Source organism: Rosa chinensis, chromosome 2, assembly GCF_002994745.2.
Source record: "Rosa chinensis cultivar Old Blush chromosome 2, RchiOBHm-V2, whole genome shotgun sequence".
Lineage (NCBI taxonomy): Eukaryota > Viridiplantae > Streptophyta > Magnoliopsida > Rosales > Rosaceae > Rosa > Rosa chinensis.
In genome coordinates this window covers 60867960-60930642 of record NC_037089.1, presented here as the reverse complement: position 1 = coordinate 60930642, position 62683 = coordinate 60867960, and the positions used below count along the sequence as shown (strand labels likewise).

Here is a 62683-nt window from a genome sequence, read left to right as displayed (position 1 = left end):
ACTGACCACCAGTTTGGGTAGCTCTAAATTGATAGGATGGAGGCTATTAATGGAGTTGATGATAACCCCTCTATCATAAAATGGGTTGATAGCCCACTAGTCTTGCTTTTAATTAATTAGATTCTTTCTGGAACTTGAATACCAGATATGCTTGAGATTTTACTGTTCAAGGCTGATGTAGGAATGTATAAGATACTAGTCAAATGCCACATTACGCTAGCTGAGACGTATATGACAAAAAGTGAAGGGGCCAGGTTCATGGAAAATGTTATTTGCCTATTTGGCATTCCCCTGTTTTGTAAAATGGGGAGGAGGGAAACCCCAACTCCCGGGTAGGTAGGATGGGAAACGCAAAGCTGTCAACTTCATGATCAAGCACAAGAAAGACAACTGCCACACATTGGGGGGGCTATTAACTGCGCTACTTAAAATCCTAAACTCTTACATTTTATTGGTCTGACTTTGGATCAGTAGGTAGTAGCTAGGCTGGTACATAGACGGCCTGACTTTGGATCAGTAGCTACTACCTAGCTAGGCTGGTACATAGAAGCAGTGCTAACTTATTGTATGAAACCAACCATTACAACGTCGGATGAATTCAATAATTTGGTTTGTGACGATGGGTTTAGAGTATCTCTAACAGATTTAGTATAATTTTTCTGTTATAGGAAAATTAAAATTAAAATCTCTAAAAAAAATTCTACTCTAACAGATTTTTTATTTTACAAATTCCATAATTTTTTCTTAAATCATTCCCTAAAATTTTACAGCAATTTGTAAATATATGGAAGTTTGTTTTCTCTCTCATTACAAGCTATCTCTATTTTAGGGATAATTACAGAGAAATCTGTTGGAACAAAACAGCCAAAATTTTCTTTAAAATAGAGAAAAATCAAGATATAAGGAGACTGTTGGAGTTGCTCTTATAGATTTTTGAGTTTCGATTGAAGGAGAATTGGTTTATATGGTTGTAAAGCATGCTACATGTATACAACTCGATCAAGACTCCACGACCACACATGTCCTCCATCCTACAATACAAGACAAGACCATAATTAATATGTACAACCAGCTACTTTAGTTAGATTTTGAATTTGAGTAGACCTAAGATCAAGGTTCTGGATTCGAGTCACCATAAGAGTATGAGTGAAATCATTTTATCCTCTTTAACTATATAAAAATATATATATTATATAAAAAATATTTAAAAAAAATCGAGTAGAACGAAACGATTAAGGTGGATTAGATTAGTTTGGACGGACAATTGAGGTTTTCTTTTTTCTTCGCAAGGCAAACTTCCATTAATTTAGGGATTTCAGATCATAATCAAGATCAACTTTGTACGTGCAAAAATCAGAAAGAGGAAAAGTTATGATTAATTTCAGTTTTCAGTGTTATTTTACATCTGCGACATATCAGTGTTGTCTCCATCTCTCTGCTTTAAGATTAGACAAATTCTGATTAAGGTCGTTAATAGTGTTCTTACCTGAATCAATAGGAAGTTTTGATTTGACACTCACATAATCGATCGATCATATATCTATCTATGGGAGTTAGGGATTGATAAAGGGTTTCGGGGCGCATAAGCAGCATAAACTGGGAACAAATATTAATTAATTAACTTCCCAACTTTGTTGTAGAGGGTATGCGTTGGACATTTCATCTTCTCAAGCAAAGAAAAAAACAAGTGTGCGTATGATTAAAGAGAACCATGCATCTAGCTGCTAAAATAAAGACTAAAATGTATGATAGTTGAAAGAAAATAAACCTCTGCAACTGCCCAAATCAGACGCATTGATGAAGAAACAAGACTAGATTTCTAGTTTACCAAAATCCAGTCCAACTGTTTGTATAAAGCTGGAAAAACCTTTCTACGTAACTGCTAAAGTTAGTTATAGCGTTTCGTCTCCAAATTTGATGACGTACTGGTTTTATTTCCTGCAGACTATTATCATCTTGTCAATATTTAAGGGGGTATATGTGAAACTTGAAAAAAAAAAAAAAATCTTATACCGGCGAATAGTTGCGGGTGGAGGGTTTGGCCGTGAAGTTGCAAAAGGACATTGCATTAGTATAATATATGAAGTTTAGAGAAGAAAAGGTAAACTAGAATTTTGTATTGAATCAATGAATAAGAATTTCATTTTGAACAGGTACGGTAACTAGCGTTTCAGGTAGAGATATATGGCAAGTGAGTGTGACGATACTTAAATGTCATCATCAAATTAACATTTTCTTCCTCCCTATATGGAGGGCGAAATGAAGAAGAGAAGCAAATTAATGAGGTTTCAATACCTGTCTGCACTCATGGGTACCAGTTTACCATATAGTTTCGAGAGCAGTGTGGTGGATGCTCCGTTGTGGGTTGATTATGTGGAGTACCTCCAGTAAGGAGCTGTTTTTACCTTCGATTGGCATTATTATGTTGTTCAGCAGGCCGTGTCGTGTTTCTCAGTGTTTATACCACAACTTAGACAGCTAGCTAGCAGAGCACTATATATGGTACTATCTTAAATTCTTGAGTGAAAAGGAGAGTTTTCTTAGCTTGTAGATGGACTTGTTTGATTAAGTTCTTAAGTAATCAATGCAACAGGCTTTTGTATAAATTTTTTCATATATATGCGGCCACCTATATCGATCATCAAACCAGCTAGTGTCGAACTCATAAAATCTCATAAAATTGATTATGATGATTTTAGATAACTTAAAGTAGATTGTTAAATGTACCGGATTTAGAGCAATACAAATCCAATTAGTAATAAATTTTTTTAACCAGGCAGATCATTGATAGCTCAATCCAAATCCGGCGGATTAACAGATACCTGATCAGCTAATCCGATCAATTGGTGGTATTTAAAAATAAGAAGTTTAATATCGATACCACAGAAGTCGCTCCGGAGATCTCGGAGCTGAGCATACCAAACCCTAGAGGCTTCGGTAGCAGGGCCGCAGCGATCTCCGGATCTCCGTTTGCTTTGGGTGACTCGGGCGTCACAGGCATCGCTCTTTTGCAGCGGAGGCGGTGCAGTCTGGTGGTGGATCAGTTTCAACTTGTGATCGGCGCTATCGGGCTTTGGGATTTCAGCCGCATCTGAGGCTATTTTGTTGGATCGTTAGCACACGGTGTGTAGCTGACGTGAGCGGCGTCGACTTGGGTTGGTGGAGGGGTGAAGCGCAAGTCGGTGCTTTGCCGGAGGTGAAGCAGGCTTCGTATTGGGATCTCCTTTTCGTTCGATTGCAGGTGCCTCCAAGCTAGAGCTAAAGCAGCTTTCCTTCCAGCTCTCTTGATGGGGGAAGGCCGTGGAAGGCCGCCAGAGGGGTGATGGGTGGAGGCCGCCTCTTCTGAAAGGTCAGAACCGGTCGATCTGGGGGTAGGAGGCGAAGGGTTCGGGTAGTGGGCTTTTGGGCCTCTACCGATCTGGGTTGCAATGTAGGCTGGTGAACTGGGCCTTGTTGGTTCAGTTCCCCTTTCCTCCTACACTTGGGTTGGGCTGGGTTTTGGGATTTCTAGAAGGTGGCCTATCCTGCTCATTACCCTGTACTATTCCTCGAATGTTGTTGTGGCTGTGTTGAGTGTTGCAACGTACACCATGAAGGTTTTAGGCGTCAAGATGTTTAATCCAGTGGTTCCATTTTAGGGCAGTCTAGGGATAGGGAGTTTTTAATTTCTGCATTTTATTTTTGCAATTCATTTAGGATTTTAGTTTTTTTGGAGGTTCATTTTGGATTTTAGTCGTTTTATTTGAGCATTGATTTGTAATATGAGGTGGTCTTTGGACCTCTCAAGCCTGACCGAGTGAGGTCGTATGATTTTAATATCAATGGATCAGTCTTCCATTCCCCTCAAAAAAAAAAAATCCGATCAATTTATATTAATGAATATTTAATTTTAAATAATGAAAGGGTTTTTATGCCCCATTTCTAGGGATTTTTTTCCCACTTACCCCATTAAGTCTTTTTAATTTCCTCTTACCCAAAACACTCTAAAGAGGTCTTCCCTAATACCCCATAAAAAAAGGCTTTGTTTTTTTTTTTTTTAATACCATTTTACCCTCACCCCTTTATTACTGAGAGAGAGAGAGAAAAAAAAATGGAAGAGAGAGAAACCATAGGAGACTTCACTGGAGCCAGTCACCGGTCGCCGGAATCCAGCCAACTTTCGCCTGATTCCGGTCACCGGCAGCCGCCCACCAAATTTTTCTGAAAACCTCGCCGGAGATCCCCAAAGAGGTCGTCGAAAAGGTTTATTGCCCCCAATACTCTATTGCCCCCTAATAGAAGTCTATTGCCCTCCAATAGAAGTCTATTGCCCTCCAATAGAACTTTCGGTAGCCAGAATGGGAACTAATCTTCCATATATTAGACAAATAAAAATTTGATTAAAGAAAAAATGAAGATATTAGATCAATTTAAAAACATCTATTGCCCTCCAAAAGACGTCTATTTCCCCCAATAGACATTCAAAACTTTTTTTTCTTTCCTTCTATCCCGTTACTTTAAAAAAAAAAGGATCAAATTGGAGACGAGACCTGAATCGAATTCGACTCTGGCCGGTCACTGAAACAAATCCAAACTCGCCGGAGCTCGGTGAATTTGCAAAAGGAGCTGAGGCCCTCGCCGGATAGGGTCCTCGGGTCGAGCGGTGGAGATCGATCTCATCGAAGCCGGTTATGACCTCCTCAATGATGTCACGCGTCGGACTAAAGCGACATCTCGGGAGCAGCAACGACGACTTAGCGTCATTGACGAGGCCGAAAGCGACGTCGACATATCCCTACCGCCGTTATGCAAATCGGATGACGTCGAACAGTGTAGAGCTATGGGTCTTCTGCTTCACCACCGTGGTTGAATAAGTCGCCGTCGCGATGAATAGCTCTCCATGTCGCCATGAAACTTTCTCCGATGAAGGTGGCCGATGATCTATACAGGATACAGAGAGAGAGAGAGAGAGAGTATCGTGCATGAGAGAGAGATATGAGAGAATGGCATAAAATGAAGTTGTTTAATTAGACTGATGGTATATTTGTCATTATATTCTAAATTGGGTTAGTGAGAATAAAAATATGTTGTTGGGGTAAGTGGGGAAAATTTGGCTCATTTTGGTGTTTTTGGGCAAGAACCCATAATAATATTAAATTTTTATAATGATACGTTATAAATTATTAAAAAATTATTTTTATAATGATACGTCATGAAATATTACATAACCAAAATATTCCTTACAACAATAAACTAAGGTAACCAAAATGCTAATACTTCATTGACGTTCTTGGATTAGAGAACAAAATGAACATATGCATCAATAAGCTTCAACTTCATATTTCCATGTTCCCAATATTGGAAGCTTAATTAAGAAGAATACATCCTTTAGGTTTCTGCAAAAGCTTTATTATAATATATGTATATTTATTTATTATAATATATGTATATTTATTACTTTATATTTAAAAGTAACAATATTCTTAATATTTAATATTTAATATTTTGGAAAAGACAAAAATAAGATTTAATTATTATAAAAACAAACCGGATCATTAACATATCAAATTAATCTAAAATCTGTATTTGATCTGTTAAATGAACGGATTAACGGATCTGGATCATAAATTGACCAATAGATCAAATTTTCAATCCAAACTCGTTCAACAACCACAGATCCAAAGCGAATAAAGTTTAAAATCCAGTTCATTTTCAGGTCTAATCGAAAGTCAATTGCTCACGGATACTATGCAATTAGTGTCATTTACCAAAAGTGAGCCTTTGCCAATTCTACGCATGGAGCAAGGAAGCTGTTGGTGAAGAAAAATTCCGTAGAGGATTTTGACTCACCAATGAATGCGGATGGGAGTGGGAGCTAACCGGAAATTACGATCTGGAAGCTTTCTTTGAGTGTTGACTTGGAGTTTGACCGTCAGCTCGAGGAGAAGGGGGGGTACCTGTAGAAAACCCTCCGATGCATAAGTCAGTACGTTTCTAAGTAGTGGAGTAGATAGAGTTAGAATGAGATGGATTACCTGGATGACGAGCCTCCTTTATATAGGCGATGACTTACTCTGGGGACAAGCTGTCATTATATCTGCTTTTATTTACGCACTTATGATGATAATTATTGTTTCACTAATACGGTTAATCATTGCGTACTTACGACCGTAATTCATTGCACATTTACGACGGTATTCAGTACGCACTAATAATCATAATCATTGCGTGTTTATTACAGTACTTAAGGCCGTAATCATAGTCGTCTTCATGACCGATATTTACCGCCAAAATAATGACCGAATTTACTGCCATAATGAGGAGTCCAAAAATAATTGCCCACTCCCACAAAAGCCACAGAAGCCAGGGCACAAACCCTAGCAGAACGTTTTGCAATCATCTATATTATTATATGGACCACAATATATGAAAAATAGACTATATGCCTAATATGGTCTGTAAAACTTTACTGTGTCAGATGAGCTTCTATGGTCACGTAAAATATGTGTTGATCGATACGATGATTTGATGCATGCTTTTGCAAAGTGGTGACTTTTCTTATCAATTTATTTGATTCATGCAAAAATATAACTAACTAATCCATGCACACTTCTTGTGCCACCGGATCCAGGTGTGAGGGACATCAATGAAATCACGTAGAAACTTGTTATACGAAAATATGTCGCAGAACGCGCGTGACTGTGCAGAGTCTCGTGAGCTTCTGGTGTAAGATCATCCAACTCGATCAATACAATCATAGACTCATACATTATATCAAAATTTAAAATTTTCAATTTCAATGATCGTTTTGTTACTAAAATTATGGAAATGTGGAGTGCGGATTAATATTTCAATAAATATTTGTTCATATTGATAATTGAATACTTTCGAAAATATGTTCAATTTTCAATTTAATATCAATTATGTAATTTTGAAAAAATTTCAAACTCTGCATTATGTAAACAATATATATGTACATAATACATATACATAATATTTGCTTTTGTAACCACCACAGGTGATCGAGTTGGTAAGAACTTTCAGGTGTCCCTATATCCAGATTCAAATCCCGCCGACGTATATTAGAGTTTAAATCTCAATCTATTCTTGATGATCGAATAGGAGGAAACGTTTTGACATGACTTCTAACATATATTAGTCTCTGAACCTAAAAAGTCTTTAAAAAGATTGTGTGATCTCGATAAAAATAAAAATAAAAATAAAATTACTGTAGACGGTGGTAGGAACTAGGTAAATTAATCGCATGATTCATTTTGTGAGTAACGCATGTAATGTACGTCCCCAGCAGCATAATTGACCAAGTAATTATCAAACACATTTGAATTAGTATTCATTCACTCAAGAATGAAATGAACTGGCACGGAATCCAAAATGATGTAAATATCTGCTGTCCCGAAATCCCCTATACCAACCCTGTCACCTCCTTAAAATAGTGACATCTGTCTCTTCACTAAACAGAAGATTAACACCGTAATTTACTTTATTGAACTTACATTAACGAAAAAATAATTAATAATACAAGCATACAACAACTTCCGCCGATCCAGTTCTACTACCATCCACACCGAGCACAATAAACAAAAGAAACTTTGGCCTGCAATGCATGCAGCTCCTAATTAATAGTCCAGCCTGGCCAGTTTGCAGTGACAGACTCTTTAGTATTATTGGTACGTCTTGCCAGTACCTGTACTGATGAGAAGATCTAAGCAAAGCAAGGAGAGTCGGATTAATACAGCCTTCTCAAAAGTCCATGGAATTAAGATGGTTGATCAGCTCCTAAATCATGTTAGTGATTCATGTAATTAAACGCAAATGTACGTGCTCGAAACACTTGCATATGTCACATAAATATTTTGATCACATTCATACAAGTTAATCGCGTACATCGATCCTTTCCGGAAATATAATTCTTTGTTCAATAATAAGTGTACAAATAGTTGCATATGTGTGTGTATCAAAGGATTTGGAAGAAATTTATGGAAACAAGAAGGATATATTATCATCGATCAATAGTACCTAAATAAATCATGTTCAGACAAGTTGGTATCCAAACTTAAACAACGAGCAATATTGATAATTAATTTACATAAACCTGGTCGTTGTAATAAGTTCCTTTAACAACTGAAAGGGTACTTTAATGAATATTGATTCTCAAAAACTTCGCGACCAATTTCCTTGTTTAAAAGTTTGAGTGCCATACATCCGACAACAGCAACGGTCCTAAGCACAGGATATCATAGCAATTAGAGACACAAAGTTATACCTTTCATCTACTCCATCAGGTCTTTTAATCTTAATTTTCTTCAAGTTCGATCACCATACTGTCTTACCAGGACAATAAAGGAAAAACAACTTGTAATCTATATCAGCTGTAGATACACTTCTGACGTACATACATGTGTGGTTAAAAATGAATTGGCTATATCTGGACCTGGAGTACATACCACCATTAATGGTCATTTAAGCATTAGCACTATTGTTTCCCTTCATCGTTTTCAAGATCCAACTCATTTATCTTCGTCCAATCAATGTCAATAGATGCAAGTTCTGAAACCATATTTAACTTTCAACAACTACAACTACAACTAGGTAGCGTACATTCCTATTAATATCTTCACAACTCCTTTTCAATTGTGGTCTTCATCGACTAGATACGTGAGTCCTTTTCAATCAGTTGATGTTTTAGTTCAGTAGTTATCTAATATGAAATCAAGTTTTGTTATTGATCGAAATTCTAATCGCGCATATATATGAAGTGTGGTACATTATTTGCTCATTGCACTTGTTTAACAAGTTTTAAAATGGTAGCAAGGAAAAGAGGGAATGCTACTGCTTTTAATAAGATAAAGTCAGATCCAGCCACAGATTACAACGTGCTCGATCATGACATCGAATAAAGGGGTATGAGTTGCGGTGCAGGTTTTAATTTACAGATTGACAACTTCACTTAATTTCAACGCTCTTAGCTACCCATAAGAAAGCCCTAAATTTGGCCATAACTCTCACGTATCTAGAATGATCGAACACTAAAACAAATTAGCTATAAGCTTGCACATTATTAGCAAAAAGCCAAGCCTTTGTCGAATGCCTTGTAGCAGCTAGCTGGCATGTATATCTAAGAAGATTGAAACACCGTAGAGACAAAGCCAGCATCAACTTAAAGATGTTGTATTTCTCTGAGGAGCAAGTGTTCCTTCACAACATTAATTGAGTCCTGATCATCATTTACTTCCCTCCTTAAATTACTTCATTGAATGATTGAACGGTCCCTGAAAAACCGAATCGTTTGCATTGAATAGTCGAGCACAGGTAAGAGTAAGTGACCCTAGCTATCTAGCCTTAATGCAATGGTATGCCTGCCTTGTGCGCGAGATGGGGCTGGTCCTGATCCTTTCAAATTAGGCCATGTTTGATTGATGGAAAGGAAATGAATCATTTTCCTTTTCATTGAGAAAGTGAATCCTGAGGGGAGGGGGAATGAACCAATTTCCTCCACTTTTTCCTTTCCTTTGGGAACCAATTTCCCTTCTTTGGCTGTCCCAAACGCAGGAAAGGAAACATGTCCAGATTCTGAGAAACAAACATGGCCTAAATATCATATGAACCGGAACCAAGTATCTATACATAGTCTCTGTACAATTCCCAAAAAAATGGTCTCTACCCTGGAAAAGAATTACTGCTGATCAGAGAGAAATGAAAAAGAAAATTGTGAAGGAAAATATTTACATTAAATATATGTAAATGTACGTATATAGTTGGTCTGGCGCAACCCCACAAGAAACAAACCACTAACAAGGGACGGATTTAGTATGGGAACATGAAAATTCAAAGAGCAATTAATGATAGAGATAATCATTACATGAAATTGAAGCATCAACTCTTGGTTTCTGTGTTTTTAATTTGTAGCCTTTTCTGCTCTATATCCTGTTGTATATTATAGAAGGAATTGATGCTATTGAGCTGGATTCAGGACTTGTTTAGTTGGAATTGAAATCACATCTGCCAGCCACATGGGTATGCAACCTTTGTTTTTGCTTTCTTTCTTTTTTTTTTGGTCAATAACCTTTGTTCATAGTGCTGGGAAAGTATGTCACCCACATAGAGGTAACCATGGTGTTTTAATTGGATTATTTCCGGGCAAAGAATGAAAACCGTGGCAAAAGAAACAGGATGAACCCAATTTTGACGTAGTATCATGGAGCTACGTACTGGAACGAAGTAAAATTGATCTCAAACCAAAACTAACTGGTAGACTTAACCGATTAACTTGACAATTGAGCTGATGTTAAGTTAAGAGGGAAGAGGGATGAAGTTCTGCAATAAAAAAAAAAAGTTTTCTTGTGTACCTAAGAATCTGAGATGTGTCCCTTTCAACAAAAAAAAAGAATGTGAGATGTGTAGTACTCTTTCTTTTTATTAATTTGGTTAGGGGTTTAGAGTTCGGTTTTAGGGTTTAGGAATTTGAAATAGGGTCAGTTTGAAAATCAAATTATCAGATATATGGTGTCGGATACTCGGAGAGAATGGGTTGATTAATTCTTCAAACATTACCATCCTCATTGCTTGGGCCAGATTTACCCCGGGGCCCGGGCAATGGCCTAACACATTCCCTGGACTTGCTCTTGGTATTTTTTCCAAAAGAACCATTCTTACGTGTAACCCTCTAAAATTTTTTCCTGCACAAACTTTAATATTTCCAATTTGACCTATTAAAACCTTTTTCTTATATAAAAAATGAGTGGTTATATTCATATCTCTAAAGATTTAGTATTTAGAATTGATTGTATCTTAGTGCTTTTAATAATGGAATAGGTGGGGGGGGGAAGGGAGATAGAGAGGGGGCTGGGGGGATGTTAACCCCAACTATGTCTTTGCTTAAGATAATAGATTTGATGAACTCCATTCTAAACTCCATCTCACAATTGTAGAAGAAGAGTGAAGATCAATTGCACCAGGTTTTTATTTGAAGACCAATTGTAGTTGCTTGGTATTAAAATTTTATCGAAAACTCTAAACTTGGTTGGATAATAAGCCCAAGAGCATTTTGGGAAAATCATAGAAGGTGTAGTTAGCATATTATATATTCAAAAAAGCAGGTTGGAGGTCTAATAAGAAAGGCGGTCCAAATGCTAATTTTGGAGGTATGCATAGAAGCTCCCATAAAAAATTGATGTAGGACGATATTTTAGCCAATTTCAACAAAAAATCTCGAAAAGAAAGAAGCGTTTTCACGTTAAGAAGAATAATTTGAATATTGAAAATTGGTATTCAAATAGGCTTCTTAATGATGGAATTAATCATAAATTACTATTTTGGATATATCGAGATTCTCGAGCAAAATCTTGATTGGAATTCCAAGCGTAATATTCTTTAGTATCTAGGATTTTATTTCCGATTTTTATTTAATCAGGTTAGATTTCCTAGTTTTAGTCTATAATAAATTGTTCTTTTTGTTTTCTAGTTGTATTAGGTTTTTGCTATGTGCCCTATATAAGGCATCTCTTAGATTGTAATTTTCATTCAAGTTATCAATAAATAAAAAAAACAAATATTAGAGAAGTTTCTCTGTGTTTCTTACGGCTGTGTCCGTAATTGCTAGTGGATTCTAATTTATCACATATGGCTTTCGACGCTTGACAGGGCCCCTTACTATCGTGTTCATGCTTCCCACATCATTTGGTATCAAAGCGGGTATCGCCCGCTCCTTAACAGACGACGATCCAAGGGAGAAGTTCACTACCACCAACCTCAACGACTCTGGTCGTAGAGTATCTATCAAAGAAAGTTTCGTTGAAGAGGAACATGCCAAGGGATTTGCCCTAAGACAACCTCATCAATCCAAAAAAAAAACATGGAACGTTGGATATTCACAACGCCAGATTACGACAACTTCCGAACTACATGTATCATCAACGACAAGGTATGCTCGGTAATAATTGACAGTGCTCTACGAGAGAACTTTGTAGCAAACAAAAATGTGTATTATTTTCAATTACCGACAGTGAAGCTGAGTGATCCATACTGGATTCCATTTGGAGAGGATGAATATGTACAAGTAACTGAGGTTTGTAAAGTTCCTATCTCTATGGGAAAATTTTATAAAGAAGAGATTACTTGTCATGTGATTGACATGGACGACACTAATGTCCTTTTTGGAAGACCATGGCATGAAAGAGTCAAAGGTGGTTATTGCAAAGACAACACATATATATTTAGGTGGGAGTCGCATAAAATTAAAATCAAGCCTGGAAGGAAGAACATCAAGAATGACCATCATGAGGTGTGTGAAAATGAACATGAAGAAGCCACTTTGAAGATTGAAGAGAAACTCATTAAAGACAAGGAAGCTGATTCATTCATCACATCGATATCCATATCATGCATGCCTAATTGTGTTCAAGATCAACCCCAGGAGAAGGCAATGCCCATTCCTTTTCAAGTAGAGGAGTTCAAGTTTCACGATACTTATTCTAAATTTGTCTACGGTATTGGACTCATGGTGATACCTTTTAATTTTGAGAATATTGAAGTTGATGGTTTATCATGTTTTATTCCTACTAATGATCGAACTACATACAAGAGGAACTCGAGGTCGAGTTCTTTTCAAGTGGAGGAGACTGATGTAGGACGATATTTTAGCCAATTTCAACAAAAAATCTAGAAAAGAAAGAAGCGACTTCACATTAAGAAGAATAATTTGAATATTGGAAATTTGTATTGAAATAGGCTTCTTAATGATGGAATTAATCATAAATTGTTATAAAGTAGGGAGAAAATAGAGAGAATAATTGGGAGGAAGTAGAAGTCTTCTCATTCAGTCTCATTAGCCTCCTTTATATACAGGTAGGGTTTACATCAAAGTACATAACTAATGAGTATTTACGTGGACAGCCATACAGATAATAATATTTACAACACTCCCCCTTGGATGTCCACTAATTAATGATGGTATTGAACGCCTTATTGTTGCCTCGTTAAAAATCTTGCCAGGTAACAAAAACTCAGTGGGACAAAAATAACCTTGGTCGAAGGACAAAAAGAGCACAACGCGCATATGTCTTAGGTAGCATACTTCCGGATGCTCCCCCTGATTGTTGCAAGCCTCAATTATGTATGTGATAAGCTACATGTACCATGAATAGTAGTTTGATGTGTCTATCACTGAAGTGAGATCATGTGTGCTTTGCATGTAGGGGCTCATCACTAATTTTCATACCTGTAAAGTTTAAGAAATACCAATGAAACTAGATGATTTTCATAAGCCTTACCTCATATGATAAGGTTATAAACAATCTCATATGCTCAAATTCATACACAAAGTAATAGCTAAACAATATAAAGAAATTGACACATTTAACTTTGTATAGTTTAAAACATTGAAAAATCATCATGGCATACCTAGCCATACACATCAATATCTTTGTGTATTGATATGTCTCATATAAGCTCTTCAAGAGCTCTAAGTAATTCATAACTTTGCGAAAGTTAGAATATGTTGCAACATTATATTCATAATTCGAATTCGATTTCGTAGTCTTGTCATATTACTCATTGAGGCAATTTAGGTCACGTTAACTATAACGGAATGAGTACATATGAACTAGCTTAAGACTCTTTGATTCCATGAGTGAGCTTCAGGCTCTTTCGACCTTTTATGGACTTGCATTTGAATTATTCATGTATTTGAATCCTTTGAGGATTTGATAAGCAATACGCTTACAATGACACTTTACTTTTGAGATTTTGCTTTTAGCAATGTGTCTTTAAGATCTTCATAATATACGATGACAACATGCCATAAATCTCTCGTCAATATAACAGCTATATGTTATACTGTATTTATAGAAAATTGTCATTCTTATAAGGGAAGATAATCAATGATTTATCTTCACTTTTGACAAATACCCTTTTCTACGTGTAGGGTTAAAGGTCCAAGAATTCCATCACGTTTCATATATTCAATTTCATTGGAATTGCCTCTTTCCAATTTGGCTAGTAATATACTTTGTCGACATTCATAATGAAACGTGGTATACATCCATACAGCCCTTAAAGAATTTTGGTAGCTACCAAATGTAAATTATTATCGATGATCAATAATCATAGATCCCACACATTCTTATATGCATGCATTAGCTATAATAAGCTTATTAATATTGGGTACCCATGCCACTTCTAGGGCATACATTGTCGCTTCTAGGACAATCATCTCTCATAGATGAGTCATGTAGCTAATGTGGATCTTTTTACTTATAATCTCGTGTATGAGCATTTATAGGGCTTGTATAATCTTCCTTGTTTTGGGAGCTTAAAACTTTAGACCTGGTGGATATAATCCACACAAATTCACGCCGTTATTCAAATGACAGTAGTCTTTCCTCCCCCTAACGGTGGGAAGACTGTCTTATTTTTTCCATGCTCAAAAGATGCGTTCAAAAATCTATCACTTTCTTTGGAGCAAAATCTTATTTTAACATAAATTACTATTTTGGATATATCAGGATTCTCGAGCAAAATCTTGATTGGAATTCCAAGCGTAATATTCTTTAGTATTTAGGATTCTATTTCCGATTTTTATTTAATCAGGTTTCCTAGTTTTAGTCTATAATAAATTGTTCTTTTTGTTTTCTAGTTGTATTAAGTTTTTTCTATGTGCCATATATAAGTCATCTCTTATATTGTAATTTTCATTCAAGTTATCAATTAAATATTAGAGAAGATTAAATAGTTTAAATATATTTATAAATTACATTAAATAACTTAAAAGTAAGTGGATTAAAATCAAAACTACAACGAAATTGGCTAGATTTTTTACAACACGCATAAAAATATTCCAATCATCTCATCCAACGGTCGTTTTCTCCAGTTTCTTATGACTTGATGGAGTTGCTCTTTGAAGCATCTAATTAATAAATATATGGTTATAATGGTAAACTCAATTGACTAAATGGATCGAAATCGAAACGAGAACAAAATTGGCTGAATTTTTACAACATCCATAAAATATTCCAATCATCTCATCCATCGTTAGATTTTTCCAATTTTGTATGTCTCGATAGGGTTGTCCTTTGAGAAATTTGATATATACGTATGGGGCTATAAAGGTAAATATAATTGACCTAGTGGATTGAAGTCGAAACGAATACAAAATTGGTTTAGTTTTTTATAACAACCATGAAACATTTCAATCTTATCAACAGTTGGTATTCTCCGAATTCATTTTTCACTTCTTGTCACTTTTGAGTGATTGAATCTTACCACAGTAAACATGTGGCAATGTGTTATTGATGGTTAAATGACTAGGTCAAGGTTGTTGCTCAAGTTATGAAACATTTATCTATTCTGAGTGTTGCTCATTTAAGGTCGAGAACCCATACTGCATGTTCAATTCCTGCCACCCCATCAGGCATTTCCTTTTTGAGTAAAACATATATGTTTCTTGTATGATCAAAATAGGAAAGGTCTACTGCTTCTTGACTAATCGGCAAATGGATTTTTCCATAACCACATTCGCCCCATTTGTTGGACCAACAGTTCTTGAAACGAAGGTAAGACAGTCTCTTATTTGTGATGTCGTAACCGGTCAATGCAACTGCATGGCCCTTTTGCCCATTGTATCCATAGTCAGCACACCAAAAAGGTGTCCTCATTTATGTATTAGCAAAAAATGTGTGGTCATTATATATTTTAAGCATAACATTATAATGCACATAAGCTTAATGATAGAAAGAAGTTACTGAATTTACCTGTATTACAAGTACGGGAATATATTGTCCTGGATCTTTTATTCATATCTGCTGTCTTTATACCAGCCTCAGTAATAGTTCATCCTCTATATTTGACAATAGTGTTGTGCACATCAATACCACCAACTGCTCGACCTTTGTTGACTGCCATTAGTATGTGTTGTGTATGATAGTAGAAATGCTTACTCCATTGAGATAATCTTCTTCTTTTATCAAACCGTGCTTCTTAACAAAGTTGAGTGCATCCTCCATAATTGTGAATTTGTATCCTTTCTCCTTTGATTCTCCTACAAAATGATTTACATAGAATTTTACCTTCCTCTCTTTGTGGAGTAGGGTCAATCCCTGCATAACTTCTGCAATGGCAATGTAGGTGCAGCAATTCTTGTATTGGGGCTACAAGAACAAAAAAATGAAAGTATACTATATATTCTCAGGCTTGTAGAACTAAGAGTTTTGGTATGTTAGTTATAATTCAATGCACATGAATTGGTAATAAGTTTGTACGAATATAATTTCAGTTTTAGGAAATTGTCTTAGTTGATAAGAAACTTCGATATATGTACAAACCTAACTCTACCGACACTCGCAACAAAGTCTGATTCCCACTCAAATATGAATCAAATCAAAAAGCGCGCTAAGCTAGGTCTGAATATAACAAATTCTACCAGGAATAAACTCAAATCGCTAAAATAGTTCACGGGAACGGATTCTATGCACCGACGGTGCAACAACACTGACATAAAATAATATTATTTTAATGTTGAAGTTCAATCTCAGCCATTCATACCAACTAGCCATCTATTCTTACTAACTTTTTATTCACGGTCAACATAAATGTTAAGTTTGACTAAATCTTAAAAAAAAAGTCGTTGAGGTAAAAACGCAAGCTATTAAAGTGGGGTAAATAAAGTCCACGACCGAAGGAATGAGTCACAAAGTGAATTGTAAGCCCCAACTTGAACTTAACGAGCATTTTCGGGGACTAGCCCGCTTCCCATCTTATCGCCCCTATACGTTTTGATGGGAACCCACCAAGAACGGCCTTAGAACCCTAATCCCAGGATTAAAAAAATAAAAAATAAAAAAAAGGGAGGAATTTAGGCAAGATTCATAAGTGGGCAGATAAAAGAAATTATTTTTGGAAAGGCAAAGCGCTTTCTTTTAAGAATGCATCTGGTTCCATCTTTCTTGTTTATGTAATTGATATTTATGTATTTAATGTTTATCGTTCAAAAACAAAAACAAAACAAAAAACTGGATACTCCACTTAACTAAGTTTCAAAAATAGCTTGCGGATGAGGAAGTGAAAGACCAAACTACAACAGTAAGTCAAAAATAATCTTTGCACTTATGTATTCATTGCATTTGTTTGTTAGCAAATCATTTTATTTTTTTGTTATTGTAGCCGAAATACGAGAACTGCTGCACATATATCTTGCTATTGTAGAAGTAATGCAAGCTAGGACTTACTCAACAAAAAGAAGAAGGTCAAATTCTCGGTGGACCATTTTGTAAAAGCAACAGAAGAGAAAGGATACACATTCACGAAAATGAAAGATGCACTTGATTTTGTTAAAAAGCAAGGTTTGATACAAGAAGAGGATCATCCCGATAGAGTAAGTATTCCTAGTATCAAACACATTATAATCATCAAATGTTTAAATTTGTTCATTTTGTTTTTTTCTCTTTTTTCAGACAAAGAAAGCGGAAAGATTCAAGATTCGGAGCTATACGAAAGTGTGGGGGAAAAAGTACATACTTATGGTTGTCAGTAAAGGTCTGGTAGTTGGTGGTCTTCATTTGCATAGCGCTATTGACAAGTACAAAGGCGGAATTATAACACAGGCTAACATAAAGAGAGCTAATATGAATGAAAGACGCAAGAAGATTTATTACTATACTTGCAAACGAGGTAAATTCAGTAACTTCTTTCTAACATTAAGCTTATGTGCATTATAGCAGAAGACCTCTCCTATTTTGATCAAACAAGAAACATATATGTTTCACTCGAAAAGGAAATGCCTAATGGGGTGGCTTGAATTGAACGTGCAGCATGGGTTCTCGACCTTAAATGAGCAACACTCAGAATAGACAAATGTTTCATAACTTGAAAGAGCAACAACCTTGACCTGGTCATGTAATCATCAATAACACATTGCCACATGTTTAACTCTTGGATAGTCTTCCCCACAAAACATCTACATGTCTTAAATTATCTGTGAAAAGAATGAGATCTTACATTAAATTTGCGTAGTGGAGTTTGTTAGGAAATTAATCCCCGTCACGCAAGTACTATTAGTAAAGATAGAAAGAAGAAATAAGCAAGCCAAGAAGACAACAAGATTTAACGAGGTTCGGCCAATATCCTTGCCTACGCCCTCGGAGAGTTTCACCTTCACTAATAAGAGATCTACACAAGTACAAGATTACACTGCTCAAATTTATGCACAACTCGAGCACTCAAGTTTATACGCAACCCAAGCCCTTGTATCCAACTGGATACCCCTTGTACACCCTCTCTAAACCTAGAAGATTACTCTACCCCAAGAGCTATACACACTCTTGAACACAACTCACTTTGCTTCTATACATGAAGACCCTTAGAGTTGCTCTTAACCGATCTCCTTACTTGCCTGAGTTGCCTCGACACAAGTTTGCTCTTGCCTTTTTCAAATGACTTACCATGCTGCCTATTTATAGGCAGCTATCATACATGTGAAAAGGCAAAGTCTTTTTCTTCCTTCCTATTGCAGATTGCAGCAGCCACCTCCATCTTCAAAGATTGCTGCCAACATACATGTGCAGCACCTATTCAAGTTGCAGCAGCAGCCACCTCTATTTTTCAAATATTGCTGCCACCTCCAAGCTATGCGTATAGGTTTGTTTCTTGCCTATCAAAATTTGCAGCACCAACTTTGAATTACTCCAACCTTCAAAGTCTTGCTGCCATCTTCATCCTCAACATTTGCTGCACCAAATTCAACAATTGTTTGCTGCATCATGTTCTAGTTGCATGTGAATGAACACCCAAGTCAATACTTGCTGCATCACACTCTCCTCCAAGGAGGGATCGACTAACCTAACAGAGTTTCCTTGCGGGCTTCAGGCTTCAGAACAGAGTCCCATATATGGAGTAAAGATTGGAAAGGCATTAGAGAACAGAGATCAAATAAATACAAAAAATAATAAATAAAGTATAACCATATCAATCACCTTCTGATGTCTTCTCTGATAACCGGTTCTCAATTTTCCAAAGGCTTCTGCAAACAAAAGGGACAGCCACACTACCAAAAACTCGACCCAGGCTAGCTGCAAAAAGCTTTATACCAAGAATCAAACCAATGTAAAGACACCAAAAGATGAATATCAAGTACAAAGAAAATTGCACCATGTCGAGTGATGCAAAAACACCAGAAGAGAAAAACGAACCCTTGTCTTATGACAGATGATGAACATCAAAGTTGGTTTACGTGGACTAACCAATCGCACCATCACCTGTCAGCAAATTCAAGAATAAAGTTCAATATGCCGGTCTGAAGAAATTGAGGGCTACTTCTTACATACAAAATATAGGGAGAAAATACCTGGATCACAGTCTTTAGGATAGGCTTATTTGCAGCTTGCTCACAACCAATATCATGGTACCACCTAAATACAAATTGCCAGAAAGATTTACTCAAACGGAGAATGAAAGATACAAAAGCAAAAAGTTATTACTATCAGAAGTTCAGAACCCTGATACAACAAATAATACATATCGCCAAACTCACATCTTAATGAGCACTATATCTGAAACATTAAGGGCAAAGAGGACACTCTGCTTTTCAAATGCTGCATAAACAAACAACCATATAATAAGCAGCAAGGTATTATATTTTCTTCCGGCATTTGCCTCAACCCTAAGATCTGAATTTAAACGTTTGCATGTCACCTTGTTAGGGAGTTCCATGATATATGTACATCAATAAACATAATTCCCCAATTGAGTAGATGATTGGGACAAGGGTGCGATATCACTCCAGGGGATTCACCATGTTCTAGGGCAGACGTCCCAACTGCCCCAAAAGTGCGGACTTCAATGCTTCTGGAGCAATCAAGCACCGACGGCAGCGTGAATCTTGCCGGACGGAGGCCAGAGGCATCCTAGATTGCTTCTGGGCAGCGATCGAGGTCGAAGGTTCTGGGCAGCGAACTCACCTAAAACTACAAGGTTTTGGGCAGCGACTGCAAACTGGTAGCGGCGAGTCCACTAGCAAGAACAAGGTCATGATCGACCCCTGGCCTCTATCCAGCAAGTCCCGCCGCGCCGTCGCCGCCTGAAAGGAGCAAAAGCATCGAAGTCCGCACTTTTGGGGCAGTGTGGACGTCCGCCTCTGATCCTCTATATATATATACTAGCATTTCGCCACACATGCTCTGCATGTGCAAGTATTTTTTTTATCTATTTATTTCTGAAAATAAAAAAGAAAACGGTTATTGTAGAGAAAAGATAATGGGAGAGAAAAGTGGGTTGTGGGTTATATTTTTATTTATTTTTTTAATAAAAATATATTTTGTAAATGTCATAACTGTCCTTATGATTTAATTAATTATCAAAGTTTATTAAATTTCTAGGGTCATTTATGTCAAAATTTTAGATTTTGGCTAACCCTCTTCTCTTAATAATAGTATAGATAGATAGATAGATATATATATATATATATATGTATATATGTATATATGTATGTATGTTATATAGAAAGTAACTTACGACTTTCCTTCGGTTATTAGGGGGCAGTGGAATGCAGAAAATCATACAGAGAATGCATGCAAAAAAAAAAAAAATTTCAGCAATGAGTCCATAACAGGAGCTAATTATAATAAAAAGCTTCTCACATTATCAAAAATCAAATTTGATGAAAGCTAAAAGCAGGAGTCAAAATCACCTCTCCTTGTTCTCTCCCATCTGTAACTTCCAAATCTATTAGATGAGTACAAGGCTCAATACCAGCACATTTTGCCAACCAAATACCTTTTCTTGTTTCAGGCATGTCTCTTCGTAGTACTGATCACTAACAGAAAAACATCACATTGAGCACTATGAGAACTTGCATTCCTCTAAAAGCATCCATCTTCCTGAAGTAGGTGGCCAACAAATTATATATTGTGCTTTTTCCTGGCCAGATCAGAGACAGAGAGAGAATAAAAAACTTTATCATATCATATGCCCATAAGCAACTATTACCGATGCAGAATCTGTTATCTGTGTGGGAAAAAAATGCAGGAAGTGAAAACACTAATTTCTTCTCTAAGTATAAATAAGGGAGATACTGTGAAACAAGGGTTTCTCGGTAGATTCAAGGATTTTAAGGGCAGTGGAATCCGATTGTTCAAGGAACAGTAAGGATTTGATAAAAAAAAAATGGATAGGGGATCAAGAAAGTACCGGGATAAAACTACTAGCATCACACAGTAGGGTTTGTAGGCATCACACCTAGGGTTAGGTGGCATCACACAAACCCACAGAGAACCAAAACTTTCAATTTTATTAATTGAAATCTGAACCGAAAAGACAAACTATTAAAGTTATGTGAACTACAAACTGGTTGCCAATCAATGGTAACAGACAAATCAAATGAATATAATGTTAGCCAGGCAAAGTTCTTAGATCAAGATGATAATAATCCGGCCAATTTTCAATTGTGAAGGCCTTAATAAGAATTACTCTTTAACGAAGGAGAATCATGACAATCCTAAATCTCACGATTCTTCAATATAAGGAGATGAAATAAGCAATCTTTAAGGTAACAAAACAAAACTCTGGAATTTAAAAACCATAATCAGATCAAATCAATAATCTGGAAAATCTGATGATTCTCCAATCTCAGGAGAAGAAAGAAGCAAACTATTAAAGGTAACAAAATGAAGTTCTGGAATTCAACACCTGGACACTAACTTGACAACAATTAACGCCGTATCTCTTGGTCCATTTTTGTTCAAATCATCATCATTAACAAGACAAATCGTGAAATTAATCCATAACTTGCTCTTTAGCAGAGCTTCATTTTGTGGGCATTTAGCTTCCTTGGAATAGAAATTGATTCCAGAAGAATCGAAGGAAGAACCCTGAAAAACCCAGTCCAAGTCACAACATTTTAGCATCCAATTACCACCCTTGTTGATTTCATAGGAGACAATTAAATTAATTAAGGATCTCTCCGTATTTCTCTTGCTTTTGATACTTTTTTCTTTATTCATGACATTGAGCATCTTGCCAAAATTTCCGTTGGGAGTGACTAAGTACATCCTAAAACAAAAAAAACAAATAAAAATTGGGAAAGGTGGTCGTACCAGCTATTTGTTTGATATACAGGCAAAACATGTTGCCAAATCTTGCAATACAAAAATGATTCAAATCAATATAAACAACAGACATCAATATCCTTTTTTTTTTTTTGATATACAGGCAAAACATGTTGCCAAATCTTGCAACACAAAATGATTCAAATAAAAAAAATTAAATAAAAAAAAATTAAAAAAAAACAGACATCAATATCATAAACTTAAAGATCAGTGGGTAAAACCAAAGCTAAAACACCTAGACTGTAAATGCAATTTAATGGGGCTTCATCACAACAAAGAGCCCCCTCTATGCGGCACTAACTCAAAAATTGATGCCTTCAAAACTATTACTGTTACATTCTTGTAACAGTATGCAAAGTTGCAAACAGGATCACAGATCTGATGTACGTAGATAATATGTGGGTAGCATCCTTACATAAATTCCCAGAATACCACATCTTAAAACAGAAGATATTATATTCACCAGAGCCGAACTATTCTTGTTTTGAAGGACTAGAGTATTCAGATTCTGTCACTCCCGACGAGGCAGAAGTTGACATGGAACTGCTAGCATTTGCTCCATTGCTTATGCCTTTTGATGCTACTGCAGGGTTTCTTTGAGGATTGTTATCTGCAGCAGCTGCTGCCCCTTCATCTGCTAATCTCTTCATCATGTTCATGATAGTTGGCACCAACTTGGTGGACAAAGAGAGAAGTCCCGGAAGCTGTAGCCACATTAGCTAACCATTATTAATGCAACTCTAGTAAAACCCTTTACAATTTCTCATATTTGAGAACCTATAACCCGAGCCCATACTCAAACAATTAACTAAATATCATTAAGCCACCTATTACAGTTTAACTACTTCAGCATGATAAACTGGCCCAAACACTCTTTAAAGTTCAAATTATATGACAAATTAAAACTTTCAATACTACATTAGGAAACAACTCTTTCATAACTGATTTTTGTTGCTACCCTAGAGCTATATAAGTGACTAGCACTCTCATAATCCAACTATAATTTTCTTCTTTCTAAGACATTTCCACTCTAAAGGTGCAATTTTGTATATTTAGATAGCTTATGATTGACCAAAACTGAATATCTAACTTCTATTTTGAAACCATCTTGTAAGCAAATCAAATAGATTAGGTAGGACGAGAACAATAAACAATTAGAACAAAGTTTGGCACTCACAGCGCCATTGCGGAATTCAGCCGAGATGTCTAGCTGCACCCATAGTGCTTTAAGGAGTAAAAAGCCAACAAAGATGACCAGCAGATACAAAGGATTTCTGCCATTAAGGTACAAAAATAGATAAGTATAGATAAACACCAACAACTTCATCTATACTTCATACAAGAAAAGTATATACCTTAAGAGTGTCATGAATTCATTAAATCCGAGGACAACCAAGGCAAGAATAGCCCAAGGAGGTGGTAGCCAATTGTTATTACGCTTGTTGGCTTCCTGAAAAGTAAAACAGCATGTGGAATGAACTAGGCATGAGTATCAGTAGATAATTAAAGGAATCTTAATCTAATGAAGACAGATTTAATAAGGATATTCATACGATAACCATTTCAATGATATACAAAACCTATATTCTGATAAATGCAATAAACACTAATCATTTACGCACAGCGATAGCAACACTGGATGCATCAACTCGCCAAAGCAGCTAAAAATATACTAGAAAGTCTCAGTCAACAAACAGGATTCTGTACACAAGTCTTCTGGGAGAAACTTTACCCTTACAGTACATATTAAACAAAATCTAGCAACATAGCAACACATGAGATGAGATGTGTGTGTGTGTGTGAGAGAGAGAGAGAGAGAGAGAGAGAGATGATTGATTATACCTGGGCAGCAATAGCCTGAGAAACACTGTACTCAGTCTCTGACTTGAATTGCTTCCACAAAGATTTGCACTGTACAGGTGTGATCAATGTCTTTGATGATGAAACCTGTATAGAAAGGGGGAAGTTACAAAAGCTACTTAGTGCTTAGATATGAATAATAGGCTACCAGTGGAACAACAGAATGAGCCCATGACAAACAGAGGAAGGTGTATGTAGATATACACCTAACTCTACCACAAGCAGCAAAGATCACATAAACTAATTTCCAGATCAAGTTCATATTGGTGCTTAGATATGAATAATGTGCTTGATGATGAAACATGTATAGAAAGGGGGAAGTTACAAAAGCTACTTAGTGCTTAGATATGAATAATAGGCTACCAGTGGAACAACAGAATGAGCCAATGACAAACAAAGGAAGGTGTATGTAGATATACACCTAACTCTACCACAAGCAGCAAAGATCACATAAACTAATTTCCAGATCAAGTTCATATTGGTGTAACCTGATTCCTGAGCAACCTATTTTTAAACAGATATATGTAGGTATGTTGTGTTGTTTTTAAGTGCATTGCATGATACACAGTTCATTAAGGTTTGAAATAACTAGGACTTTCCAAAGGACCAAACACTGCCATTCATATAAAGATTCCACAGAAGAAAAGTCACCTCTTGCCAAGTGCTAGAGGCCAATGGGTCAACCGTTGTGATACTCTTATCTTTGGGAGCAGCATTTCTGCCATCCACCAAGGCAAGAGATAAAGTTTTCTCAATATTATCAGCATCACCATCATCCAACCGAATTGCAGCCATAACAGAAAGCAATTTCAGGGACTGAAAAAGTGAAGAATATAGTTAACAATGCTTCATGTCAAATGCTCACAGTGAAGTAGTAACATAATGTTATAATATTGAATTTTTTGCCATACTGCAGAACGAGCAGTCTTGGTAATTGCTCTGATGTCTTCCTTCCCAGTCCATACACGTGGCATCGAATCAGAGTCGTGGCTAAATAGTGTTGCAAACCTGTAGGCAATTTAAATAATCTGAATTATGGCAAAAGAAATGTTCAAAATTTTTGGAAAGTTAAAATCCAATTGAACAAAATACGATCATATATCAGTGTTTGACCATTTCCTACCTGTCCTTCATACGGATCAAAACCCTTCCAGCCTCTTCCTTTGTTTTTGCTTCCACTACACCTCTTGAATATGCCTCTAGACTTGCAAGAATTTTATCCTTGGTTTGTTTATCCATATCAAAACCAGAAAGTGCACTAGAGAACCCAGAGACAGCTGATTCAGTCTCGCGCTTGAAAAGTTTCCTTATTGCAGGCCAAGTCTCACTATTAGCTCCATCAAGTAGCGCTTCCACGGGTCCAGACAGGGCCTCCTTCAATTTTGCCTGCAAACAAGGTTACAACTTCAGCCAGGTTCGCGGGACAATTTAGTCAACAATAAACATAAAGAGACTTGGAATCATTGAGGAAATGTTTCTCCAAACTACGTTCTATCCACTACAATGTAACCAACCAACCAACCAACCATCTCAAAAAGTAGCATATACACACTACTAGCAGTCAAATTCTTGCTTAGGTTTAGAATTATCACTCACACCAATAATTTCACAAGAGGAAATGTACAAAATATGCCATCATACCTCATAAAGGGTCTTAATTTCAGATAGCTTAGCATCACGAACTGAAGCAATGTGAGCATCTATATCACGTTTAAGTTTATCTCTTACTTTAGATGTGTCCCAATCTGCTTGTTGGATAACAGCATCTGCAAAAGCAATGTGTTCTATAACAATATGTTCAAAAATGGAAAAAAAAAAATATTGCAAAAAAAAAAAATCCTGGATGAAACTAATTTAAAGAATCTGTTATGTGCCTCGCCCTTAGAACACATTGATTCATAGAAGCCTACTTTCACTCAACTTGTCCTTAACATGCGCCTCAAGACTGTTAAGGAGTGATACAATAATAGTTGTCAGATTGTCTTGAGACTTGTGTATTCTTTGCATCATGGATTCAAAGGCTTCTCTCGTATTGTATCCTATACTTTAGTTTTCAATTTTTGCTAATGGCATTCTCAAACCATACCTGCACATCCTTCATCAAATTGAGCCATGAAAGATTCACTGCAATTATGCGCAGCCACAGAAAAACCCTGCCCGCCATCCAAGGCCTTATCAAATGCTTCCTTGAACTTATCCAGAGTACCAGATCTTAAGTGTCCCAGCAAAGCTTGGAATGCAGGTTGGACATGCTAGGAAAACAGGCAAAGAATCAGAAAGAGAAGAAAGATATAAAAAGCAAATTGATAATTAAAATTCAGCGACTTGATGATATCAAAAAGGGACACAATGACTTGATGATATCAAAAAGGGACACAATATGTAAAATCAATTTGGCAACTTTGCTGCACTATTAAGGCCTCCCTGAAGAATGTGAATGTATTCAATTATTTGACATGCATAGTGGGTTTAAGGATGAGATAAGACAGAAATAACCACAATCAACCTAACTGTGAACATAACTTGATCTTTAATTGCAATATGGAAATTATTTCTAAAAGTCCAAACTGCAAAATTACGGCAAATTGCTCTGTCTCAGCCATCTGAAGCACAAGGAAAGATGGAGGGATCCCAGAGAGAGGGGGGTGTATTTGTGTGTGTGTGTGTGAGAGAGAGAGAGAGAGAGAGAGAGAGAGAGAGAGATTAATTACTTGAAGCAATTTTTCTTCAAGCTGCTTGCGCTTCCCAGATCTGACACCTTCATCAAAGTATGTAGCTTCTTCATCATACCTAATTGTAAAAGTAACCAAGTTAACAAATGAAACACAAAGAACTATTCAACCATACAAGTCAAAAGGTATACTTGTAGACAATAGATACCGTAAACCTCAACTTCCTCAGATCAATTGAAAGCAATTGGCAAACAATGCTTGATGTTAAATTTTCAAATCCCACCAATTGTCCTTCTTTAATTAAAAGTCTTAAAAGAAATCAATTACCATGTAAAGGATGGAATGGTAAATAAAATGAACAATGAAGTACAAAGAATAACGCAGAAAAACAAAAGAGTGTTGACGTAAACATGGCAGTTGTAACTGCTCTCCACTTTTTCTTTTTTGAACTTATCTTAACTGTCAGTCTGCCAATGCAGTTTTTCTTTTGAGCTGCACTCTGAAGACTTTATGAAAAATAAAAACTATAACCAAAAGCAATCCAAACGAAAGTAGATCTACACGGAAAAAAGAGTCAATTCACACAAGTTTGAACTTCTTAAGAGGGTACTTATGTCCTAAAAGAGTTGAGTTCCACCAAAAATCTAAAGATAAATGTCGTATCAGCTAATCCCCATTTGTCCTTTTCCCCTTTTTTCTTCTTTTATTGAGATAGTTTCCCCTTTCCATTATAACCATCTCTGAGCAGCATTTCCATCTTTTGTCAAGGTCGTAGCTATGTACCAAATTATGAATAACATGTACTACACTAGATAGCCACCATTCCAAGGGGGCTGTTGGAAGGGGGCTGTTGGAAAGAAAACAATGCTAAACTATCAGAAGTATAAAACTTCTATGAATGAAGGTGAAGTGTATATATATCACCAAAATGCATAATAAGCAGTTAGGAGGATCCTCACAAGTTAATTTAAAGAGCTCATCTCTCATCAGATCAAACCATGTCCTGTAGCCTTAACATTCTGAAATCAAGATGATAGATACTTACCCTGATAGACACATATCAATGATTGAACTGAGCTTCTTCCCAAAGCCAGGAATAGGGCCCAATTGAACGTCCTGCTCAAACTGACTCCACTCCTGTGATAATGACGAAATTTAAGGCCGACTGAAGTTAAATTGTCAACTAGATTTTGAGATGGCAATTTGGAGATATATGAAAAACGTACCTCATTTCCTACAAAAGCAGCATGCTTCTCGTTGGCAATCTCTTCACAACGTACAGTTGCCACCATGACCTACAAGGGATGATAATGGATTGACTTATTTGAAATAATACACATATGACATGAATGGCACAAGAAAATATATTATGTTCAGAGTTACCTTGTGGGCAGGAAGATCAAGATCTCTGTTTTCTTTGATGACTCTCCATATCTGCTGTGCACTAAAAGAAAACCCTGAAGCAGGAACTACACCCCGTCTATCTCCAGCAAGTCCACCAGGGGCAATGGAATGAAAGAATTTCTGCCTCAAGCTAGCGACCTTAATTTATAATCATAAGTTCCAAAAATAATAATAATAAAGAGTTAGATATCTTCATCTAGTTAGAATTTCTGAGAAACTCAAACAAAAAACCAAAAGTTAGCTGAAGACAAATCCTGCACAAGATGCCTTTTGTGCTCTGGTATTCTAAAATGAAAATGAAAATAAGATTGCTGTTGACAGAGGTAAAAAAAAAAAAAAAAAAAACCCACCGCTGTGGGGGGTGGGGGCGGACAGATAGAGCCAGAGAGAGGTGAAAGAAAACCTAGGCAAAGTTATGAAAGGTACATACACAGATATCGAAATAGGCTATTTGTATCCTATAAGCAAAGGGTTAATCTGAACTAGTGAAGGCCATGACAGAGAAAAATAGAAAAAAATCTTCATGGTGTCCCCATATAAACACGAACAAATGCATACCTGCTCTTTAAATTGCTCTTCTTTTTCTTCATAACTTGAAAGAGCAACAACCTCAACCTGGTCATGTAATCATCAATAGCACATAGTCACATGTTTAACTCTTGAATAGTCTTCCCAGCAAAATATCTACATGTCTTAACTTATCTGTGAAAGAAGTGAGATCTTACATTAAAAAATTCGCTTAGTGGAGTATCCTTGTGGGCTTCAGGCTTCGGAACAGAGTCCCATATCTGGAGTAAAGATTGGAGAGGCGTTAGAGAACAAACAAAATACGAAAATAATAAATAAAGTAGGACCAAATCAGTCACCTTCTGAATGTCTTCTCTAAGAACCGGTTCTAAATTCTCTAAAGGTGTCTGCAAACAAAAGGTTTAAGCACACTATCAAAAACTCAACCCAGGCTGCAAAAAGCTTTATACCAGGAAAACCAGTGTAAAAGACACCAAAAGATGAATATCAAGTACAAAGATAATTGCGCCATGTCAAGTAATGCAAAAACACCAGAAGAGAAAAGCGAACCCTTGTCTTATCACGGATGACGAACATCAGAGTTGTTTTACGTGGACTAAACAATCGCATCATCACCTGTTAGCAAATTCAAGCATAAAGTTCAATAAACCAGTCTGAAGAAATTTGGGGCTACTTCTTACATATAAAATGTAGGGAGAAAATACCTGGAACACAGTCTTTAGGAGAGGCTTATTTGCGGCTTGCTCACGGCCAATATCATGGCACCACCTAAATAAAAATTGCTAGAGATTCACTCATACGGAGAATGCAAGATACAAATCCAAAGCATTATTACTAATGAAACATATGAACAAGGAATACATATCGCCAGAAACTATTTAGGAAAATAAAACTCACATGTTAATGAGAACTATATCTGAAACAGCAAGGGCAAAGAGGGCACTCTGCTTCTCGAATGCCGTATCATCCTATAAACAAACAACCAAGTAATAAGCAGCAAGATATTATCTCTTCTTCCAGCACCTGCCTTAACCCTAAGATCTGATTTTAGAGTTCTTAGATCTAAATCAAAAGGGTTGAATCATACCCCAAATTTCCACTTAAACATAACCTTGAAATCCTTGATAGAATCATGCATTTCAGAAAAATGTGAAAAGACAGTGAATAAAGACAAAGATCATTGGATAATCCGCGTAATGTAATCTTATAATTTCTATTGTTACGTAACATCTTAAGAATTTTTTTAACAAAAATCATTGTGTGATTTAAAATTACTCAATATGGAAAATTTTACATGTCACCTGTCAGGGAATTCCATAATATATAGGCATCATTAAACATAATTCCCCAATTGAATGGATGATTGGGACAAGGGTGTGATAACACTCCAGGGGATTCACCATTTTGTGTGTGTGTGTGTGTGTGTGTGTGTGTGTAAATTCACACACATATATAAAGTAACTTTCTACATTCCTTGGGCTATTAGGGGGCAGTGGGGGCAGAAGACCAGACACTGAGACACAGAATGCATGCAACATGTAAATTTTTTTTTCCAGCGGTGAATTCATATGTAGGGGTAATGAACAGGATCAAGTATGACAAAAAGCTATCATATGGAATTTGATGAAAATTAAAAGCAGGCGTCGAAATCACCTCTCCTCGTTCTCTCCCATCTGTACCCTCCAAATCCATTACAAGAGTACAAGGCTCAATACCAGCACATTTTGCCAACCAAATACCTTTTGTTGTCTGAGACCTGGAAAAAATAGTATAAAAATTAAACACGTCTCTTCGTAAACTGATCACTACTATAAAAACATAACATTGAGCATTATGCGAACTTGCCTTCCTCTAAAAGCATCCATCTCCCTGAAGTTGGTAGCAAACAAATTATTTAGTAGTGTGCTCTTTCCTGGCCAGATCAGAGAAAGAGACAACAGACAGAGAGAGTGAGAAACTTCAATGCATTATATCCTCATGGGCTTAATAAGCTATTATTACTGATGCATCTGTACAATTAAAAAAAAAAAATTTAAAAAGGAAGAAAGGAAGAGACAACACTATGGAATAGGCACTGTAGGGCAGAATTCAAAAAGATGCTTAAGATATATAGATATGATAGCATGCCTTGTAAACCTTTGTCCATCTCATTAAAATTTCTTATTCATAAAGAGTTTTATTTAAGGCTCTAACGCATCTCATCATACGTAAAATTCAACCAAAATCTACTTTGAAGAACGAAAAACTAACAAGCCTGAAGACATGAGAATACATACCACTACTTTGAGGGCCCATAATGGAGACTACTGCATAGGAGAGTCCACATTCTCCCAATTTCACCTCCTTTATAAACTGTTCGATTCCAGTGTCATTGAATGATCCGTCTCCATCAATAAGCTGAGTAGAGCAGCACTGCTCACTCTTTGCTGGACAAGAAAGTATCATATGTTAGAGACAATGGATTCAAAAAGCACATCATGTGCCATAGAATCTTAACAAGAAGTTCACTTAGCACATGAACAGATTACGTTAGTTTATTCATATCATCATATTTGGTATTAATAAAAAGCTGAAATCTTGAAAACCCATCATTTTCTCGTCGACTTCAATAAAAAGACACCAAACACCTCATCATCTAAATGCTCTACAGAAACATCTTCAACACCAAGACAAAATTGCAAAAGGAAAACAAATGTGAAAAAAAAAAAAAAAAAAAACTCCCATTGATATTCAGCACCAAGTACGTTGCAAAATACACTTAACGAGCCATCAAATCCCCGGAACTATTTACATTTGGTGTTGGGTTTCCACAACTAACCTGAACTAACCCAAACAATCTTATCACCCTCCCGAAAGCCATCGATTCATCCCATAGTCTCAAGCTAAACATCAATGGCACTTGTCCCCATTTGCTTTCTTTTGAATATTTCAATCCTAAATCTAAAGCAAACAGCTTTAACCTAAAATCTCCAACCCCCAAAAATTAACATCAAACTGAGCCAAATAAATGCCATGATCATCACAGTCAATCAAATTCAATGAACAGTTAAACACAAAACCCGTTTCCGCATTGCCGCCGTTAGTGTCATCATCAATCTCAAGTTTCGAAATTGATGGCAACATCAGATACGTAACGCAACAAAAAAAAAAAAAAACCGAAAATCAAAACAAGAACATATATAAAAACGTAATGGTGTTACTATTTATTATATGAATCTGATGAATCAGAGGAATGAGGAAAGTACCCATATTTTTGTGGGGGGAGATTGAATTCCCAGAGCTTGGAAATGCGTGAGGAGAAGAAGAGAGATCGGTTTAGAGAGGGGGAGAGAAGAAAGAAGAGACCGATCTCAAAGGAGAGAGATTGATCTTCCTTTTTTATTCTTTTTGTTCTTAAAAAGTGGGCGTGACTGTCTTTCTTACTCCCTTTTTTTACTTTTTGGTTTCGGGAAATCATTTTCTTTTAATAGGTAAAAAGGATATTTTTTTTTTTTTTACCACGTTTTTTACCCTCACTTTCTTCTCTAAACTCAGTTCCTTTTTTGCATTACATCAATTTCTACAAAAGAAAACTTTTTGCTACGACACATTTTACTCTCATTTTTTTACCTATGTGTTTTTTTTATACTATTATTACATTAACAATACCTAATATTTCATGAATTGATTTTACGAGTTTCCATTAACAAATAAAAAAACCTATGTTACTAGATAAAAAAAAATATTTGACACTTTTAGTTTATGTTTTTATTTTATTTTTTGTTAAGTATGTTTTGATTTTTTTTTTATGAAGATATATATGGCCTCATTTAGGGTTTAAATTCATGGTTTTGCACTCCCTCCATCAGATTTTTAAGTTGCTTAGCCAAAATTAAAATCTTTTATCTGTAAATAAATATGGGTGATTAGTACACGATAAACATAAATTTTGAAAATATTAAAAATATCTAATTTTAAATTAGTTACTACTTTTGGTTTTGGCATATACAATTTAAAATTATTTATTACTTTTGATTTTGCATTATACAAAGCTTAGATAGATGTCACTAAACGAAGAAGGTATTAATGCCAAAAAAAAACGAAGAAGGTATTAGGAAAAAAAGAAATTTCATTCCCACTTTTTATGACCGAATTCTAGTTTGATTGGGTGCAAATTGTGTAGCAAATCTAAGCTGCATGATGACTTGGCAGAATTTGATTGGGTGCATGACCAAGAGTGAGAGAGTTTAACATTTCAAACGGTTCGTTTCGGACAGCCCACTTTCCTTCACCGACCCACTCCCATGTGGGCTCCACTGTCATTTCACAAAGAAAAATAAGAGGAGAAAAACGGCAAAAAGAAAACGACGGTTTGATTTGCAGCGCTGTGGGGACACGGCCAGCTCGTAGCCGTCCATAGTGCCACTTTCGGCAATTCAAACCCATTAATAAATTAGGTCGCACTGATTTAATCATAATTAATTACATGCTCAACCTACTGATATATATTATTTGTTGGTACGAATGTTTTATCATTATTAAACCAACATTTCTATAAAGATTATGGGTCTTGTCAAAATTAAGTTATATAAATTGGTAACGATCGGTCATTGAAGAAAATGTTTGGTTCATGGGGTTATAGATTAGGATGATGTATTTCCCTCTAATTTTTTTTTAGGGCAATTTCAATTTGGATTTTGAGTACATCAATCAATTTCGATGTTGATTTAGAAATTTTTTTAAATAGTATCCAAAATAAAGTCTATTCATCATTTTGGTACCTCAAATTTAAAAATTATCACATTGGTACCTCAATATTCAAACTCAACACAATTTTCATGTCCTCCGTCATAACGACATTAAGGGTGGTGTATGCAATTAGCAGTGTATCGGATTGTTTGTATTTTAAAATCTTGTAGTATTCAATTAAGATTTAAAAAAATTCTTTAAAATCTTGTGATATTTAACTAAAGTTTTAAGAAGTCCTTTCAAATCTGCTGGTATTCAAAACTCCAACGATTTTCAAAGATTTTATTAGATGCTTAATTGTGTAGGATTCTAGGGTGCTTGGTATAGATATCAAATCCTATTAGAAATCCACTCTCTAAACGTGAGATTGTGTTGGATTATAGGGTGTTTGGTACCAACTGATCGACATGTTCAAGTATCATTGTTGTCAATTGTCACCGCTCGCGCCTGTGCGGAATATGATCGCAGTGTGGAGGGAGGAGCTTCTGGTGATTCATGGCTTTCGTCAATCTTTGAAAGCTACAGCTCCAAAGGTCAGGTATCCATCTCTTTCTCTCTCTGGTTCATCGATTTATGTTTACTTTTAGATACTTATTATTCATGTATGAAAGAATAATGGTCCAAGTAATGGTACTGTCATGAAATCGTAATTATTGTCAATTTCCATTTGTTCCTTTAAATTGGTGCAAGGTGATCAGTCTGTGTGGGATTTTTTGTTTTGTTTTGGTTGTGAATCTAGGATGTTGCTTAGGTACACTTGGTGTGATATTTTTAGACACTACAAGATGCAAACTTTAGTTAGTTTATGGTTCGTGCACTTTAACTAGTATAGTTCACTGTTTTTAGCTTAAAATTGCAACATTCACTATTCCTTGATATTTCAGTTGCTGCTATAATCAGCTTAAATGACAGTTCATTAAGAGCTTTTTGACTTGTGAAATGAATGTTCGAGAAACATCAATAGTATTTACCACTAATTCACTAACATTTAAGGAAGAGTATACTTACAAATAGATGTTATGGTCCGTATGAAGACAGTTAAGCAGAAAGTGGTGTTGTTACTTGTTGCCTCTATAAGGCAACAACATTGTAACATTTGGAATTCATTTAGATTGCTGATGATGCTAAATGAATTATGCATAAATCTTACGTTTTACCACTTGTTTATTAACAACAAAGAAGAGGTAATCACAAATGATTGAGAAGTATTTCCACTAGACCTCTTTATCTTTTGCATTTTGTTTTCTCTAGTTTTTAAACTCCTATACTTCTTAAGCTTACTAAACAATAATGTTTGCTTGATTATACACATAATCAATATAACAATATTGAATGAGCACGAGATAAGGAGTTAAGGACTACAATTACTAAATGATGATGACATATGTGCATATTCAGTTTTAAAGACCAAGTAACACAACAACTCAAAAATAACACATTTTGCACCACCCATCATATTCTACAGTAGATGTAGCTTTCTAACTTTGTATCTATTGTTTAAGCTCATCCGATTGTCATCAAATAATAGGACAATCAATGTTGTAATTGTCTATAAACATGATATACTTGAATCGAATGATATATGGTAACAATGAGTATGTGACATTGACTTGAGAGTTGGTGCATTGGAAGTGTTCAACTTTGTAATTATTTTTTTTAAACAAAAACAAACGTGAAATAGGCATCCATCACCAACCATAGTTGCATATTGTTTCTGTGTTTATCTGAGGACTAAGAAAGATGCAAGATAGAGAGATAGTGACGCAATAATATAGTGGTTCACCTTGCCTATGAGACGAGGCTACGCCCACTTAGAGATGTCACTATGAGTGAGGCTAAGTAGCCTTTATAGTAATACAAATATAGGGATCATAGATCCTATCCAATTCTAAGTAAGGGAGGTCTCCCTTTTATAGCTAAAAAATGTTTTCTCCACTACAACAAAACTGTTTATTGATAGCACTTGATAATAGAGGTTTTTTTTATATATATAAAAATGTTATAGAATGTATGTTCCTTTTTTTTTTTTATAGTGTGTGTACATTTTTAAACGCTGTTAAAAGATTGAGAGGGATACAAAAATTTGAGCGAGCTTGATTTTGTTAAGTGTGACACTTAAATGAAAAACAATAATTTGATGTGTGACCCCAAAAAACTCTTCTATTTCAGTCTCGACACGGAAGGTATTAACTCTCTTTTTCGTCTCAGTGGTCGCTCTTCAATACTCCACCGAGCTTCTCTCTTGGTGGTAGACTCTTTGAGGGTAGATATTCCAAACAAACCAGAAGCTTTTATTTGGAGGCCTACACCTAATATGAGTTGTATGAAACAAGCCCAGGGTAAGACAATAATGTGGCCAGCTGATAAAGTGGTCTTGGAATGATTGAGCTCCTCTATAGTAACTAAGTGTAAATTTCATAAAATCATGACCCTCCAACTAATCTTATGGTCAGATAGTGCCACATCATCTAGTCAGATTTCTTTCTCAAACCAACGTTAAAGTCTCTGTTATCTACATGCTTAATAATAACTAAAACCCTTTCGCTCAAATACAGGGAGATCTCATTCTCGATCCAATATTCCAGCACCTAGGCATGCCCAATATATTCAATCAATCTTGGAAGTCAGTCAGCAATCTGAGAACAAAGATAATATATCTATGCCTTCGGTAAAATACTTTTCCTTTTACAACTTGTTCCTTTATTTTCATTGTTCCTATTAATTATATTGCATATCTACTTAGTCATTTGCTTATGTTTTTATTGATTGTTAGAGTAAAAACATGAATTCTATCAAGTGCAATTTATTCAATTTGAGTGGAAAAGAAAAAATAGTTGTTGAATGTCGTTGGTTCTCTAATGATCCAAAAATGTTTGTTAATGATATTCCTCTCGGACCTAATGCCATGATAGTCTGGGTTGATATCCTAACAAGTCCTGAAACATTTTTATGGAGACCTATGCGTAACATGACATATATTGAAGATGCTATTGGCACTAAAGTAGCATGGCTTGCTAACAAAGTTGTTTTGGAAAAGATTCCAAACATTTAGGAAGTTGGAAACATATCATCTCCTTCGGTGATTTTTACTTTTTTGCTAATTCTACTACCCTTATTTTGATATGTGAGTGTATTCGTTTATTTTATATTCTGATATCATTATGTTTGTATTGTTGCTAGAGTGTGAACAACAACTCAAAGAAAAAGTGCTACTTGTTAGATTTTAGTGGCTCGAGAAAAATAATTGTTGAAGGACATTGGTCTTCAAGTGATCCAAGCCAGCTTGTTCATTTTTTTTCTTTTAGGTCCTAATGCTATGAGAGTTTGGATTGATATCTCAAGGATCCCTAATACATCTCTTTGAAGGCCAACATCTGAGCTACAATGCATTGAAGATGTTATTGGTACTACAATAGTTTGGCCATCTGACAAAGTTGTTATGCTTTGAAAATCCGGTAAGATTGATGTAGTGGTCATGCCATATCTAATCATGCTGCTACTTGTGATTGATTAGCACACTTTATAACATATCTAATCATGATTTTGTTTTATGTTTTGTAGCACTCCATTGTTGAAGATGATGAGCTCCCTCAATGCAATAGTAAATGCAATAAATTAGTGATTATGCTGACGTGGGACCTTCTCATAGGGAAAATTCCTAAACTACCCATCAGTAGACAGTCCGACCCTTTAGTGTTGTGAATGCAGATGGTTAGTTTGGAAATTTTCCCCGAAAATTAACGGAGTGGTGACGGATTGGATCGATTTGATGAAATTGGAGAGTGCAAGGATTTTTCTGATTAAATTAGAAGTGCAAGGACTGAACTGATAAACCCTTGAAAGTACAGGGTAGTAAGCAGAATTTAGTCATTTTCTTAATTCTATCTTTGTCTTTTGCCAACTCCGGAAATACTCTCTAGATCAAATTATACAAAAGTGTCGATAGAAATTCTTTATGATCTCTTAAGAATTCTCTTCCATATATAAGAGACGTCACGATCCATATTGTGTTTATCACAAGGCCACGAAGGCTATGAATATTTGGATTGGTACCGGTTGCCATAACAAAGCGAATACCTCTAATATGGTCTGCAATAACTCGGTATGCCATATTAACACAATCATAATCTTTTAGTCCAACTTTACTCGAGTATGGGCAAGCCTTTGTTATCATTCTAATAACTTTAATTATGAGTGTGAAAATTGGAGTGTCATAATTTCTAAACTTTCCATATAGTACGGTTACCAACCTTTCTAATCACATACCCATATCAACATAATCAAAAGCCAATTTTTTAAAAACACAATTTTTCTCCTCATTGTACTTAAGAAAGACAAGTTTGGCAATCTCCACAAAGTCTAAGTCTTCCATATTGGCAAAGTCTACGTCTTTTATATTGGCAAACGATTTATTATCGCATTTGCTATAATAAATCTTTGTGTAAGGACCATAAGGACTAACTTCTTCTATCTCCCAAAAGTTCTCATTTGCGCCCATATTGATTTGTAAAAGAGTATCCCATGTGGATTTAGTACGGACATTTCATGGAAGAGTAAAAAATTAAATAATATTTCTCTAATGGAAAAGGTTGATTATTGACTTTTACTTTCTCTTCACCTTTAAAATAAATCACATAAATTTGGTATTTTTTTTTTCGAGTTATATACATCATAAGGAGCTCTGAAACCTGTCTAATGACATTTTCTTTGAAATAAACACTTTTAAATTGTTACATCCCAAGTGTTTGAAAATATGTGTTCCAGTACATATTTTTTCTATATCTGATAAGTGATGCTTGCTTGTACGTGTACTGTGAACAATTTGAAGTTCGCATATATGCTCTGCTTTTGGTTGAATGTGCGTTATAAATAAAATTGTGGTTCATATCATCATTCAGAAACATAATAGCTTGATCGTACTAGGGTATGACTGAATGAAGCTATAAGATTTTGGGGTAATATATGATGTTATTCAAAGAAGTGTGAACATGAGAATTGTGTCATTATATATTTTTAGCTTTGGGGCTTTGATATAGAAAACGTACCCACCAATGACATCATGATCTTCATTTTCATCTTCACCGCCTTTATCCTCACTTTTACTATCACTTTCAGCTTCAGTGCACAAACTTAGGGCAACTCCAACGCTTGGAGTTATACCCAAAATGACACCCCACACTCAAATGGGTCATCTCCAACCCAGAAAAAAATATAGTCAAAATGACTCCATCGTCAAAACACGAGCTAAAATGACTACACATTTAAGAACGAAAGCCAAAATGACTCTGTGGGCCATGACGTGGAGCTGAAAATTTTGATAGTTGAAATGAAATACGCCTAAAGGAGTCTGATTCATAGACTTGCGGTAAAAGACAAAAAAAATGTATGATTAAGTTACACGCTCATGGGATGCGCATAAGTCAAGGAAAACATGTGGAGCCCATATGTCTGAAGCCTTTGGAGGTAATGCAATCTAAGGGTCTAGATCAATTCAAATTTGTAATAGATGACCCAGATTAATTTATTTTTAAAACATAAGAATGAATATATAATTAGTTAACTTCTAATCCGATGGTCATAAAAATGCGATGAATTAAATTCAACGGCTAATAATAAAGTAACTGATTTTTAAACAAAAAGAACTTGAAAAAATAAAACAAAAATTTCAGTAAATATGGAAAATATGTAACATATATATGTAAAAGAATTATGATACTTAAATTCATAATGTAGTTAAATGATTGAACTTTTCAAATGGATATGGCTTTTGACTAAAAAGGGTTGGAGATGCAAAATATGAATAAATAGTAATGACACTATGGGTGTCAAATTCAAGGAATGGCTATGGCTTTTGACTAAAGTGGAGATGCTTTTACTGTTAATGTCTTCAGCTTTGGTGCAATGATGTCAAATTTTAGTTCCTTATCTCCTATAGTTCCATCTATATATAGACAAATATTCAAGTACAAAAAATCACAAAAAAAAAAAAAACTCTTCATCGACTCGATGTCTGAATGATAAATATGGACTTAGAGAAACTTGCAGCTTGGGAAATAAAATGCAATAGGACGATCAAATAAAATTTGACCTTAGGGTCAAAACCTTTAATCTTTTGCTAGTGAAAGGTATATCAGTTAGCTCAAAAGTTTTGTTTCCCTCTGATAAAATAGAAAGATTAGCTTTAACAACATTACACTAAAGAGCAGTATAAATCCATCTCACAATGTTAGAGAAATCATCAACACAACAACAAAGACAAAGCTTGTTAATGTCTAATAAGTTACGTAAGAAAAGTATATGATTGACAAATGTTATGACACCGAGCTCATCATTCATATTTTCGTTGTCGAAGTCTAGATTGGGAACATTAGTCATATGTTCCTTCATCTTTTAGACAAAATGCTAGTTCTCACAACACATTTTGTTCTAGTAAATGAAAGTATATGACTAAGAACTTCATCTGGCAATTCACTCAACACAGTTTTTTTTTCTGTTGAAGCTTTGAGTTGGAAGCCATCTTTACATAATCAAAATATAAAATAAAATTAAAAAGTAAAATTGTAATCATAGCAACCTTCATGGCTTGGAGAAGTTATCAAATCATAATAGATCACAAATATGTATAGTTTTATTTGTCTAGAATTACAGTCGCCGTTCTTGTAGATCAAGGCATTTATTATTTAGAAAAATTCAAGTTAAGTAGTTTTCTAAGATATTGGATCAACGATCTAACACAAGGGATATTTGTTTTATCAATTTTAAAGTCAAGTACTAGATAATGAACCAAAGTGATGCTGCAGAGAACATTTTTTTTATATGTAGTAAATGTTAACTAAAAATGTTATTGTTATACATACCACGTTTTGTAGAATTGTAAAAAGAGCCTTATGTTGGTTAGATGCTAGAGAGCCTCCTCTGTTTCGACCAAATAGCGGAACTATAGCTTGGGTTTCATAAGGAATATTAGTGTAGGCATCATAAAGAAGATTAACAAAATAATTTTCTCTAATGAAAAAAGTTGATTGACTTTCCCTTTCTCATTCTTTTCACCTTTAAAATTCGGTCTTTTTTTTCAACAAAAAAAAAAATTCGGTCTTTTTTGAAGTTAAATACATTTGTAAGTAGGTCCGCAACTATTTAATCACTTACTGACATGTTTGTTTGAAATAAAAACTCTCAAATTGTCAAATCCCAAGTGTTTAAAAATATGTGTGCTGATACGTATTTTTTCTCATATCTGTTAGGTGATGCTTGCTTATACATGTTCTAAGAACATTTTGAAGGTTGCATGCATGCTTTTCTTTTGGTTGAATGTTCGTCAGCATAAAAAATGAGTTTCATACCATCATTCGAAAACATAATAGCTTGATCGTACTGGGTTATGATCAGATGAGGCAATAAAATTATAGAGTAATATATGATGCTATCCAAAGAAGTGAGAACATGAGAATAATGTTGCTGTGTATTTTACAGTCATCTCCGTTATTGTAGATGAGGACATTTATTATTTGAAAAAACTCGAGTCAAGTAGTTTTCTAAGATATTGGATCAACAATCTAACACAGTTAGTGTTTGTTTAATCAACTTTGAAGTCAATTACCAATTAATGTTATCAAGTTCTTGTTTAATCAACATGGAATTACTCCATTTTAATTTTGTTTAATCCTATTTTTCTTTTTATTTTTTTATTTTTTTATATTAATATAAATATAATAATTCTCATAAGGTTAATATGATTAATTTTATTAATACCTCTAACAACTATTAAGCTATGCGTTGATAATTCTGAGATGAACACACATTATGTCTAACGAAGTTATGAAATAGTAGTTTGAGTGGTGCATTTAATAAAATGTTCAAATAAGAAATTAAATGACTAGGGTATTAAATAAGGGGTGTGTTCCTCAAAAAAAAAAAAAAAGGTATGGATTAAGTATTTATGGATGTATGGATAAAGTTTATCCATTTCGTTAAACGCAAAAAATAGATTACAATAGATCCCCGTAAAGGAAAGTACAAACAAGCAAAATAAGACAATAAAGCCCAAACATACCATTAGAGCAAAACAACCATTATCCGATATTCCGATGCAAAGAAGCTGCCATATTGACACCGCTATAAAATAACCAATCCATACAACTGCCAACATGAACATGTTGTAAAGATCGAGAATCTCCACCAAGAGATACACGTACAAAACATCTCTATAATTGTCATCGTGTAGCAAAAAAAAAATCACAGGAAACTAACAAAATAATTGTGGAAGGCAGAGTTTATCAGCAATGAGATGTAGCGTTTTGGTGGAGATCATATATGGATAGCCATTATAGATAACGCTGCCAAGGTAACACTTTAAAGAGTAACGGTAGAAATGGTTGTACATGCTGGTAAGTCAATGAGGTAAGGAGATTGGACTTTCTAAGGTTGAGATAGAGAAAAGGTGGAGAGAGTGGAGGAGAAACAAAGGAAGGAAAGAAGGGGATGAAGAAAAAAGAAGACGCAATTGAAGGTTGGTTGGGATAAATAGGGGAAGCTAGAGAGACCAAGAACATAACAGAAAGTTGAAAAACAAACTTATAGCCTTAGAAGTGTGATAAACCCATGAAAAAATTGAGAACAAAGCAACCTCGACTCTCATGCAGGCATCAACATCTCTTTCTATTATTATTATGTAGCATTCTTCACCTTATTGTGCCCCTTCCTAATGAGTACTTCACTAACAAATACTTAATTCCATCATTACTGCTACCATAACCAACAATGGTAACAATATGGTCTAAGCTTATTACTTGGTCTTCAATACGGTTGTCGCGCCACATTTGTGGTATATCACCCAAAATAGGGGGTGAGTAGGGGGTGTTTTAAAAAATTTACAAGAAAATTGCAAGTGTAGTAATATATGTATGAAATTTAAAATGAAATATTTTGATTGACGAGCGCACCATGCTACGTAGCATGGTGGCTGCACTCAATACATTCTCCTACTTGACGATTGTATCACTCTTTATTTGTATAAAAATTCTCTCTTAAAAAAAAAACACTATATTAAGGCGCTCATGATTCTGATGCAATTGTGGGTTGGTAACTTGGTTTGGCTGCAATTGTGGCCTACCAAGTTCGATTCTCATCAACACCAAAAATACTCAGCCCTCTTGGTGCTGATAGAGTCTAGTTGACTGGACGATCGTTGAGATGAGCTGTAAAAATCATACATCATATTTGGACCCAAAATGAGCATTTTGGCCTGACAAGGCATGTGTTGGAGAAATTGAGCCAATGTCAGTGACTCAAGCTATATATTGTCGACAAGCGCGAAATATATATTTAGAGGCTAAATAAAGCCTACTATGGAAGCATGAAAAGTCAACTTTAGCACATTTTCCTATTTCGGCTAGGAGAAACCAAGCTAAACAAGGAAGGAGGGGCGGAAGACTAACCAAATGAAATCTAAATGAGCTAAAACTTTCCAGATAAATACTAGATATCTCAAGGATCATTTCTTATGAATAGTGCCAGAGCTAGTTTTGAGTGGAAGACCTTTAAACAATTAGTCCAATTTTCTACAGAAGCAAAACTGGAAAACTGGACCTGTAAGAGGTCCAGCAGCATTTTTGGCCCAACCACATGGATTAAAGCTCTGAAAATTTGCCAGGATAATCTACACTCATAGTGGAATATTTTTTATGAAGAAGTCGAAGGCTCATTCTGAAGTCTTGTTGGAGAAATAATTAAAGGAATAAAGGGGAAGAAAATGACCTAAAACCAGCTCAATATTCACATGTTCATGTTTCTTACCCACATGAAGAAAGCTAGATGCTTTTCTTTTTTTCCTTGGATATATTTTTCTACTACAATCTCTTTAATAAATCATCATCACTTCCATGTTTCTGCACCTTCATGCTTTGCTTTCATTTCATCATTTCTCTATCTTTTCCATATTTTACAAATCACTTTCATACTCCACTTTCATTATTTTTCTTCCACTCATCATTTCACTCTTCTTTTTCTTCCCTATATAAACACATTCTCCTCTCATTCTAAAACACACATTCACATTCAACAACAACATCTCTAAGATGATCTAAGTTCTCTCTAGAGCAAACCTCTCTAACAGCAACTCCTCTCATTCTCTTTCTCTTACCGGTGATCACACTCCTAGTCCTAGTCTTCTCAGAAGCCGACTTTCAGTGCTACCAAACCCTCTGTCAACGTACTTCGGTCCTAGTCTCCTCGGGAGCCGACGGTAGTGCAGCGACCACAACGGTTATAGAACCAGCCAAGCAAGGGTAACGCCCTAGCAACCCAACCAAGCTAAAGTCACGCTTTAGCAAGATCTCAACACTTTCCAGTGATTTCGCTCTGCTCAATCTACAATATTGAGTATCGATTGTGTGAACAAGAAGAAACTACAGCAAAGTCCTTACCACAAGGCACAAAGAATCCTGCGACGAGGTTGGTGCTCTCCTCGTCTACAATCGCTCAGAAGAAGTCAGGTCAAGGGACACCCCCGACGACCGCACCCGAACAATGTTGGCACGCAGAACATATTTTAAAAGTTCATATTATTTTCAATATACAACTATGGGGGCTTATATTTGAGGCTTTGCGAGAAACAATTATTGGCTTCTCACGGATATTGGAATATCAGGATAAGAAAATATTATTGTATTCATAAGGTGGCTGTGCGGCCAAAAGCAGTACATTCATTACAAAGCCAAAAGTGGCTAGAATACAAAACACGGATCTTCGGATATCTTCTGAATGTTTTCTCAAGTGGAAGCAGCTATGGAATCCAACGTCGGGTTGAGCCGCGCCATTATCTCAATGAGGGGCAGAGAGTGAAGAAACCGAATATCGGCTTGAGTCTCTGCGCCCTCTTATCCCTTGACAGACACCATTCGCTTAGCGTGAAGTGTGGGAACGGCTAGGAGTTGGCCCACACCTATTTCTTCAGCGAATCCACACACTCCCTCCAAGATTTTGTCGATGTTTGGAAGAAAGAGCATGAGTAGAAGGCGTCCACCAAAGCCCTTCTCATCTGGAGGACTTAGTATGGTCCGACTCCAGAAAGAAGGGTCTTTGGCCTCAAAGTGGCTTTCCCCCCTTCCCCGATTTTCTCCGCGTGTAAGGATTATGATGAAGATGACTCGCATGATCGTGGATCCCACACTCGGAGCCCCCTCGCGTTTCTAAACCAATCTGAAGCCTGGCATTGTTGTTGCAGAATTTCAGAAGGTCGAAACAAGGGGTTGCCTAAGATTACGCCATAAGGCCTAATCCAGGCTTAAGATTACGCCATAAAGCCTAAAAATTTAGAGGCTAAAGGTCATTTCATGAGGGGAAGATTTGTGAAGAAGGAGAAAGAGAAGTAAGCACTGAAAGGCCATTTCTTAAATGTTTCAGAAGATTTGTTGTGAGTATTCCCTGCCCAAAATACAAATATTTATAGGGACTTCAGGCAAATCTCCACCCTTAGACGGATGGTTAAAGAGTCAAACCAATGTCAGTAAATCGAGATTAGTGATTCCAAATCTCGGGAAAAAAAGGGACTAGTAGCATGTGAGGAGCTGTTTTTGAGGAGTTAGCTATTAAAAGAAGGGATTATTGGCATGTGAGAAGACCGACCGATTTATGAGGGGGCCTACAAAGATTTGCCCGCAAAGCTCAATTTCAAACAAAGTTCCTCCACGTGGCGTTTCGCTGTAATGGCACCAGCTTCGGCCTAAGTGGCCCGATCTCTGATACGGGCCAGGTTGTGGCCCATTTCTTCAGAAGTAGCCAAAGGTTCATCGAGTTGGGCTTCTTCTGCAACAATCGCATTCTCAATAGAGAGCCAGCGAACAAGGCAGATACTTGGGCAAAGTTACCACTAAGGAAAAGAAGGATCCTCATTCGCAATCAAAAGCAGTCTCCTTCGCATGGGAGGCACGCTAAAGTTCTGATCCTCATTCATGGCAAAGGCAATTCAGATTGTGGCTTTATGGCCTATTTAGAGGCCTATATGGAAAAATTCAAGCCAATACAAGTGGCTTTGGAGCAACAACATTATAAGAGTAGTGCTGATTCAAGACCTCTTCAGTCAAGACGAAGACCTTTGACTTCGAGGTTTGGGGGGCAATGTTTGGACCCAAAATGAGCATTTTGGCCTGACAAGGCATGTGTTGGAGAAATTGAGCCAATGTCAGTGGCTCAAGCTATATATTGTCGACAAGCTTGAAATATATATTTAGAGGCTAAATAAAGCCTACTATGGAAGCATGAAAAGTCAACTTTAGCACATTTTCCTACTTCGGCTAGGAGAAACCGAGCTAAACAAGGAAGGAGGGGCAGAAGACTAACCAAATGAAATCTAAATAAGCTAAAACTTTCCAGATTAATTCTAGATATCCCAAGGATCATTTCTTATGAAGAGTGCCAGAGCTATTTTTGAGTGGAAGGCCTTTAAACAATTAGTCCAATTTTCTACAGAAGCAAAACTGGAAAACTGGACCTGTAAGAGGTCCAGCAGCATTTTCGGCCCAACCACATGGAATAAAGCTCTGAAAATTTGTCAGGATGATCTACACTCATAGTGGAACATTTTTTATGAAAAAGTCGAAGGCTCATTCTGAAGTCTTGTTAGAGAAATAATTGAAGGAATAAAGGGGAAGAAAATGACCTAAAACCAGCTCAATATTCACATGTTCATGTTTCCTACCCACATGAAGAAAGCTAGATGCTTTTCTTTTTTTCCTTGGATATATTTTTCTACTACAATCTCTTTAATAGATCATCATCACTTCCATGTTTCTGTACCTTCATGCTTTGCTTTCATTTCATCATTTCTCTATCTTTTCCATATTTTACAAATCACTTTCATACTCCACTTTCATTATTTTTCTTCCACTCATCATTTCACTCTTCTTTTTCTTCCCTATATAAACACATTCTCCTCTCATTCTAAAACACACATTCACATTCAACAACAACATCTCTAAGATGATCTAAGTTCTCTCTAGAGCAAACCTCTCTAACAACAACTCCTCTCATTCTCTTTCTCTTACCGGTGATCACACTCCTAGTCCTAGTCTTCTCAGAAGCCGACTTTCAGTGCTACCAAACCCTCTGTCAACGTACTTCGGTCCTAGTCTTATCGGGAACCGACGGTAGTGCCGCGACCACAACGGTTACAGAACCAGCCAAGCAAGGGTAACGCCCTAGCAACCCAGCCAAGCTAAAGTCACGCTTTAGCAAGATCTCAACACTTCCCGGTGATTTCGCTCTGCTCAATCTACAATATTGAGTATCGATTGTGTGAACAAGAAGAAACTACAGCAAATTCCTTACCACAAGGCACAAAGAATCCTGCGACGAGGTTGGTGCTCTCCTCGTCTACAATCGCTCAGAAGAAGTCAAGTCAAGGGACACCCCCGACGACCGCACCCGAACGGTGCTGGCACGCCCGCGCAAGAAAAGAGACTGTTGACCAGCTGCAACAAAATTGGAGCCAAACACATCAGTCGATTGAATCTCCCACTAGCTTTGTGAGCCTTGACTGACGTGCTGCACAAGTTGGAGGGACCTGTGTAACTGAGATTTGCCTCATTTCCTTTTTGGTGTACCACCAGCTTCAAGCGAGTGCAGAATTTGGAGCATATCCTTGATATTAAAAAAATGAAAAAAATAAAGGGAAAATGTCCATTTACCCAATTTCAGCTTAAAAATTACCCACTTACTCCACTAACAGTTTTTTAACCTCATTTACCCAAAACACTCTAAGGGATTATTTCCCTAATACCCAATTAATTTTTTATTATTTATTTTTGAGACTTTTTTGCCCTCTCATTCTTTCTCACTTAGAGGGAGAAGTCATCCTCCACCTTGCCCGACTCCGGTGTCCAGTGGCCGGCCGCCGACACGTGACCGGTGACGGGCATCCGGCTACAGGACTGGTGTCGGGATTCTGGCGTCTGAATTTATTGCCCCCTAATAATACTCAGTAACCATATTATTGCCTCCTAAAAAAATTTCTGTTTATTAAATAGTAGTAGTGTGTGAATAGAGGTAAAATGGAGGGCTGTTGGTTGGTATACTGGGGGGCAATAGACAGATTATTTCCCCCCAATAATCTATTGACCCTATGTTATTATTTGTGGGAATTATATTTTTGATAGCTGATACGTTTATTTGTGTTTATAGAGTGGAAATGTATTGTACTATGTTGGTCTATTGGGGGACAATAGACATATTATTGCCCCCCCAGTAATGTGATTTTTAGGAGTCAGTAATGGCGGCTTCATGACATCAGCCCAACACCAAGCCAATCAACAACTCTGGACGAGAGGGTCAACAACTCCGGTTCAACCAATCAACATCAGGCTCAAACGACGTGTCATCCACTCGTTCGCCCACATTGAGATTCCGGTTCATGGTTTCGGGTTCGGGCAGAACGCCGGCTACTGCCAGGAGCAGGCTGAGGACGCCATTTATTCCTGCAATGGACGGCCCATGGTGCACGACTCGTCTTCTATTTGGCTCGGAGATTTGTACGCCGAGGAAGAGAGGGAGTTACTCGTTGAGCTTCGTATTCCTATCTCGGCTGCTGGGAACCACCATGTTGGTCGTTGGGCAGACCCATGGTTTTGCGTTGGGTCAAGGCGGCGAAGCCACCGTAGTCTTCCTCTCGGGTCTGGATTCACGATCTGGATCCAGGCTGCATGGGTTTGGGATTGTGGAGTTGGATGGCGTCCTCCTCTGGTGGTCCGACAGCGGGGACAGAGAGGAGGCGGTGGAGGCCCGACATTGACGGTGGAGTGGTGGGCGCAGTGGCTTGATGGTGGAGGCCCGACAAATCGAACCCAAACCCAGATAGAGAGAGAGAGAGAGAAATCAGTTAGGGGGAGGAGAGAGAAAAGAGATCGGAGAGAGAGAGAGAGAGAGTCTGAGAGAGAGATGTAATTTATTAATTAAAATAAGGGCAAAACTGTCCATAAATGTTAGATTGAGTAAATGAGGTTAAAAAACTCTTAGTGGAGGAGTTGACAATTTTTAAGCTAAAAATTGGTAAATGTTCACGGCCTCAAAAATAAAGTTTGATGATGTAGCCGAGGGTAAAACTGTAAAACCGGACATATAATAAAACAAATAGCAAAGCTACAAACCCAAACTGGGTCGGTACACAATCGAGAGGATAGAGACAGAGCCTCAGTCACTCTGACCCACAATACAATACACAGGAGAGGAGAGGCGGGAAAACAAAGAGGACGACACAGCCCCCTGTGATTTTCAGAGCCCACGGAGATAGAGAGAGCAAGAGTGAAGAAGAAGAAGAAGATGAAAGGCAAAGTTACGGAGCCGTCGGTGAACGACCGTTACACGCAGTGGAAGTCGCTGGTGCCTGTGCTCTACGACTGGCTCGCCAACCACAATCTCGTCTGGCCTTCTCTCTCTTGCAGGTCTCGACTTCTCTCTCTCTCTCTCTCTAAGCCTTAGGGTTTTTGTTCTGTAATGAAATTTCTGAAAAATCTTTTCGGTTTTGTGTTATGATTTTGCGCAATTTCAACTCCTCAGCATTAATTACTTCCTTTTTGGTTTGAATTTGGGGAAATGCGGGTTAGGTAAAATAAAAATCAAATCTTGGGGAGAAAGGGTTTTGTTGGTGATTCGATTGTGTGGAATATGTGTGCGTTTTGCCGTAATGTTGCAAAAAGGAGATAGCTTTGTTGAAGTGGATTAGCTTAGTTTGATGTTGAGGTGCTTCATCTGTCAATGTCATGAGTTTGATGTTGAGGTGCTTCATCTTTGTTTGAACTTTTGACCATGTGGAAGCTGATCCATTAGTGTTTTTGTTTTCGTAGATGGGGACCGCAGCTAGACCAAGCTACTTACAAGAACCGTCAGCGTCTTTATCTTTCCGAACAGGTAATGTTGGTTTCCTCTTTCAGCATCTAAACTCTGTTTTGTTATTTGATCGGAAGGGGGAATTTTTACATTTTTTTTGGAATTTTGTTTCACGATTTGCCATGTTTGTACCTTGCTTATTGAGTTGTTAGATTTTGGATGGCGGTTAGTGACGTAGTGTCAACTGATTTGGTAACTGTCAGCCTGATGCATCTGATTGTGAAAATCAGTGTTCCGGAACTAACTCGGTTCATATCATATATATTCAATCATTCAATGTATCATTCTTTTTCATAAAGGCTGATTTTCAGTACTTGTTAGCACATTACACATATGTCATGCCGCTGTCTTGTTTTGTTTGTATTATTGTATCATCCTCTTTTATATTTTTGCTGTGATTGTTTAAATCCCCTTGGTTTTTGCTTCCCCCTGTACTTTTGTCAGACCGATGGAAGTGTTCCAAATACCCTTGTCATTGCAAACTGTGAAGTTGTCAAACCTAGGGTTGCAGCTGCAGAGCACATATCACAGGTAATATCATTATGATAATCAATATGTTTCTTTTCACTGATGCCTTTTTGGTTATTGACCTGAACTTATACCCTGTGAATTTTACTCATTTGTTGACTGCCTATTTTGCTTGATCTTTGCAGTTCAATGAAGAAGCACGCTCTCCTTTTGTAAAGAAGTATAAAACTATAATACATCCTGGAGAGGTATGCAATACATCAAAAGTAACTTTGTTTATAGTCTTTTCTTGTTGATAAGTCTGCAGGAGATTGCTTGCACTAAAAAATTGTACTTATTTTACTTTTCTCTTTATGCAATTGCTGATAACCTTAAAATTTGAAATTTTAGACCAATTCTGTAATATTGGTAATGGAAAATATGGTAAACATTGCCAAAGTTTCAACCTGTTGCAGAGACTCATTGATTGATGTGTAGGAGATCATTCTAAATAATAAATAAGTTCAACTATAGAAAATCCAATTTTGGTGGTTAGCCTTGTGCATTTGATTCATCGATGGAAATAAATATAAGTTAATGATATTCCCTAATTTTAGTCTATGCATGATTATCCATATCATTATTCATTCATGATAAATTTTGCATTAAATCTAAACAATAACAAATTAGTTATGTGTTATGATTTATGAATGCCTACTTGCAAATTTGCCTAAGATAATATGAATCAAATTGGGTATGTGTTATGATATATGAATACATACTTACAAACTCATCATCAACTTCTTAAATCGTCGACTTAGTTAAACTGTCTGCTAACACCCAATTATTACCCACCTGCCTCCAAAACCGAATTGGTGTGAGCCAATCTCCAAAACAATTCTTCTAATTTTACGTCTATAAAGGGCTTGGATTCTAAATCTATGATTATATTTTGCAGGTGAACAGAATCAGGGAACTCCCACAGAATAGTAAGATTGTGGCCACACACACTGACAGTCCTGATGTAAGCATTCTTTATTATGTTATATCCTTTTGAATGGAGGATATCAAGTATTTAAGGGTGTTTTGGCTAAGTATTTTATTTTGAATGAATTTCATAGAGATAAAGCTTTTAAGCTTGTAAACAGGTTCTCATTTGGGACATTGAGGCTCAACCTAATCGTCATGCTGTCCTGGGAGCTACAAATTCTCGCCCAGATCTGGTCTGCACTATTTACCAGAAAACTATTCTCAAGCTTGCACTATTTTACTGCAAATTAATTATTATAGATTGCACATTTGGTGTATTCTTACATCCCTTTTTGTAAGCTATTGTTTTACTTTCACTTGGGGCAAGATTGCCTGTTTAAATTTCCAATTGTTAAACTTTAAGTCTTCACCAACTAATGAGCTTCGTAAGTGTTTGGATATTGATAGATTATTGATATCACCATCATCATCATCACCGTATACATAACGGAGAATGTCTACATTCCAATAGCTTTATTTGTCGTTCTCTCTTTCTCACTATAAGTGCTTACTGAATCAAACTACATTATCTTGCAGCTATTGACTGGACATCAAGATAATGCTGAATTTGCACTTGCTATGTGCCCCTCGGAACCCTTTGTACTCTCTGGAGGTCGGAAAGTTTCTTGTTCAGTGTTTTATATATCAGTTTTGCTTTAATTATTTATACCAATGAAATAATATGTAAAGAGTGTATTCAACTGAAGCCTATATCAATGGGTTTGCATAGATTATTACTGGTTCCTTTGATTTAAATTTCTTGTTATTTCCTCATGCTTTTGACCTATACGAATGAACTACAACCTGCACAAACTGCATTCCTACTTTCTTTATATTTCTGAATGGGATATTTTTGCGGCAGGGAAGGACAAATCAGTGATTTTGTGGAGTATTCAAGATCATATCTCGTCTTTGGCATCAGATCCTGGGTCTGCAAGGTCTCCAGGATCTGGTGGTTCAAATGCTAAACATGCCTCTAAGGTTGGTGGGAGTAATGACAAACCCACAGACAGCCCTTCTGTTGAGCCACGAGGTATCTATCAAGGGCATGAGGATACTGTTGAAGATGTACAGTTCTGCCCATCTAGGTAGGTGTCGATTAAGAGTCAGGTGTAATTAATGGTGCTCCAGCTTGTTTTGTTGCCAGTCCATAAGTTATTTCCTTTCATGTACCGACAGCTGTAACTATTACAAGAGCTTGGAACTTAATCCATAATTTTTTTTTCCTCTGAAATCTTCCAAGTCTCCTCTTCTTAAAATATACAGTAGTTTAGTATTCCCTCAATTTTCTAATATTTTCTTCCATTTTTTGTTATTCATGTGTTGTAGTGCGCAGGAGTTCTGCAGTGTAGGCGACGATTCTTGCCTCATACTATGGGATGCTAGATCTGGCAATAGTCCAGTTGTCAAGGTTTTCCTTCTTTCCTTCAACGTCCATAGTTTGCCTTTCTCCTCCATTAATCCATTGTGAAATCTATCTTGCACAAATTCTGGATTGCTTTAAGTTTTTCTCTCACACACACACACACCAGTTGTGACTGTCCTTGCTAGCCTGGTGGATTTGTCTCCACACTAGATCCACGATATGACTGGCATTATCAAAATTGAATGTCAACTCTCTCATGCACTCATACACTAATATCACTAATTGCCCTTCCAAAACTATCTCATGCCAGCTGTAACTCTTCAGTTCATGGTAAATTTGAATCATGTGTCTATTCATTTATGTATTTGAACAGGTTGAGAAAGCTCATGATGCTGACCTTCATTGTGTAGATTGGAATCCTCATGATGTCAATCTCATTCTTACAGGGTATTTGCCTCTTTAGTAATTTACTTGCAAGTTTATATATATTGATGTCTTGATCATGATCTTTGTTGCTGGTTTGATATTCTATGTCTGTTCATCTAAATAAAAATATTGTCATCAACATGGAAAGTTGTGCTGTTAGGTTTAACATATTTCATTTTAGGTCTGCGGATAAGACTGTTCGTATGTTTGACCGCCGGAATCTCACTTCTGGAGGAGTTGGATCACCCATTCATAAGTTTGAGGGCCACAACGAAGCTGTTCTCTGTGTTCAGGTGCATGAAATTTTTGCTTTGCTTAGTTCAGTTATCTATTTCCTGCTTGTTTCTTTCTATTACATTCCTCATGATATTCATATTTCTGTGCTTTTGGTTTTGCAGTGGTCTCCTGACAAGTCCTCTGTCTTTGGAAGTTCTGCTGAGGATGGCCTATTGAACATCTGGGATCATGAAAAGGTGTGAAGCCATGCATTTTGTTATTGTGAATAAAGACCTCAAACCTAATGACAGAAAATCAGGAACCGTAAACATCTGGTGAATAAAAATAAGATAAGAGCAATGTATCTGGTTCTGTGTTCTTGCTTTGTATTGTGAAGTCAATTCTTTAGCATACAAATAATAGAATCATAGATGTCCTATTGTTGATTTGTTTTTTATTTGTAACTTTCATTTGTTCTAGGTATAAATAGTTTTGTCTACCTTTCAGATTGGTAAGAAGCAAGAATCTGTTGGATCAAAGCTGCCAAATGCTCCTCCTGCAGGATTGTTTTTCCGACATGCTGGTCATAGGTAGGCAGGTTTTGTTTGTTCTTTTTGTTTGTTCTTCTTTCATATATATATAAAAGAAGCTCCTACCATGCTTGTGCGTGTACCAGTGTCTACCTGTTTTACTTAATTCGTACGAGGAACTTATTAACATTGGGAGGGTGAATCTTCATAGATTACCAGATGCTACAATTGGCCTTTACTTGCTACTTTGTGCCATTGTTTACCTGTTTTACTTTATTTGTGTGAGGCCTTTTAAGATTGGGAGGACATCTCTTGATAGATTATCATATGCCACAATTATCCTAATTGCTACTTTCTTTGTTTGCTTTATATTTATTTACTGTATATACTGTGGCTTGTGCATGTCAGGGACAAGGTTGTTGATTTTCATTGGAATACATCTGATCCCTGGACAGTAGTAAGTGTTTCTGATGATTGTGGAAGTACTGGAGGAGGCGGTACACTCCAGGTAATAATTTTTTTTCTAGCAAGTTTGGCATGTATGTTCATTTTCCCCAAGTTTGTGTAGTGTTAAAGTGATGCGTATAATTTTAAGTAGAATCCATCTATTTCATTCAGCATAGATGATTTTGTCAAAGAGCAAAAAAAGAAATAGAATAATAATAAAAGTCATCTTTCTGGATGAAGAGGCTGATTTTTTTCCTCTGGGAAAAACCAGAATGAGTTACAAATGCATTATCTTTGTTTTGTTGGGATGCTTCATCCAGCAATTTGAAACTAGAAATCCACTAATATTTCTGCTCTCATATAATACAACGACCGGTTTTAATGAATGACTAATTTTGATTATGCAGATATGGCGAATGATTGATTTGATTTACAGGCCTGAGGAAGAGGTGCTGGCCGAGCTTGACAAGTTCAAATCTCATGTGTTGACATGCCCTGCTTGATGTGTCTCTCCTTCATTCACTAGATAGTGTGCAATTAATTCAACTCTCTTTAATCTATAATTATCCAGTCCCTAGTGAGACTAGTAGTCCCATTTGGAGAAGTCAAGAAACAGTAGGAAAAAGTGGGTTTTAGTTGGGTACTTAGTTGTAATGTTCCTATAACTGTAACTGGTTTCATTTGGAGGAGAATTAGCATCTTTAATATTAATAAGAGACAGTTTTATTATATGATCTTGGAAACTCTCGACTCTGATTGTCTATCCGGAGACAGGTTGGGCAGTGATGCAAACTTTGTCCTAAACTTTATATTAAAACAAATTTCCTAAAGTTTCCATTAAAAATGGCCATTACTTCTAAAGTGGAGGAAGTGACCCATCAGAGTTTGCTTCATTAAGAAGAGTCAATCAATCGTTTTGAAAATACGAAATTATGGGTCTTGGAACATATTATGCTTTATTAAATATAACCATATCTTGGAACATATTATGCTTTATTCCTTTCAACATAAAATTGATGAAATATATAATTCTGGGTGAAGACATCCAGACTCACCAATCGAATTTCATTAGTAAAATAGGATATTTTGTGATTGGAATTTATTTATTTTCTTACAATGAAAAATTGCCAAAATGGTAAAGTTTTTCATTTTTTTTTTAAATGCAAAAAGTGATGGGGTATATATACAAACACAATAGGTCTAGAAAATACGATCCTTGTCGATCAATGAAGAAGTTTTTCTATCTCTAACACGACTTTTGTCTCAGTCCTATCTCTCCATCTCTGAAATCGAACCACAAGAAGAAGACGACGAAGATGGGTCGCCGGATCTCCGGCCGTTCGTCCTTGTTAATAACCACCGTGCTCCTCCTCATCTCCTCCGCAGCCCACAGCTTCTATCTCCCCGGCGTTGCTCCCCGCGATTTCCACACTGTACGTTCTCTCCCTCCAAATTGTTTTGTTGGTTTGTATTCTGGGTTCGAATTCGTTGACCCTTTTAGGCTTTACTTACTTGGTTGGGGTTGTAATGGTGCTGAATCGTTGTGGGTTTGTCTCTGTTTGGACTGATACTGGGTTGGATCTGCGGTTTTGGGTTTGATCTGGTTGGGGTTTTTGTTGGATCTGTGACATTGGAATTTGTGCTTTTTTGGGTCTGTATTGGAATTTTGAGCGCGCAGTTGATGTTAGCTGGTTTAGAGTTTAGATAGATCGCTACACTTTTTGTGTTTCCTACAAGTGAAAGTGATAAGCTTTTTGAAGTGATCAAGTTTTTATAGTATTGAATCTGAAAATATGGTTTATAAGATATCAGAATAAGCAAAGTTGGCAACAGATGATGAAAAGTGAGCTACTTTAAAGATTTGTAAGACGTTTGTCTCAAAGTATTGTGTTTTATTCTGAAATATATTGGTGCGATTGTGTACAAGTGTGATGATGAGAGGCTTATGTGTTCCGTGGTGAATATTTCTACAATGTTTTGCCTCAAATGATGTAGCTAAAATTGCAGCAGCTCTGTGAATGTTGTGCGAGTGTTTGCTAAGTTAAATGGTTTCTTCTGTGTTTCTCTTAATAATGATGCCAGAACATCCATCAAGTGCGAGCTATCCATCTGTTGTTGGTCTTTAGTATTTTTGTTGTCTTTCAGAAGATCTGATTTTCTACCTTTTACAATCATTAGTCATGTTTACCACAATTAGCTTCTGCTCAAACTCATTGGAGAACTTTAGGCCATGAGGATGTCTATACCTGTCTCTAAACTCACGTGACATTGAATTGGCCAAGTTTGATTTTAAATATATGATACATCTATTAGCCTTCATTTAAATTGAATGCATTATTGCTTTAGAACTCAATCGTTTGTTCTGTTTTCTTACTTCTCATTGAGTACTGGGAGCTTATCCACATTTGTTCTGTGCATGTCTTCTTTTTGACAGGGAGATCCACTTTCTATCAAAGTGAACAAATTGTCATCTACAAAGACACAACTCCCATATGACTACTACTACTTAAATTATTGTAAGCCCAAAGACATTGTAAACAGTGCAGAAAATCTGGGGGAGGTTCTTCGTGGTGATCGCATTGAAAATTCTGTATATTCTGTGAGCACTTATAACCCTTTTGACCTTTGGTATCCAGTTAGTACATACATAAAACCATAATGTCAGTTTCGTTTATTTGACTTCATTTATAAAACCTCTGTTAATTTTTTTTTCCCAGTTCAAAATGAGGGAGGAGCAATCCTGTGTTGTAGCTTGTCGAGTAAAGCTTGATGCTGAATCTGCAAGAAATTTTAAGGAAAAAATTAATGATAAATACCGAGTACAAATGTAAGTAAAGATGCCATGCTAGGATTTGCCAAGTTTGTGATTTCAAGTCATTTATTTCCTTTTTCTGTTTATTTTCTGAATTCTTATTCCTATATGAATTGTCTGCTCTAGATTTATGTGACTCCATCTCTCCCCCCCGGTCACCTCCTTTAAAGAAAAGCCAATCATCAGTTTATGTTGCTTGGTAGTTTCATGTTGACCTCTGAACTGGACTGCAGGATTTTGGATAACCTTCCAGTTGCTGTCCTCAGACAAAGGCGGGATGGAAGTCCGTCCACAACTTATGAACATGGATTCAGTGTTGGGTTCAAGGGAAATTATGCTGGGGTATACGTTCGAGCAGTTGGTAAAGTTGAAGTGTACCTGTTTACTTGTCTTATACTCGTCATTTGTTTTACAGAGTAAAGAGGAGAAGTATTTTATCAACAATCACTTGAGCTTCAGAGTTATGTATCACAAAGATCCTGAGACTGACTCTGCCCGAATTGTTGGGTTCGAGGTTACTCCAAACAGGTACCATATCTTTTTTCTTTTTTCTCCCGTCTTGTCAGTTTGTTGCATTTCTCTTTTAACTAATAGGGCCCCACACATTATGTGTGTGGAGTTAAAACCAGTGGCAGAATGGAAAAAAACGTGGGATGTTTTGTTGTTATTTTTCTATTCTGTTTTCTTTTTCCTTTTCTTTTATGAATAATTGACTTTATTTTCCTTCCTGAATAAATTGATGTCTAATTTTTTTTAATATAAAAAGGGTATGTACGTCAAAAAAATCAGTTATGGTTGAGAATACCTATTCTCTTAAATATAGTATAGATATGCTTTCTTGAGCTCCATTGAGTATAGGTTTTGTATGTTAGGAAGGTAGAAATGCTGTAATATTGTTGATAGTAAAAGAAAAAAAAATGGCAAACTTCTAGTAGGGGATTGATTTTTGCACTCCTCATCTTTACACTTCACTCCTTTAGAAGCATTTATGTTATTGCCTCCCCCCTCCCCCAACACACACACGTCTGTTACGTGCATTCTTCTATTTATCTTCAATTCTTGCGGTTTTATGTCTTCTTCTCCTATTTGAAAGTTGTTGCCTTGGATAGTAGTATGTAAATTTGGCGAAAAACAAAAGTTATGTACAGAGACAATTATGTAATTCAATGTAGTTCATACTTAAATCATTATCATTTCCCATATTCATTTTCTTTCTATTCTTTAATAGATAACTGTATTTTGATTCTGTAGTTTTCTTATATGCCTATTGTCTACAGTATCAATCATGAATATAAGGAATGGGATGAGCAAAATACTCAGTTGGTAACATGCAATAAAGAAACAAAAAATTTACCTCCTGGAAGCACTGTTCCACAAGAAGTTGACAAAGATAAGGAGATTGTATTCACATTTGATGTTTCCTTTAAGGTACATTAAAAAAAAAAACTATTGACTGCTTTTCTTTCTTCTTTTGTGTTACAAACTTATAAATTTATACTCTCTCTGCTCTCTCAAGGAAAGTGAAATCAAATGGGCATCTCGTTGGGACACGTACCTCCTCATGAATGACGATCAGATCCACTGGTTCTCAATTATAAACTCTCTGATGATTGTCCTCTTTTTATCTGGTATGGTGGCTATGATCATGATGAGGACTTTGTACAGAGATATCGCCAACTATAATCAGTTGGACACGCAAGATGAGGCTCAAGAAGAAACTGGATGGAAACTTGTGAATGGAGATGTTTTCAGGGCCCCAATCAATTCCAATTTACTTTGTGTCTACGTTGGTACAGGGGTTCAGATCTTTGGAATGACACTTGTAACTATGATATTTGCTTTGCTTGGCTTCCTGTCTCCTTCCAACCGAGGGGGTCTTATGACGGCCATGGTTTTGTTGTGGGTTTTCATGGGCTTATTTGCCGGTTATTCTTCTGCACGATTGTACAAGATGTTCAAGGGTACAGAGTGGAAGAGGAATACTTTGAAGACTGCATTTATGTTCCCAGGAATTCTGTTTGCCGTCTTCTTTGTGCTAAATGCCCTAATTTGGGGGGAGAAATCTTCTGGAGCCGTGCCCTTTGGGACAATGATTGCTTTGGTTTGCTTATGGTTTGGAATTTCAGTGCCTTTGGTCTTTGTGGGTAGTTATTTAGGGTTCAAAAAGCCAGCTGTTGAAGACCCTGTAAAGACTAACAAAATTCCACGGCAGGTACCAGAACAGGCATGGTATATGAAACCAGTCTTCTCAATACTTATTGGAGGCATCCTTCCATTTGGAGCTGTTTTCATTGAGCTGTTCTTTATCTTGACATCAATTTGGCTGAACCAGTTCTATTACATATTCGGGTTCCTTTTCATCGTTTTTGTCATCCTTTTAATCACTTGTGCGGAGATAACGATGGTGCTCTGCTACTTCCAGTTGTGCAGTGAAGATTACCACTGGTGGTGGAGATCATACCTGACCGCAGGCTCGTCTGCCCTTTACCTTCTCCTCTACTCTGCCTTCTACTTTTTTACCAAGTTGGAGATCACTAAGTTTGTTTCAGGCATCCTTTACTTTGGGTACATGTTGATCGTTTCGTATGCTTTCTTTGTCTTGACTGGAACTATTGGTTTCTATGCATGCTTCTGGTTTGTTCGGAAGATTTACGCCTCTGTGAAGATTGACTGATCTAAAGATTGATGTCGAAGGTTGAATGAAAGATGAGAAATCAGGCCTGCATGAGGAAGCAAAAGGGTATGAACATTAGCTTTCACAATACCATGATAAAAGGGACATTTTCCGAACCTATTCTGTTTATTGTAGCATAGCAGTGTTTCTTTTTGTTTTGTTGTGAACTGTAGTTACTAGTTTAAGCTTGTTGCTTCTATATATCATTGTCATTCTACACGCTTATGATTCTATGAAGCCTTAGTTATTTCAATTGAAGCTCTTAAACTGTGAAATGTGTATTGTCTTCTGCTGCATGTGACAACTTCAGCACCAGGAGATCGTAACATTTTCTTTTTTCCCAATCACATCCATTTAACTCAGAAAGAGAACAAAGGGGGTACGGTAGACACTGAATCACAGTAAATGAAGGTGGAAGCATTTCTTTTAGAATCTGAGATGGATGAGAAGAAAAATTGCTGACATGATGTATTGATGGAAACAGTGAGTAGATAGGTCAGCGAGTTTGATCTTAAAGAGAAGTTGAGAAGGGATCAAAAGACCATTTTGAAGTTGAGGAAGCAATTTTCAGTAGACAAATTGATAGATTGAGGCGAGATTTAATAGGTACAGGTTAACCCACCATTACTGTACAGAAATTAGCAGAGATTGGAGATTGATACAGAAACGCTTGAGGAATGTGAGTCTATCGCGAGTGGTGCAGTGGACCTGCCGTATAATCACCAGCTTCTCTGCCATATAATCACCAGCTTCTCTGCCTCTGTATACAAATAGTTTTCCTTTGGAGACACGGTTGCAACTGATGTGCTAACAATACTGATACTTGTACTCGAGTAAGAGAGGAAAAAGTAATGTACTCTATTAACTTTGACAATATAATGCCACGTTAAAGTGAAATTTTGTGTGTTTTCAAGTACTACTATAGCCAGGTAATCTTCTGCAGAAAAGCCACACTGGTTGGTAGGTGCTCAGATGCTACCAGTGAGTTAATTTGAAACACGAGCAACCAATTTTCACTTGTACAGAAAAGACTACTTACGGCTATATATTTTAGTCTTGAAATAAGCATAACATTCTCAAATAGTTGTCTTCCACTCTTCCTCACATATGCCAGAAGGTATCATCTGTAGTAAGCCTTACAAAGGAAAAGACAATAACATTCGAAACCGTAGTTACCAAAGGATATCAATATTGCATCTTTTCATGCATTTGTTCTCTTCATAATTACTGCAGGTCTGTAATTCAGCTAAGAGCTTTCAACTTTTGCATACAAGTTAAACCGGAGAATGTCTTGGTCTGACTTCTGTGATATTAAACCTTCGCTATCAAACAAAAGATTAGCATTTTGCATGAGAAAGAAGTAACCACATATATTAGATTTGGCTACTGAGTTGTCGTGACTTCAAATTATAATCAGAGGCAATAAGTCCATATCACAACATTTTATGGGGCACAAGTGCACAACTATGGCAGATCAACTTTTCGGGCACGGAGATAATACAGCAATCCCATTTTCTGATCTCTATATAAACCGAGCAGTCTGCCATTTAATTGTATACCTGCTCATTAGTTCATTTACTTCATCATATCCTAGCTGACCATGGAGTTCAGCGACCTCAGAAAATGTCTATGTTTCGCTTTGATCCTCTTGATATGTGGAGTTTGGTCTTCTGAAGCCACTTCTCGCACTTTCCAAGATGCATCAATGTAGGGGAGATACGAGCAATGGATGGCTCGTTATGGACGTTTCTATGAAGAGATCAATGAGAAGGAGAGGCGCTTCCAAATATTTAAGGAAAATGTAGCATTTGTAGAATCATCCAACAATGATGCAAGCAAACCTTACAAATTAAGTGTCAATCAATTTGCAGACCTTACAGATGAAGAATTCATTGCTTTGAGAAATCGATTCAAGGGGCATGAATGTTCCACAAAGACCACTTCTTTCAAGTATGAAAACGTTACTGTGCCAGCTACTGTGGACTGGAGACAGAAAGGAGCTGAAACCCCAATCAGACCAAGGCCAATGTGGTACGTAATTAAGCATCTAGCTAGCTCATTGTTATTTATAATTTATAGATGAAAAGACAACTACCATTTTTTTAGCATTAAAGTATACTAGTCCTGTTGTAGGAGAATAGAATTGTGTGTTATCATTGATAATAGGAGCCCTTTAAATAGGGAGTTACAAGGTACCCAAAAAGGTAATAGAATCTGATTACAATTAAATACTAGAACACATTTCTATTACAACTCTAAACCCTAGTTTGTAGAGGCACACATTATGTCGATATCCTTCAACACTCCCCCTTGTGCCGCTCAAACTTGGTGATGACGCTTTAATTGTTGTCTCGTTAAAAACCTTGCCAGGTAACAAAAACCCTGTGGGACAAAAATAACCCTGGTCAAAGGACAAAAAGAGCACAACACGTCATTCACTCTTCGAGATCGAACATGTAGACATCATGCCCCCCCTGATGTCAATATCTCCCCCTGATTGCTACAATCATGGGAGTTCGGATAACTTTCTCAATCCAATGCTTTTCACATGTTTCTCGAAGGTGGATTTTGGTAACGACTTAGTAAATAAGTCCGCTACATTATCCTCTTATCGGATTTGGTTCACTTCAATATTTAGAAGTGCTTGTTGTCATTTTGATGGAGGAGAGGAGGAGCATGGAAGGTGGCATTTTGCCTTGTGGGGTCCGATCCTACACTTCCGTCATCTCTTTTCTCTATAGGGATAGAACAAGCCCATATCAATCGTACCTCTCAAATATCGAAAGATTGTCTTTATACCAATCTAATGGCGTTGCGTTGGCGCGGGGCTATATCTAGCCAACAAGTTCATAATAATTGAGGTGTCCGGTCTTGTATTGTGCTAAGTACAATAATGCGCCTATTGTACATAAATAAGCACTTCTACTATTAACACGTCTTCGTCATCATGCCTGGGACGAAACGGATCCCTTTTAGGGCCAAGACTACGGACGACCATGGTGCATCTTTGACTTTATCAAAAATGTCTATTGACACGGTATACAAGTTCTGAATCTAGACAAAACCGTGTTCTCCCAAGGTCATTCCTCTCAAACTCGGATTTCAGGTGTTCAGCGGTTTCCCTTAACTCTCAAGGGTTCCAATTATGTTTATCAACATAAACCGCGACAATTGTAAATCCGGAACTTGTCATGGAAACGCGTGGGCATAGTTCATCACATCCCTTCCCAATCAAGTAGTCATTTTAGTGAGCATTTCAACCTCGTTGCAAATATGCTCCATGGTCTAGAGCCACTTGACTTGGGTAAATAAAGTCCACAAGAACCTTCATTATATTCCGTATCTAGATCCCCATAGAGATACGTAGTGACCACATTCGTAAGCTGCATGTTTAGTTATTTGGAAACTACCAAACTGATAAGGTAGTGGAGTGCAATGACATCCATTACGAGAGAATATGTCTTCTCGTAGTCGATTCCAGGGCGTTGTGAGAAACCTTGCGCCATAAGGCGATATTACCATCTCTTTTTCTCATCACGCTATCTAACGAAGACCTATTAATGTCAATAGGTTT

General features: G+C 36.6%; 4 protein-coding genes across 5 annotated transcripts; 2 read left to right on the top strand and 2 right to left on the bottom strand.

Annotated features, from left to right (window-relative positions):
• Positions 1–17616: 17616 nt before the first annotated feature.
• On the bottom strand, positions 17617–21351 carry LOC112189547 (protein ROOT HAIR DEFECTIVE 3-like). Of its 2 annotated transcripts, XM_040514698.1 has the most exons (6): positions 20761–21351; positions 19520–19580; positions 19334–19397; positions 19179–19244; positions 18963–19058; positions 17617–18856 (listed from the first exon to the last, which is right to left on the bottom strand). In XM_040514698.1, the coding sequence occupies exons 1-6, from the start codon at positions 20777–20779 to the stop codon at positions 18824–18826; spliced, it is 339 nt and encodes a 112-aa protein (XP_040370632.1). In that variant the 5' UTR covers positions 20780–21351; the 3' UTR covers positions 17617–18823. The 2 variants fall into 2 exon arrangements, with proteins under 2 accessions (XP_040370632.1, XP_040370633.1); XM_040514699.1 differs by lacking the exon at positions 19520–19580 and having other exon boundaries at positions 20675–21351.
• An 823-nt stretch (positions 21352–22174) lies between these two features.
• Positions 22175–31949, bottom strand: LOC112188114 (protein ROOT HAIR DEFECTIVE 3). The gene is made up of 23 exons (XM_024327164.2): positions 31801–31949; positions 30832–30981; positions 30401–30467; positions 30209–30311; positions 29453–29523; positions 29260–29323; positions 29105–29170; positions 28894–28941; positions 28753–28815; positions 28586–28642; positions 28007–28165; positions 27850–27918; positions 27669–27760; positions 26663–26741; positions 26038–26203; positions 25593–25717; positions 25075–25337; positions 24863–24959; positions 24603–24767; positions 23934–24038; positions 23447–23541; positions 23269–23365; positions 22175–22795 (listed from the first exon to the last, which is right to left on the bottom strand). Exons 1-23 carry the CDS (start codon positions 31802–31804, stop codon positions 22565–22567), a joined length of 2436 nt encoding a protein of 811 aa, XP_024182932.1. The 5' UTR covers positions 31805–31949; the 3' UTR covers positions 22175–22564.
• Positions 31950–48427: 16478 nt separating this feature from the next.
• Positions 48428–54354, top strand: LOC112186261 (WD-40 repeat-containing protein MSI4). Its single transcript, XM_024324616.2, has 15 exons — positions 48428–48717; positions 49120–49183; positions 49607–49693; positions 49816–49878; positions 50568–50633; positions 50758–50832; positions 51176–51251; positions 51501–51726; positions 51968–52049; positions 52378–52451; positions 52612–52723; positions 52829–52903; positions 53154–53236; positions 53585–53684; positions 54031–54354. Exons 1-15 carry the CDS (start codon positions 48596–48598, stop codon positions 54124–54126), a joined length of 1401 nt encoding a protein of 466 aa, XP_024180384.1. The 5' UTR covers positions 48428–48595; the 3' UTR covers positions 54127–54354.
• Positions 54355–54827: 473 nt separating this feature from the next.
• Positions 54828–59376, top strand: LOC112186260 (transmembrane 9 superfamily member 7). Its single transcript, XM_024324615.2, has 7 exons — positions 54828–55056; positions 56058–56222; positions 56341–56450; positions 56669–56777; positions 56851–56963; positions 57713–57863; positions 57952–59376. Exons 1-7 carry the CDS (start codon positions 54940–54942, stop codon positions 59107–59109), a joined length of 1923 nt encoding a protein of 640 aa, XP_024180383.1. The 5' UTR covers positions 54828–54939; the 3' UTR covers positions 59110–59376.
• Positions 59377–62683: the final 3307 nt, after the last annotated feature.

Coding starts and splice junctions, on each gene's coding strand:
- LOC112189547 (XM_040514698.1), bottom strand. Junction 19,398..19,519: donor GATATAGTGCTCATTAAGAT/GTGAGTTTGGCG, acceptor ATTTGTATTTAG/GTGGTACCATGATATTGGTT. Junction 18,857..18,962: donor ATCAGAGAAGACATCAGAAG/GTGATTGATATG, acceptor TCTGTTCTGAAG/CCTGAAGCCCGCAAGGAAAC.
- LOC112188114 (XM_024327164.2), bottom strand. Junction 30,312..30,400: donor ATGGATGCTTTTAGAGGAAG/GCAAGTTCGCAT, acceptor TATTTTTTCCAG/GTCTCAGACAACAAAAGGTA. Junction 28,166..28,585: donor AAGAGCAATTTAAAGAGCAG/GTATGCATTTGT, acceptor TTATAAATTAAG/GTCGCTAGCTTGAGGCAGAA.
- LOC112186261 (XM_024324616.2), top strand. CDS start 48,596: ATGAAAGGCAAAGTTACGGAGCCGTCGGTGAACGACCGTTACACGCAG. Junction 51,252..51,500: donor ACCCTTTGTACTCTCTGGAG/GTCGGAAAGTTT, acceptor TTTTTGCGGCAG/GGAAGGACAAATCAGTGATT. Junction 52,724..52,828: donor AAGCTGTTCTCTGTGTTCAG/GTGCATGAAATT, acceptor TTGGTTTTGCAG/TGGTCTCCTGACAAGTCCTC.
- LOC112186260 (XM_024324615.2), top strand. CDS start 54,940: ATGGGTCGCCGGATCTCCGGCCGTTCGTCCTTGTTAATAACCACCGTG. Junction 55,057..56,057: donor CTCCCCGCGATTTCCACACT/GTACGTTCTCTC, acceptor TCTTTTTGACAG/GGAGATCCACTTTCTATCAA. Junction 56,223..56,340: donor TTGAAAATTCTGTATATTCT/GTGAGCACTTAT, acceptor TTTTTTTCCCAG/TTCAAAATGAGGGAGGAGCA.